Genomic DNA, 72,089 nt, shown 5'->3' with positions numbered 1-72,089 from the left:
ATTTTAGAATAAGATTTCACGTGCACAGGATCAACTTCCCTGTTGCTATATACTGATGTGAAGTGATTCACGTTTCAGGAATCTTTACACATCATTTTCCACCATCTGTGAAGGGTCCTCACTCCAGTTGATTATTTATAACACACACTTTCAAATAACTATTAATTAAGTGAAACACTGAAACAGAACATCTAAATGGAGACAAAAATAAAAGTAATATCACTTTGGATTGAAATGTTAAAAAAAAAAATTAAAATAGAAGTGATAAACATGAATGTCAACTCAAAGTACAATTAATATTTAGAAAATCATGGTAAGGCATAACGATGTTATCTAAAAATGGGAAAGAAAAAAAAAACAATTTATATGTGCTGTGCAGGCTTTAATTATCAAAAGGAACTTCAGCTATTAGTGATCTTAAGTGATTTGATTCACTGCCTTTGTAGAAGTCCGTCGCTTTCGTGATAAGTTACACGAGAATCGAGGATACTGCCATAGATACTTATCATGAGTTTATATAATGCATGTACATAAGCATATAATTTGAAGGAATATGACCGTGACTGAGATTGTTGTATGTATCAGTGAACCAAGGTCTGGCAACCCTTGCATTCTTTGGAGTTGGAGTGAACCTGGTGCTGTTCCTGACAAGGGTGGTAGGACAAAACAATGCTGAAGCAGCAAACAATGTGAGCAAGTGGACTGGGACTGTTTACATCTTCTCTCTCGTGGGTGCTTTCCTAAGTGATTCTTACTGGGGAAGATACAAAACTTGTGCTGTTTTTCAAGTCATCTTTGTACTCGTAAGTATACCTACAAACTCTCTCTTGTTTTTCCTCTTCCTAGATATTAGTACATTCCTTGATCACAAAAAGAAAAATCTTCTTCTGGCTTGTTATAGGGTCTATCATCCTTATCCCTATCATCATACCTCTTCTTGGTTAAGCCTAAAGGTTGTGGGAATGAATTGGTTCAATGTGGGAAACATTCAAGGTTGGAGATGGGGATGTTCTACCTTTCAATCTATCTCATCGCCCTGGGCAATGGAGGCTATCAACCCAATATTGCCACATTTGGGGCAGATCAGTTTGATGAGGAGCACTCAAAGGAGGGTCCCTCAAAGGTGGCATTTTTTAGCTATTTCTACCTGGCTTTGAACCTTGGCTCCCTCTTCTCAAACACCATTCTAGGCTATTTTGAAGATGAAGGAATGTGGGCACTTGGGTTCTGGGTATCTGCAGGCTCTGCCTTAGCCGCACTTATTTTGTTCCTTGTAGGCACACCAAGGTATAGGCACTTCAAGCCCAGTGGCAACCCTCTCTCCAGATTTTGCCAAGTTCTTGTTGCTGCATCAAGGAAATGGAAAGTCCAAATGCCATCAAATGAAGAGGAGTTATATGATAAGCATACAATAGATTCTGCCACCAACAGCAACAGAAAGATTCTCTACACTCACGGGTTCAAGTAAGTAGTAGACTAGTACATTAGATACTATTGTTCATGGGTAGATGCTCATACTTTATACTTCGAATCTCCAAGTTTGCATGAATTCTTTTCCTGCATTCATGTAACCATTTTGCTAAGACCATGGCATAGGTTACTAAATAAAAAAGACTGTCAGTATGTCGTTCATGATTCTATTGAGAAATGACGATTTGATAAATTTGTCATTTCTCTGTATTGCAGGTTCTTGGATAGGGCAGCATATATATCCTCAAGAGATCTAGAGGACCAAAAGAATTCCCTTTACAACCCTTGGCACCTCTGTCCTATAAGTCAGGTTGAAGAAGTTAAATGCATACTGAGACTTCTTCCAATTTGGCTTTGCACCATAATATACTCAGTGGTTTTCACACAAATGGCTTCTCTTTTTGTGGAACAAGGTGCAGCCATGAAAACCACTATTTCTCATTTCAGAATACCACCGGCTAGCATGTCAAGCTTTGATATCCTCAGTGTAGCTGTCTTCATTTTCTTTTACCGTCGAGTTCTTGATCCGTTTGTGGGAAAACTTAAGAAGTCAGACTCTAAGGGTCTTACTGAACTTCAAAGAATGGGAGTCGGACTCGTCATAGCTGTACTAGCAATGGTTTCTGCCGGGTTAGTTGAATGCTATAGGCTTAGGTATGCCAAACCAGGATGCATCCACTGCAATGGCACAAGCTCTCTAAGCATCTTCTGGCAAATCCCTCAGTATGCATTTATAGGAGCTTCTGAAGTGTTTATGTATGTAGGCCAGTTAGAGTTCTTCAATGCTCAAACACCCGATGGCTTAAAGAGCTTTGGAAGTGCACTTTGCATGACATCCATCTCCCTTGGGAACTATGTCAGCAGCTTACTTGTAAGCATGGTTATGAAGATATCCACTGAGGATCACATGCCTGGGTGGATCCCTGGAAACCTCAACAGAGGCCACCTAGATAGGTTTTACTTTCTCTTAGCGGTCTTGACATCTATGGACTTGATCGCTTATATTGCATGTGCAAAGTGGTACAAGTGTATCCAACTGGAAGGGAAATGTGAAGAGCATGATGAGGCAAGTAGTTTCAAAGTCTAATTTTCCAGGGACATAATTCAAAGGCAATGGTAACAATATATGTTAATAAGAGAAAGAATGGAGAAACTAGTCTATATAACCTTGGTTATAGTTGCTACTTGCTACTGGAAGAAAAGTTTTGCTTGTTTGCAGTAAGAGAAGCCCTTCTAATCAGCACGCGAGTCTCCGACTCTAATACAATGGGAACTCGCTCTTTTATTGAACCCTACTGATTTTCAGTTCACTTTCTTGAAGCCATAGTTGTGTACAAACTAAACTTTTATGAGGCAATAGAGTGTTTTTGGGTCCTCAAAAGCTTCCCTTCTTTCTCATTTATATGTTCCATTGCTAAAGATGTAGTGACATGTATAATCTCAATTTTTGTCCTTAATGTCTGGAACTCGACTTTCAAACAATGGATAATCCACTAATTAAGGCAATAAAAAAGTTCAAAAGAGAGAAATTCCGTAAGGGCCTTCTAATACATTATAATTAGGCTAATTGAATGTACATGCATTATTTCAGGTTTGAACCATTTGGTACTGTACACAGCTCTTTCTAGATCATTTACAAAGAACAGAATAAAGCAACTTGTATTACTGGCTACAAATTTGACATATGCATAACCTATGATTCAAAGTAAACAGAACTAGATACAACTTACAAGATAGCCAAAACTTTTTGTCCAGTCTTGAGAACGAAAGAACCTGCAAAGAAAAATCTTATCCTTGAACCTTACGAACTTGTATGTGGTGCGTGGATTCCTCACGCCAGATTGGTTGTGCTCCACTTTGAACAAGGGTAACATGCTGTCCCTCGAGCAAATGACCCTTACTCTGAAACATGGAGATTTTTCAGCAACATTTGCAAGAAAACCTATCAATTATCATACATAAATGTGAGTGCAAATGATGGAGATATTCCTCACCAGGAGAAGCTTAATGGCTCTAGAGAAGGTCTCCTCTGCATCATTTGAAAATTGCATGAATATGGGCATGACCCCATGATAAAGTGCCAACCTCTGCTTAATCCGTTCTCTATGAATAACAGCAACCCCCCAAATACTCAATAAGTAGATAATTATTTTATCGGGGATTGAACAAGATTGATTGAACACTAAAAGAATATCATGGCAGATGAAAATTATACAAGATAAAACCTGGACCAAAATATTATCCTTATTTGTCATACAATGAAAATATGATATAACGCTTAGACTGAATGATATGTTCAGTACTTGAGAATTGAGATTGGGAAACAAGGATAGAGAGATGCTTGACCATTCTATTTTCAAAATCATTGAAAATTACTATCACTCCTGAAAGGACATCATGAATGCAACAGCAGAGTTCAACAAAAAATGAGCTCTGGTTATACGTATATATATGAAGTCCATATATTTTACCTATTTGAAATGGGGACAAAAAATTAAAATTAAATAAAGCAACATACACATGCTACTATTCTGTAATTACTCACTGATTTGTGAACGCAAAGATTGTCGAGTAAGGCCTATAATGGCTCAAAAGAATAGCCATGGATCCTGTTCTGGTAAAAACAATGATAGGAGCATTAAGAGTATTAGACATAGTTGTCGAGTGGAAAGCAAACATTTCTCCCATATGGCTCTGCAAAAAATTAAACATACATTAATTAAGAGTTAAGACTTTTGGACATGATTGATAAAATCTATAGCAATAAATCTTCTACAATATATGAAACTAAGCTCCAACTGTGCACACATAATTTACGAGGAGACTAATTTTTTTCCCCCGAAGAAAGCACATACTTTATGCGGACTTAAGTTTCCTGGATAAGCTTCACTATTCTGAATACTTGATTCAGTCCTTAAAGCCACCGAGTGCATAACTTTAACAGCTTTCAATGGATATCTGAAACAGCAGCAATCATCTTAAAACAGACATTATTAGACTAAAAATTTTGGACAACACAGGTACATCAAATGAAAAATGTTCAGCACAAAAGACAAAGAGCAATACCTTGTCATAAAATTTTAAAGACTTATGGGGGGAAAATCTTGATACAGAAAGGAGTTCTATAATATTTCCATAATCTACAAACATATAAACTGGATGAAAAGCATGGTTTTGTAGCCATCAAAGGTATTTTTCACATTCGAGGGCAGGGCTTAGCTTTTAGTATTGCCTTCCTAGTCTCTACAACCATTACACTTCACAAATGAATATTGAAATAAGTTCTAATAGCCAATCAAAAAAAATCAAGGAACCAAGATCAACAAAGGAATAGCACACTCACTTTCCATGAGCAGTTTCTCCAGAAAGCATGATGGCATCTGTACCTTCTCTTACAGCAATTGCAATGTCTGACACTTCTGCCCTTGTTGGTGTAGGATGAGCAATCATGCTTTCAAGCATATTTGTTGCCACAATAACCGGCTTTTGCATACCATGACATCTTCTTATGATATCCTCCTGTTTTATTGGCAAATAGGAATGAACAACATGGAAATCAGAAATAAACATAATCTTCACTTCCTAAATCAATAAAAAGAGAAAAATGTGGTCATTCTAGCAAAATATAGCCATATAGAACTTCCAAGCAGCAGCAGAAAGGCTTTCCTAATTGAAGCAAATGGCTAAAACTATTAGCATGAACAAACTGAAACTCGTAACACCTAGTGAAGTTGGTTTAATTTTATTAGGCTTTCCCACTTCCACTAAACACTGCATCTCTGAATAGATATATCATGCAACAAAGCAATAACTATTGTCATAGACAATATCCAGAAAAGCTAATGTACATCTCACAAACTTTGAGCAAAATGGCGTAAATATCATCTTTTTACCTGCAGTAAAGGAACTTCCTCAATTGGAAGTTCAGCTCCAAGGTCACCACGAGCAACCATGGCCTACAAAATAAAAATCATCGAAGATATTACACACACAAACAACATGGACAAAAAAAAAACAATAAATAAAAAGTGCAGGCAAATAAATGATCTCCAACATCACATAGATTTCAGTCCTTTTATCCGGAAGATATTATTAAAGATACGAAATCTCCACAATGGAAGTTCAGCCTTCAAGAAACAAACCCCATCTGAAGCTGAAAGTATTGAATGAAGATTTGGTATAGAATCCGCACTTTCAATTTTTACAATCACATGTATATCAGCATTATGACCTATACAAAAGGTTAAACAGTGATTTAGCTCATAAAGAGAAGCAATGCTACGCAGAGAAAGACAAAATGCATACACATAAATGCTCACACCTAGAGACAGGAGATAAGACAGGCAAGAAAAAGAAAAAATTACTTTTGAGGTAGTCTTTTAACTCATGAACCACTCTTGCATCCTTGACAAATGAGACAGCATAAAAGTCTACTTGATTGTCTACCCCAAACTTGATATCTTCCCAATCCTTCTCTGATGTTAAAGCACATGGCAAAGCAACATAAAATTTTGAAATGCATCCATCTTGTGAGTATCTACAAGTGAATAATAGAACAACTGAATTGTACCAGTTATGGAAGGAAGTGTTGCACTTTTTCCCCGGACATTCAAATGACGCCTAGATTTCAATTCTCCACCATCAATCACTTCACATTTAACAGAGTCATTTGTCTTTGACTTAACAGCAAGAGACATCATTCCCCCTAAAATTACAACCTGATGAGATCATAATCTTCTACGCAGTAACACTGACATATTGAAATAGGCAACCGGACTTGACTTACCATCAACGAGTAATATGTCTCCAACCTCAACATCATTGACAAAGTCATCATAATTGACACTGACAGTGTCTTCAGTGGAGACACCCCTCCTAATGGTGAAATTGAATGTTTGACCTTCCTTGAGTAAAATTGGCTGAGGTACATCCCCACTCCTAACTTCAGGACCCTGCTAACAAAAATCAGTTTGAGGGTTTGTTCCAAATTCAAAAACTAAATCCAATACACAAAAAAGCAATAACCTTGGTGTCAAGCATGATAGCTATAACATTGTCTTGAAACTGAGCATTGTATTCTTTAACGAAATCAATGGTCTTCTGGTGCGATGCATAGTCCCCATGGGACATATTCAATCGCGCCACGTTCATTCCAGTTTCGGCAAGCTTCCATATCATGTCACGGGAGCTGGTAGCGGGACCTATCGTGCACACTATCTTAGTTTTCCTGCGTGAATCGGAAGTCACCGCTCCCACGTGGACACCGTAATCAGCAGGGAGAACCTCAAAGGGAGAGTTTGACCTGTCGCTGTCTTCCTATTAAAAAAATAAATAAGTGGAAATGAATTAGTTGGTGATTTAGTAAGTGAATGAATGATTGAGAGGAATTGATTCGTAACAAGAGGTGGAAAGCCATTGGAGGAGGAAATTTGAGTGAAGCTCATTGATGCGGGTTGGTGGCAGAGTGGTCGCGATTTCCATATTGTTGGAGGCTTGGCGTGAAGGAGCACCACGTCGGCGATGTGTTTGGAAGAACACAGATCGGATTTGAAGACGGAGATGGAAGTTGAAAGATTAATAAAACTTCCCATTTGAATTTTGATGAGGAATTTGTGATTCAGTGAGCGAGTCAGAGAGGGAGAGGGATGGAACTTGGAAAGGTTGAAACCTGCTGAGAATATGCTGCGGTGTCAGTTTGTTACGAGAGGAAAAGTCTTCTTTGCCCCTGATACCAGATTCGTAACCGTAAGGCCCATACTCACCAACCTCATCATCTTTCTCAGTTTCTCTCTCCAACGGCACGGTGGTTGTGGTTCACCGTTAACTCTTTTGGTCTCAGCTCAGTCAACCATGAAGCTGTCCCTCAAGTTTCAGGGTCAAGATGAAAACCACCACCACATGACGGCCAAGTTACCCATCACCATCTTCAACCACCCATTCCTTTCTACCATCACCGCCTCCTCCTCCGCAACCGCCTCGGGTTCCGACTTTTGCTTCTCGCTCTCCACCAACTTCCCGTCAGGCCCGTCCCTCAAGGTCTCTTACTTCCCCACCGCCACCTCCACCGCCACGGCTTCCCTCCCGTTCTCTCTTTCCCTGAAATCCGGGTTGGGGCTGATGGGGTGCCCTCGCCACTCCCCTCTGGTGTTCTCTGCCAGCTTCACCCTCTCCCCTTCCTACGCCCCTCTTCCCTCTTTCTTCCTCCACCTCAAGCCCCAATTCGGTCATTTCTCCCTCAACAAAACCGTCTTCTCCGATGCTATTCCCCCTCCCGAACCTACCAAACCCTATTTCGCCACTGCTTCCCTCGATCGTAATGGTTCTTCTTCCGGTTGGCAAGAGATGAAACTGGAGCCTTTTGGTGCCAGGGACAACAACAACCACAATGATCGTATTAATGATACCCCTGGAACTGTGTTTGTTCCTGAGAGTGAGAAGAGGAACAACAGAAACGGTGAACGACGCGGCGTTTCAGCTGGTGTTGCGGTTATGGCTAGGACAGTGATGCCTGTGACGAAGGGGCTTCTGTTGAATATGCGTTGGGGAGTGAACTTTCCAGAGGATTTGGGGTTGAAGATGCCGTATTTGACAGTAAACAAGATTGGGTTAGAGAGGGTTGTTGAGGAATCTAAGCAAGAGAATGAATATGATAAGAAGGGAAGGGATTTGCAGATGCTGAAGGAAATGTGTTTGTGGATGAAGAAGGACTTGGAGGATGCAGAGAAGGAGAATAGGGAGATGAAGCAGTTGTTGGATGAGATCAGAGTTAGAAGCAATGGTGGTGGTAACGGTGGGAGGAAGGTGTCGCATTCGCAGCATTCTAGTCCAGGGTCTAGCGAGTTTGAACGTTGGAGAAGCAAGAAGAGTGTTAGAGAATCTAACGAGAAGAAAGAACCACCATCACCGCCACCACCAAAACAGAGTGTAGCGAGTGATGTGGAATCTGAATTGCAGAAAGCCATACAAGCAGCCGCCGCAGCTGCTGCTTCCTCTTAGCAAGAAGGAGGTCATTTACTCATTTTTATTCTGAATTTGCAGTGCTTTCAATGTACATAAATTCTGAGCTTCTGTTTCTTATTTGATATCAACAATTGATAAAATGGTACTACTTCTATATGAACTCTGAAGTCTACAACAACTATCTCTTTGGGTTGATGGAAGGAGAGGTATGGACTGGAATGAAATACATTACCAAAACTTGCATTGTTTGGATTTGAAAATTTTGAGATGCAATGCAAATAGAGATGGATCGGGAGAGGAATTGAATGGAATAGTGATCTTTGATTTTCTTTTATTCATTTACTATCTTTGTTACATTACCAATTTAGGCAATTATATTTGAGGAATGCTAGAAGGTCAAATTTATTATTTAACTATTAATATTTAAAATTATGGGTTAAAAGTATATTTAAAAATGCTAGTCTTTGAGTATTGTTTCGGCCCGGCCCAATTGGCACGATGCTCCGGCTCGGATGGCCGACCCGACGAGCACGTCGAATCCGAATCAGAAGGCCAACCCGACATCTCCATCCCTCCAGCAAGACACCTGACAGCTGGGGGAAAGGAAACTTTCTGGAAGGTGGGTCTGCTCCTGTGGGATCCGTCCTAGACACAGAGTATATAGGGGAGGGCCCTACCCCTCCCCGAGGTACGTCACTACACCCTCACTCTTACTGCCATCTGTACGGATCCTAACATGAGCGTCAGAGTCCCTTTTGCAACCATCCACAGCTCGGGAGTTTGCGAGGCTCCAACCATCCACCTTCAGACACGAACCCGGTGGCACATCCATTCACCAGCAGCCTAGGTCTAGATTCCCTTCACCACTCATGTCCGTTCCGTTCATCCAACCCGTTTGGCACCCGGTCAACTGAACATTGGCACCATCTGTAGAGACTCTGGCCTTAATGGACTTTCTGTTGGGACCAGTGGAACCAAAAGATGGAGGCGAGCCGAGTATGGAGGAATTGGTTCACCAAGCCAATAGGGTAGCCTCGTTGGCTTCCTCCCGCGAACGCACAAGATTCCCTCCTCGGCGAGACGAACATCCCTCTCGCTCCCAGGAAAGGCGTCCCTTTGGAGGAACGAGGAGCGACAGCGCAAGAATAATGCAGGAGCTGTGCTACAGGGTGCAGAACCTGGAGCGAGAGCTAGCACACAGAGAGCGTTACTAGCCCGGTCCGGGTCACTCTCGTTCCCGGTCTCCTCAACGGAGGGGGAAACCAGAGGAAGAAGCCCCCGGAGGGACCACTCCAGGCGCTCACGACCCCCCGAACCCAGTCAGAGGGCCAGGGGAAAAGCAGGGAAGTGCTGAGGAGACGGCAAGACCACATAATCTACACTCGACCTCCAGTGAGACACACAGAGGAGGAAAACCGAGAAAATAGCAGGGAGAGACCAAGAAGGCAACGACACCTCGTAATCATAAGGGCAACCCCTTTCCACCATTCCATTCTCGAAATCCGGCTACCGAAACATTTCGACAAGCCAACGGACATGAGATACGACGGAATTCAGGACCCCTTAGGAACATCTAACGGCCTTTGAGGCCAGGATGAATCTGGAAGGTGTGGGCGATGAAGAAAAATGTCGCGCCTTCCCCGTGACCTTGGCAGGACCGGCAATCCGCTGGTTCAACACCCTCCCCAAAGGCTCTATGACGACCTTTGCAGACATATCCGGCGCTTTTCTGGCTCAGATCACCATGCGCATCGCCAAAGCTAAGCACCCGATCAACTTGCTGGGGGTGACACAAAGAAGCAGGAACCGGCTAGGAAGTATCTGGACAGGTTCAATGACGAATGCCTAGAGATTGACGGCCTGACCGACTCGGTGGCCAGCTTGTGTTTAACAAATGGTTTGTTGATTGAAGACTTCAGGAAACACCTCACCACCAAACCTGTGTAGACAATGCAAGAAATCCAGAATGTGGCGAGAGAGTACATCAATGACGAGGAAGTTAGCTAAGTGGTGGCAGCCAACAAGCGGCAGCCCGCCTATCATCCTACTTGTCAGCCCGACAATGGAGAAAGGCCTAAGGAGCACTCCAAGGATGGAGTGCCGCCTAAAACCTTCAAGCCGTTTTCCCGGGTAGGGAAGTTCACTAACTACTCCCCCCTGATGGCCCCGATTGTTGAGGTGTATCAACAGATAGCCGATAAAGGCATCTTGTCGAAGCCTCGCCAGCTCAAGGATAGGACCGAAGGAAACAAGAACCTCTTCTGCGACTACCAGAAGGGTTTCGGCCATAAAACCCAAGATTGCTTCGATTTGAAGGACGCTCTGGAACAGGCGATTAGGGAACGTAAGCTAGCGGAGTTCTCCCACCTCATTAGAGAACCCAGGAGGCGAGAGCGCGACCAAGCTGACAATGACAGGAGCTGAGCCGTGAAGCCAAGGCAAGAGCCCGAAGAGGACAACGACCGTGGCCTCACCATCGTGAACGTCGTAGTCGAGAGGGATGTCGCACCAAGGTCTAAGTCGGCAACAAATAAGGATGTTAAGGTCCTGGCCATGTCATCAGCCAGCCAAGGGCTTTCCCCCAGGAGAACCCCAACGATGTCATTCAGACCGGAGGACCAATGGTTCCACGACCTGCCGGAGAACCCTCCCACGGTAATTACAGCGAGAGTGGGAACTAGCTTAGTTAGGCGAATCCTTGTCGACACCGGAGCCGACTCAAACATCATGTTCCGAAACGTGTTTGACGCCCTGTGTCTCCGAGAAGCCGGCTTAAGAACTCACCAACACGGTGTGGTCGGCTTAAGGGATAATTTCATCAAGCCTGATGGAATAATCTCCCTCCCGGTGTCTATAGGGGGAAGCCAAGGAAGAAGGTCGCTCTTGGCAGAATTTGTCGTTCTGAGAGACTCCACGGCTTACAACCTTATAACGATCAACGAGTTCGGGGTGGTAATATGTACCAAGATGCTAACAATGAAATTCGTAGCCAACGATGCGTCAGTGGGATCCGTCAGGGGAGATCTGAAAATGGCTGTCGCATGCAACAATGCCAGCTTCTCCCTGAGGAAGAAGTCAAAAGAGACATACGGAGTTTACCTAGCCGACCTGGACGCCATGATTGACGACAAACCAAAGTCAGAGCCTGAAGGAGACCTGGAAAAGTTTAGGGTCGGAGACTCGGAAGATAAGTTCACCTTTGTGAATAGAAACCTCCCCCACAACTTGAAAGAGCCTTTCATGGAGATGATATGGGCAAACAACGATCTGTTCGCCTGGAGATCGAGCCCCAGTTCATGTCACACCACTTGGCCGTGAAGGCAGAGGCCAAGCCTGTAGCCCAAAGACGAAGGAAGATGTCCCAGGAGAGAGCCAACGAAGTGGCAAAGCAGACGGCCAACTTGTTAGAAGCTGGATTCATCCAAGAGCTAGACTACTCGACCTGGTTGTCGAACGTAGTCCTGGTTAAGAAAGCAAACAGGAAGTGAAAGATGTGTGTAGATTACTCCGACCTCAACAAGGTATGCCCTAAGGACTCTTTCTCCCTCCCCAACATTGATGCTCTAGTAGACGGGGCCGCGGGATATCGCTTTTTGAGTTTCATGAACGCATACTCTGGTTATAACCATATCCCGATGCACCGACCAGACAAAGAAAAAACGGCGTTTATAATACCAAGTGGCACCTATTGTTACAAGGTAATGTCGTTCGAATTAAAGAACGCGGGAGCAACCTACCAAAGGCTAATTAGCAAAGTCTTCAGCGAACTTATTGGGAAGTCAGTAGAGGTGTATGTGGACGACATCCTGGTAAAGACTGGCAAGTCGGAAGACCTAATTGGTGACCTAGAGACTGTGTTCGCGTCCCTCCGGCGACACAACATGATACTTAACCCTCTCAAGTGTGCCTTTGCCATGGAGGCCGGAAAGTTCCAGGGATTTATGATAACTCAGAGAGAAATGGAGGCCAATCTTGAGAAAAGCGAAACAATTCTACAAATGAAGAGCCCAAGATGCGTCAAGGACGTACAGAGGCTAGCCGGAAGGCTTACAGCCCTATCCCGCTTCCTCGGAGCGTTGGCAGCTAAGGCCCTTCCATTCTTCAACTTGATGAAAAAAGGAATAGCGTTCGAGTGGACCCCAGCATGCGAAGAGGCATTCCACCATTTCAAAAGAATATTGTCGGCACCCCCCGTTCTCGGCAAACCCAAGGACTCTGAGGCGTTGTATCTGTACCTTGCTATAATCGACGAAGCCCTGGCGGCCGTCTTAATACGGGAAGAAGGGAAAACACAACAGCCGGTATATTTTGTTAGCAAAGCACTACAAGGGTCAGAGATGAGATACAGTAAGTTGGAAAAGTTAGCATATGCGCTATTAACCTCATCTCGAAGGCTACGACAATACTTCCAAGGTCATCGCGTTGTCGTCAGAACAGACCAAGCGATACGTCAAGTCTTGCAAAAACCCGACCTGGCTGGACGGATGATGACCTGTGCAATCGAGCTATCTTAATACGACCTGCAGTATGAGCCCAGACATGCAATCAAGGCCCAGGCCATAGCCGACTTCCTTGTGGAGGTCACGGGAGACCCTCACGAAACCCCGGGCACATAGTGGAAACTCCACGTTGACGGAGCTTCCAACCAAACGTCTGGAGGTGGAGGGATAATCCTCGATATCCAGACAAAGATAATATACGGACAGTCCATCAAGTTCGAGTTCCCAGTCTCCAACAACCAGGAGAAATACGAGGCCCTAATCGGTGGCCTGCTATTGTCAAAAGAAGTGGGGGTAACAAGGGTAGAGGTGAACAACGACTCTCAGGTCGTCACCTCCCAAATCAACGGTATGTATCAAGCCAAGGACCTCCTGCTACAAAAATACCTGGAATAGGTTAAGGGCTTGAGTAAGACGAATAACCATAGAAATACCTCCACAGAGGCTGGCAAATCTAGGTATTTGCAAACCATCTCAAAACACCGGATCGCGGCCCAACTGTTCGGGTGCAGCTCGGACGGAGCCACGTCGCACCGGTTGAGGAGAGCCATTTGGAAAGCGGAGAAGGGGATGCGAACACCCAAGAAGGTAAACATGGCTTTATACATCCAGATCCAGTCGGCAACACGGGGATTCTTAAGGTTAAGCTGGAATATACGCTCGTGGTCGGCGGGGACAAACACCTCATAGCGTCCCTCCTCGGGACCTCCCCCGCACAGTTGGTCGTAAAGGCGGAACTCCGTTAGCTCCTCTAAGGTTATTTGCGAAGGTGTATCCTTCACGTCTGTGGTGACCCAGGCGTATTTGTCAACACAGGACCTCGGAAGAGGAAGTTGTGCCATACCTACAGTGGGAACACCACTCAAGGTCAGACTATAAGGTCGGTAGGTCAGGAAAACAGGAACTAACGCTAAATGCTACAGTGAGCCTATCTACAGTTAAGCCAAGGCTAAATCTACAGCTAAATAAAGACCAAAAATCAGGAACCTAATCCAAATAGGCATGAACAGGGGAAAGCACATAAGCAACATGAGCACGCAACAAAGTTAAGAAGCAGGAAAGAAAGGAAAAACTTACCAAGATAATGATGATGATCGAAAGAAATTGGGGAGTATCGAGGAAAGATTGGACAAGTTAGGAGCGATTAGGAATGACGAGCTTCAGAGAATGTGGAAAGGGAAGGAAGAGTGTGTTATAGCAATTTGGGAGTGCGAAATTGGAACACAAAAGCATTGAAAAATGAACAGGTAACTAACGCCCAGAAGCAAGAAAGACAGAGGTAGAATAGACATTTCACTAAGGGTTCAAATCAGTGATTAAGAGCATTAAATGCCCAGCTCGGAGAACGAGGTGACAAATGACAATCCCTCGAGACGAGGAAACCCATTCGCACGTAGAAGGTACGCCCCAATCACGAGCGGACGACCCCGCGGTGATACCATTGAAGGAGATCAGAACACGCCAACAATGGCACTAACGACCATAGCTGGCGCGTTGGGGGCACTGTTCCGGCCCGGCCTAGCTAGCATGATGCCCCGGCCCGGGCAGCTGACCCGACGGGCACGTCGAACCCGAATCAGGAGGCCAACCCGACATCTCCACCCCTCCAGCAAGACACCTGACAGTTGGGGGAAAGAAAACTTCCTGGAAGGAGGGTCTGCTCTTGTGAGACCCGCCCTAGGTACAGAGTATATAGGGGGAGGGCCCTACCCCTCCCCGAGGTACGTCACTACACCCTCACTCTTACTGTTATCTATACGGATCCTGACTTGGGCGTTGGAGTCTCTTTTGCAGGTGGCTCCCCCCTCTTCAACTCCACAGCTCGGGAGATCGCGAGGCTCCATCCATCCACCTTCAGACATGAACCCGGTGGCACATCCATTCACCAGCAGCCTAGGTCCAGATTCCCTTCTCCACTCATATCTGTTCCGTTCATCCGACCTGTTTGGCAACCGGTCCACTGAACAGTATCTATTTTGGAATCCATTTATTTTATAAGAAGAAAACATATTTTAAATGGAATACTAAATTGGTGATCCAAAAATAATAAGTTTTTTTAATTTCAAATCCTATCGTCCCTATCTCGAACTAATACTTATCGTAGGAGAAATAATAAGGGATCAATTGAGACCAATTCAAATCAGAAATATATATATATATATATATATATATATATATATATATATATATATATATATATATATATATCAATATTTGTATATAGTATATGGTATATGCAAGTAAGATGTATTGGGTCACTTAAATTTTGATAATATTTTATTAATAAAATATTATTATGTTAATAAAAAAATAAATAATAAGCGCTTTTAATTCAGTTCGGTAGTGTGATTCCAAAATTATTGGGTAGAACGTGGGTTTCCAAAATTCTACGGAGTGTGATTCCATTTTTATTATATTGAGAATGATAATGAAATAATTAATCAATAGTTTAAAGGTTGAGTTTGACCTCCTAAATTACCTCGTCAGTATTGTAAAATCCTAGAAAAGAATCGTAGAACTCTAGAAAGTTAAGAATGAATCTAGAGTCATTTAAAACTGACGTGGCATCATGTTAAAAACTTAAGAAATTAAGAATAAATACAATAGTTATATTCAGTTCTATTATAATATATTACTAATTAATAGATAGATAGATTGTGCGAAGATAATGTAATTATTCGAGAAATATTTTTTTGTACCTAATAAAATGTTTCTACTATATTTTTTTGCTTTTATCTATTATTTTTTTCGCTGTACAACTTTTTGGATAAATAGTACACCAAAAACAGTAGAAATAATAGTTATTATGCACCGAAAACGATATTAATTTCTATTATTAATTAGATTATTTGTGAGAATAAAAACAACAAAATTATATGAAAACTTATTTACAATATCTATCCCAAATTATTGATGATTTTATATAAAAAATAGGATAAAAGTAACTTTTAGTTATTTATCTTAAAATCTTTTTTTATTGACCAATTAGAAATGCCTCCCTGGATCTATAATTGTCTCAAAAGGTCCAATATACATACATTATTGGACCTTTTTAATACCAGTCACAAAAACCTTATGAAAATAAAAGATTTTCGGATAGAAGATGTAAAACATATCTTGGACATTTTAAAAATTCAAAATTGAAAGAAAAGCATTTTGCATAAATTGGAAATCCATTAGGTTTTTTTCATCTTTTTTTTTCTTTCTTTTTTATAAAAAAGAAAGAAAAAAAGATAAAAATATGGAGTTTAAATCTTTATCTTTAGAAAAATTTAGAAAAAATCTACATACTGAGAGTAGGTTTAAAATAGGATAAAAGTAACCTTTAGTTATTTATCTCACTCTTGACCGTAATTATTTAACTATCAATTTGAATAAAATATTAAATTAGTTTTTTTTTGTAAAAAAAAAAAGAAGAGAGAGAATTAAAATTTAAAAATTTATCATTTTTATAAGAACAAAACAAAAAGAAAAGTTAACAAAAATGTCTTTCTTTTGATTGAGTTTTTTGTCATAATTTTTGGAGTGATAATTTTTTTTTTTGAGACTTTTGTCTATGTATTTATCTCTCTGTTTCTCATTTTAAGCACTTTTTATCTCTATTTTTTTTAATCTATATCTAAAGATACAATCCAAAAAAAGCCTCAAAAATAATTTTATTATTATTTTTATTAATTGCCATAGCATGTCTATAATTAAACATACAAATATCATGAGTTTAATTTCATTATGTTATTTTATTATTTATATTATTATTTAATTGAATCATTCTTTTTAATATAATTATGTATATTGATATTATATTAATACGATATTATGTAATTAAATATAAAAACAAATAATAGGTTTTTAAATTTTTTTTATGAGAACATATATATATAAATTGGAATTAAAATGAATCATTCATAGATTTTTAACTATTGAAAACTTAAGACAACTTATATACCTTAATTAAAAAACTTATGAATCTAAGGATACTGGATTTGGTGGTCCCAGAACGTTTGGACCATTAAATGGTTCTATAACAAAACATGTTTTTTAAGTTTTTTTAACAACTGCTAAATAGTTCTTTTCAAATTTTAATTACAAATTAATCCTATATATTTTATTTAATTATAAAAACTATTTTTTATTTTATAAATTATTATTTTATCATTCATCTATTATGTTTATTAACAATCAAAATAAAAAACAATAACGAATTAGATCTTCCATTGATCGTAATAAACTTTTTAGTCATTCCAATCGATTAAAAGTTTATATTTGATTTGTGACGTTCGTCAGGGCTGTGAAATCATGTTTATTTGAAAATCAATCGATTGAATTATCAAAATAATCGATTGAATTTCAGGTTTTCATAACTCAATCGATTGGACTACAGGTTATCACAAAACAATCGATTGAAAATTGTAAGGCAGCATGGTTTTTGCAAAAATCAATCGATTGGTCATATTACCCAATCAATTGAACGATGACTAAAATGTTGGTTTTTTAAAATTCAATCGATTTCTTGTACTACCCAATTGATTGAATGCTCCAAAGTAACTTGAGGTCTCACAATTCAATCGATTGGTTGTGTTACCCAATCGATTGAAGTCATCAAAGCAATATGGATTTGCCCAATTCAATCGATTGGTTATGTTACCCAATCGATTGAATTGTGTACTATGCCATTTTCAATTTTCTTGTCGTTTTTATAAATTATTATCTTATTATTCATCTATCTTAACTTTAAAATTCAATCTTCAATTTTTAAGACTTTATTTTGATTTAGATACTCTAATCTTATCTTTTCTTTAATATTAACATTGTAAATTGGTGAATAATCTATCACCAATTATTCAATCCCACCATTAGAATCGTGTATCAATCTCTTTATGTATCATGAGAGAGTGGTGCAGACTTATGACTCGATGCCTGGGTAGTTATAATGTCTTTTGACTTATCCTTTTTTGAAATCATGCATTGGCTGGTAATGAATGTTCTTATTTTTTACAGGGAATTCATTGCTTGAAATGTTCCTCCTTTTTGAGAAATTCATATCAAACACCCCCAACTGGAAATACCGGTGGTGCAGGAAATATCGGCGGTGCAAGAGATATTCAATATTTTCCTGTTTTAACTGCTTTTTATGTCTACTCAAATGTTTTGTATTGAAATTCAATTATCCTTTTGTGCTCTTCATCGTGCAGAATGGCAAATTGCCGAGTGATGCTGGTGTCATCTCCGGAGCTGTGAAATAGATGTTCGATATATTGGAGGCTCAGAATGCAGAGCACAACATGAAAGTAACGTTATTAGAGCTTTACAATGAGAAAATAACGGATTGTGTGCCTCCTACGGAAACTGTAAAATCTGAAGATGATAAGTCTAAAAGTCCTATCGCTCTAATGGAGGATTGGAAAGGGGGCTTTCATTGTTAATCTAGGAAGAATTGATTAAAAATTTGTAATATATATACTTCATATATGTCACTAGCAATATATGAACAGATTATTAAAATACTTTGATATATATTGCATAGTGTTTTTTTTTCTAGTCAAGATTCAATAAAGAGGACAAATCTTGAACAAATGAAAAGAACAAAATAGAATGCAAACAAATAAAAAGATATAGAATTTTTTTACAAATTAATTATATAAAATGAAATATAATTTACAAGACATAAAATTTGTATGACATTGTTGTTGAAATAATAAATGAAAATGACATTACTTCATCATAAAATATGATTTTTTTAAAATAAAATATGTCTATAGTGCATAGAAATAGAGAAAAATTGTAAAAGTCTTCGATCGATTGGGTAACACAACCAATCGATTGAATTGGGCAAATTCATATTGCTTTGAAGCTTTCAGTCGATTGGATAACATAACCAATCGATTGAATTGGACAAATCCATATTGTTTTGATGACTTCAATCGATTGGGTAACACAACCAATCGATTGAATTGTGAGACCTTAGATTGTTTTGAAGTATTCAATTGATTGGGTAGTATAAGCAATCGATTGAATTTTAAAAAAACCTACATTTTAGTCATCGTTCAATCGATTGGATAATATGACCAATCGATTGATTTTTGCAAAAACCATGCTGCCTTGCAATTTTCAATCGATTGTTTTGTGGTAACCTGTAGTCCAATCGATTGAGTTATGGGAACCTGAAATTCAATCGATTGTTTTGATAATCTAATCGATTAATTTTCAAAGAAACACGATTTCACAGTCCTGGACGAACGTTACGAATCAAATATAAACTTTTAATCGATTGGAATGGTCAAAAAATTTATAAAATAAAAAATAGTTTTTATAATTAAATAAAATATATGGGGTTAATTTGTAATTAAAATTAGAAAATGACTATTCAACAATTATTAAAAAAACTTAAAAAACATGTTTTGTTATGGGACCATTTAATGGTCCAAACGTTTTGGGACCATCAAATTCTTAGCCAACAGAGATTTATAGATAATTAAGTTTTGCTACAACATAGGTATCTTGAAATTAAATCAATAACTCATTTCTCATTTATTTTCTTTCTCTCCTTTTATAATCAGATTTTAAAAAAACAAAAATCCAATCAGTGGGCTACGTAAGTCTTCTCTTTGTGAAGATATTAATTTGGTAAAGTTGTAATCTTGAAAAACGGATACCCAATAAAGAGAAGATTGAGATTCTTGTCTTCTTTCTCTTATTTTATTCAATTTTTGTCAGATCTTTTATTTAATTATCATATATTTTATGTGTATCCTTGTAAAGCTAAGTTTTTAAATTAATGGGTGATTAAATAAAATGTTTATTCATATAAACTGCAATTAATTATTATTATTATTATTATTATCAATTTAAATAAATATTACATTTATCAATTTTGATCTTTGCAAAAGTTTGATAATATTTATATTTGTATTTTATTTTATTATTTTTTTACCTATATATGAGTTTAATTTTAATATAAAAAATTTTGTATAATTATCTAATTAATTAAATTCATGCATTTATATGTCTTGTTAAATAATAATTGTGAAAAGTAATTATTTTTATTAATATAATAATATATGATTAGTTATCAATAAATCATTTACACTAAAAAGAATAGAAGGATATAAGATTATATGAGGAGGGATAAAGAAATTGTGTAAAGTGAATGTTGATTTATATATAGAGATATAACAAAGAGTAAATATAAAATGTGAGAATAAATTAAAATTTAAGTCAATTTAAACTTATTAAAATTTTATATAGTAACCTATATAGAATTAAAGAATAAAAAAATATAAAAAATAATATTTAAAAAATCCTATTAATATTGAAAGTATAGAGTAATCTATATAAAATTAAAACACAAATAAAATTGATATATTACGTATCAATAACAATTTAAAAATGTGGATATAGTCGAACCGTTATCCATCCCTACCCTTACTCAAAAGAATCGACCCAATACGCCCCAGTTGTTCCAAAAAAACGCACCTCAAGATAAAAAAAAATTCAAAAAACTCTTTGGAAATGGAAAGATTTTTGGATAGATCTTTTCATAGAGCAATAAAAAATTATATTAGTTACATGACAGTTCCAAAGAAACGCATCTTAAGATCCAAAAAAAATAAAAAAACTCTTTAAAAAAAGAAAGATTTTTGGCTCTTCCAAAGAGACACACTTGATATCAAAAAAAAATTCAAAAAATTCAAGAAAAAGGAAAGGTTTTTTGGACAGATCTTTTTGTAGGGCAATAAAAAATTATATTAGTTGCATGGCAGTTTTAAAAAAACGCACTTCGAGATCGAAAAAAATTCAAAAATCTCTTTGGAAAAGGAAAGGTTTTTGGCAGTTTCAAAGAAACGCATCTCAAGATCCAAAAAAAAAAATAAAAAAAACTCTTTGAAAAAGGAAAGGTTTTTGGTTCTTTAAAAGAGACACACCTTGATATCCAAAAAAAATTCAAAAAACTCTGAAAAAGAAAAGGTTTTTTGGATAGATCTTTTCGTAGGGCAATAAAAAATTATATTAGTTGTATGACAGTTCCAAAGAAGCGCACTTCGAGATTCAAAAAAATTCAAAAAGCTCTTTGAAAAATGACAGAATTTTATTTTCTATACTGGGAGTAATATGGTGTATAACAAGGTTGTGGGGGTGCTAGGTGCTTCACCCGAATGTGACGGCCAGGATCTTCAAATCGGACGGTCCGTTTTCAATCAACTAATCGGACAGTCCGATTTTAAGTTGGGGAGGTACACAAATCAGACCGTCCGATTTGTGTCCCACCAACCACGCGTCGAGCATGCAAGTTGGCCCTCCTTCACTTTGTATACACCCGAAGCAATGGGATATGGTTTCCCTCTTTCACTTTCATTCAACAACACAACCCGATGACCTTCACTTTCACATTCTCCTCCATTGTTAACACCAATCCAAACTTCCAAAAAAGAAAAAAATTTGGACCATTGCCTGTTATGCCAAAAAGAACGAGAGTAAAAGATGTTAATCGTCCCGAATTTTACATTATTAATTATCTTGATCATCCTAATTATGTAAGTTTTATTTTTAAATATTTTAATTAAATAAAAATAATAATTATAATGTTAGAAATTAATAGTTTATTATAGTGATAATGTTAGAGATTAGATTAGTGTAGTAATAATAATTTTTAATAATTTTGATTTAACTAAAATAATAGTGATAATGTTAGATTAGTTGTTTATTAATGTTGATAATTAACGTAGTAATAATTTTTAAATATTTTAATTTAATTAAAATAATAGTGAGATTAGAGATTAGTAGTAAAATTGTAGTGAGATTAAAGTATTGTTTTTGTCCCCAACGTTTGGGGTAAATCTCAAAATTGTCCCTAACGTTTCAATCGTCCTATTTACGTCTCTAACGTTTTAAAATTGACTCAATGTTGTCCTGCCGTTAGGGATCCGTTAATAAAATTAACGGCGGGACAAAATTGAGACGATTTTGAAACGTTAGGGACGTAAATAGGACTAAAACGTTGGGGACAAAAACGATACATAGAAATAAAATTTAATTTTATTCTTCAATAATATCAATTTGTTACTGTACATAGTATTCAATTATTTTTAATCATATTTACACTTAATCACCTTATTTTCATTCTAAATAAATTTATTTTTTTAATTTTACACTTAAAGTAATGTATTTTTTATAAATAAATAAATTTTACACTTTTATTCTAAATAAATAATGTAATGTGATTAGAATGAAAGTGTAAAACTATAAAAAAATACAAGTAATGTGATTAAGTAATGAAAGTAAAATTACATTATTTATTTAGAATAAAAGAGATATAGCCAAATGTTGATTATATGAGAAGGGATAAAAAAAATTATATAAAGCGAATGTTGATTTATACAGTGATATAACCAAAAGTAAATATAAAATTTGAGAATGAATTAGAATTTAACTCAACTTATACCTATTAAAAAGAATTTATTAACATTGAAAGAATATAATAACTTATATAAAATTAAAGAATAAGAAAATATGAAAAGTAATATTTAAAAAATCCTATTAACATTAAAAGTATAGAGTAATCTATATAAAATTAAAACACAAATAAAATTGATATATTACGTATCAAATACAATTTAAAAATGCAAATATAGTCCAATAGTCAAATTTCTCTTTCCCAAGGAAAAGACGCGGATTCCATTCCCACTATCCACCCTTTCTCTTACTCAAAAGAAAATTCTGATTCTTTCTTAAACCCAATAAAAAACTATTTGTTGCATGGCAGTTCCAAAAAATCGAGTTTTCATTCCCAGTATCCACCCTTTCCCTTATTCAAAAAAAAATTCAGACTCTTTCTTAAACCCAATAAAAAACTATTTGTTACATGGAAGTTCTAAAAAATGCACATCGAGATCCAAAAAAATAAACTATATTAGATGCATGACAGTTTTAAAAAAACACACCCCGAAATAAAAAAAATCCAAAAACCTCTTTGGACAGCACAATCACTATCACTATATAGATGCATGACAGTTCCAAAGAAACATACCTCGAGATAAAAAAAATTCAAAAAATTCTTTATAAAAGGAAAGGTTTTTGGATAGCGCAATCACTATCATTATATTAGAAGCATGACAGTTCCAAAGAAATGCACCTTGAGATAAAAAAAAATATCCAAAAAACTCTTTATAAAAGGAAAGGTTTTTCAATAGTGCAACACTATCACTATATTAGATGCATGATAGTTCCAAAGAAATGCACCTCGAAATAAAAAAAAATATCCAAAAGACTGTTTGTAAAAGGAAAAGTTTTTAGACAGCGCAATCACTATCACTATATTAGATGCATGACAGTTCCAAACAAACACACCTCGAGATAACAAAAAAATCCAAAAAACTCTTTGTAAAAGGAAAAGTTTTTGGACAGCATTAAAAGCTTATTTATCAGCGCAATCACTATCACTATATTAGATGTATGATAGTTTCAAATAAACGCACCACGAGATTAAAAAAATCCAAAAAACTCTTTGAAATAGAAAAGGTTTTTGGACAGCATTGAAAGCTTATTCATCAACGCAATCAATTTCTACGAGAAATTTAAAAAGTTTTTTTGTATAAAAAATACAAGCGTTAGAATACTCTTATTTAGTTGGATTCTATTCTCTAAGGTAGCGTTTGGTGGAGAGACAGAGACGGAAAGACTGATACTGAGAGACAGAGACTAAGAGACAGGGATTAAAATAAATTTTAGTATTCTGTTTGGTGTAAAATGAGAGACAGGAATTGAAACAAGAATGAAATTCTAATTTAATTTGCACAAAGGGTGAAATTGGAATTAATTAATTGAAATGAAAGTATTTTAGGTATAAAATGTTATTAAAGTTTCAGTTTTCATCTCTAAAAATTTCAGTCCCCTGTGTCCCTACTTTTTGGAGGTACTGAAATACTGAAATTTTAGAGACAGAGACAGAAATTTTAGTACCAGTCTCTGAACTAACAAACACGATACTGAGTCTCAGTCTCTCAGTCTCTGTCTCAATACTTGAAAACAAATACTACCTAATAGAATATAAAATTTGTATAAATATTAACTAAAATAGTTTCAAATAGTGGTATTTTTTAATAAAATCAAAGAAATAGAATTTTAGAATTCTTTTTATTTAATTTTAAAAGAACCTTTAAATAAAAATAATTTTATTAAATAAAATTTTTTACTTATAACTCATATAAATATCTATTTTAAAATCTATTTATTTTATAAGAAAAATATTTTGAATGAAAACTAAATTAGTGATTCAAAAATAATAAAATTTTGAATTTAAAATTCTATCATCCCTATTTCTTACTAATATGTATGGTAGGAGAAGTAATAAGGGATCAATTGAGATCAATATATATATATATATATATATATATATATATATATATATATATATATATATATATATATATATATATATATATATGTGTGTGTGTGTGTGTGTGTGGGGTATATGCAGGCAAGATGTATTAGGGTCACTTAAAATTTAATAATATTTTATTAATATAATATTATTATGTTATTGAAAAAGATAAATAATAAGCGTTCTTAGTTCAGTTTAGTAGAACGTGGGTCTCCAAAATTCTACAAAACGCGTGATTCTATTCTTGTTATATTAAGAATGACAATGAAATAATTAAGCAACAGTTTAAAGGTTGAATTTGACCTCCTAAATCACTTTGTCGGTATTGTAAAATCCTAAAAAAAAATAGTAAAATTCTAAAAAGTTAAGAATAAATCTAGAGTCACTTAAAACTGACGTAGCATCATGTGAAATTAAAAACAAATATGGAAGTTACCGTTAGCTCTGTTATAATATATTACTAATAGATAAATAGATTGTGAGAAGATAATGTAATTATCCGAGGGATCTTTCTTTGTACCTAATAAAATGTTTTATTATATTTTCTTACTTTTATCTGTTATCTTTTTCTGTTATACAAGTTTTTGGATAAATAGTATACCAAAAACAATAGAGATAATAGTTATTATGCACTGAAAACAGTATTTTCTTTTAAAGTAAAGGGAGATTAACACAACGAAATGGAAATGGAGCAAGAAAAAGAAACCAACAAGCAACATCTGACAAATCAAAGTACAAACCAACTTCTAGTCATCTTCGGCATTGCCATCAATAACCAAAGGGCTCACCACCAATTTATTCATCAGAGAACGTAAATAATCTGTTCATAATTTTCACCATACCTGAGGCATGATTTATGAAGATTCTGTCATTCCTTTTTAATTAAATTGTTCAGATAATAGCAAAGAACCCAATGAAGCAGCTCTTTCTCTCATCCTTCCTAGCTGATATATTTGTTCAGCTTTCAAAGTGTTGCTTTAGTGTACCTGGAAAGGTCCATATCCTTCCAAGGGCGAGCAACCAAGCACACCACACCTGCTAAGTTAGCTCACAACCAACAAACAAATGAAAAGCAGTCTCCACACTTACAACATAAAACACACTTGTCATTCTGATCAATAACACATAATCTAAACAGTCTATCCTTAGTATTCACCCTGCCGACCAACACAAACCAAGAAAATAGCTCAATCTTCGGTGGGATGAAACCTTTTCAAATAGAATTAGTGAAACTATAGCTTGTGATTTCCTCCGATAAAATTTTTGCTTACAACACTTGCACAAAGAAGTTAGTCAAATAAATACCTATTTTATCAAATTTTTAGACTATTCTATCCTCTCTCTTAATTGTGAGTTTGACTGATTATAAGATCTCTCAATCTAACCCCATTTCAAAAATAATACAATCAAACCTAATTAAATCTTGTTCAGACACAATACTAGTATTACCATTCAATTTAAAACAAGAATAAATTACTTTTTTGGCCTTTATTCATTTATTTAAAGGACAAAATATCTTTTTTTTTTAATTTAAAAATCTTTAATTAATTTTCAATTATCCAAGTGACTAGTCTAAACGAATTCGGTAAAAGATGACATACTAATGTGTCAGGATCGCTTAGTCTAGTAATAGAGATTGTTTAGGCCAATTAATTGGATGGTTGGGAAATAGTTATAAAATTCCAAGTTATAAGAAAATGCTTGGTTGGGAAATAGTTATAAAATTCCAAGTTATAAGAAAATGCTTTGTCATTCAAACAAATAATCAAAGACGAAAAACAACATTTACTCTTAAAATAATGACCAGATGAGGCTCTCACCAAACCCACTAATCATGAGAAATAAATTTCAGCTTTGAATTACTGCAAACTCAAGCGTTAAGCTCATTGGCAGTAAATACGAGTAATATTATACTAACAAATTTTATCGAGTAACATCTAGAAAAAAAAAAAAGATCATTTTAAAATAAATCTCCATTTCTAACTACCAAAGATTTAATAACTACAAACAAATTAAATTAATACTATATTTATAAAAGATAAATTTTTTTAACAATATTATCTAATTGTTAAATTTAAAGTTGACTCTGTTAACTCTCATCTTTTCCATCCCATTCTTTTTAACCTCTTCATGCTTAGCTTTCATCCATGGATTTTCAAATATGTTTATTCTGTACAATTAATTAGAACAATTCTAGCATCCAAAAAATGAATAATAACTTAGCAGAAATCACAAAATTTACATATGCAAAAGTTCAATTGTTCAAATTGTTAATTTATATAAGCCACGATGTTCCTAAGGAGTATTTTCCCCCCAAATTATTTTTACGAATAAAACACTTCCAAATCCGTAAACAGAAAATAAAAATCTCAATAATACAAGTAGGGATTTTTTTCATAATAAATTATAAAAAATATTTATTTTCACCAAACTTAGTTTTTAACTTTATTTATCAAAATGCATGTTTTTTTTTGGACAAGTGCGGTCCAACGCGGAACTCTATAAAAATTAGCAAGTTTGCCTTACCTACCGGTGAACTCTATAAATTTTATAGAGTTTGCCTTATCATTCGGCGAACTCCACTTTAAATATATTAAATTGAATTTGAAAAATTAACAATGATAAGTGTTCATACCTGACCTAATACTATGGATCAGGCTCAAGTAAGCCTAAAAGATCCAACCCAAATATTGGCCTTCACCACTTACCCGACCTCATCAAAAGAGATCGGGTCCGACATAGGCTCCTCCCCAAAGAGGTCGGGCTTGACATGAGCTGGCAGATAACACTTACTCAAATAAGTAACTGTCCCCTAAAATCTCTCATCCACTTCCAGAAGTAATATCTCAACAACCCTAAAATAAAAGGACGGTTATCCACCTTCAGAAGTGGAACTATTTCAACGGTGGTTATTGGATCACCGCTATAAATGCACTGACACACTCAGGTAAAACTAAGTTCCAATACATTTTAAACCTGCTTATCCCCTTGCTAACTTAGGCATCGAAGTGTCTTTGCAGGTACCACCCCCATTCCTTCAATCACACAACTCGGACAGCGGCTCCCGAACGCGAACAAGTCGGAGACTACCCTCCATTAACGTTTGGGCCAATTCTTCAAGCCCAACCCACTTATCTCAAGTTACCCACGTAACATTGGCGCCGTCGTCGGGAGCTTGGGAGATCACCTTATAATGGCGGACGACAAGAATGAGGACGGACACACTGCATCAGAATTTGAGCAAGAACAGCAAGATGCAGTTAACAACGACAAGACAATAATCTCTATGCAGAGAGCGGACCAACAACACCGAGAAAGTCTCTCAGGTGTGAAAGACCCAAGGGGAATCTCCTCTGGGGCACACGAATCAAAGAAAGAGGGGCAACCTCATGTTGCCGATTTCATGAGATTGCTCCACAGCCACCAAGGACGGCTGGAGCAACTAGAACAAGAACTAGAGCGACAGTAAGAAGCAGAGAGAAACCTAAGAAGAGAGGTTGAACGACGACAAAAGCTTGAAGAAAAGTTCTTAAGATTGGAGTCCAATCTCCGAGGTAGAGGCCCTTGCGCTAACCGAGAAGATATCCCATTAGGGGGAGAAGATCCGTTTAGTGAAGATATTATGAGGGCAAAAGTTCCGAGGAATTTCAAAAGTTCTGACATGGATCTGTACGATGGGACTACCGACCCAAAGTATCACTTGAGCAACTTTAAAAGTCGGATGTATCTAGTCGACGCCTCTTATGCCACCCGCTGCAAAGCCTTTTCAACGACTTTGACAAAAGCGGTAATGAAGTGGTTCGACAACCTTCCCCCAAGGTCGATCATCAGCTTCGACGACCTCTCGCGCAAGTTCCTCATGCAGTTTTCAATCTAGAAGGACAAAGTCAAGCACGCGCCTAGTCTCTTGGGAGTAAAACAGGAGACCGGAGAACCTCCGAGAGACTATATTAAAAGGTTCAACAAGGCGTGCCTAGAAATTCAAATATCAATTATATTATATATACACTCTAAAATTTAATTACTAAATAAGTTTTTGTTTCCTTAAACAAAAGAGTTCAGCACAATAAAGTGGAGCGAGACAATAAGAAATACAAACACATCAAATAACAACCGAACAACATATCAACACAAAGATTTATCTCATTGTCATCTCCAATATTGTTATCAACAACAAAAGAGATTCACACCTTTCCATTCCTTGTAGTTAAAAAAGGACATGTTAATGATTTTCTCTAATGTTTTCTTTTATTCTGAAATATCCTTCTATTTCTTTTCATCTAGATGTTCCAAATGATTGCAAAAAAATATATCAACCATTTCTTGCGCTCCTTCTTTCTATTTATTACTCCTGTCTAACTTTGAAAATGTTCCTTCAAAGTACCCAAAAAATATCATTGTCTGCCAAAATCAGATATCTGTGCACATTACACTTGCCAAGTAAATTCAGAGCTAAGAAACAAGTGGTGAATACCTTCAACATCCTTATTATATAATACAATATATTATCTTTCTGATTAACCATCCCGATCCGACTCGGCCTTTTCTTTGTATTCACACTGCCTATCAAGACAAACTAAACAAACAGCTCCACTCTTGGTGGAACTAACCCTTTCCAAATAGTCCTAATAAAATTGTAATTTGTTCCGTCTTCCATAAGCATTTTCGCCTATAACAGCTTCTTGTGAATTTTGGGTCTGCATCATCTTGCTTTCATCTTCTGTTTTATCAATCTCTTTTTTTTTGAATAATTTTTTCATTCTGTGCTTAAAAAATTGCCACAATATCATCTTTTTCATTGTACAACATTGTTCTTGACTCCATTACTGATTTTCAAGTCCTTTTGTTTTTCAGTATCTGCTCCTCCAATTTTGAACACTGATTGTCACTGACCCCAACATCATTGTCATCCCCTTCTTCCCTATAACAACCTCTCCAACTCCATCCTCGTCATGCATCGAAGCCTCCCTCCCTCCCTTCGATCCAATTCTTATACCTCCATCAACAAATTCTTGATTGACCCACCATCTGTTTTCAAATTCAATACTATCATTGTTTGCATCATCAGTCCCATCGTTTGCATCATCATCCCGATAGTCCCATCATTCGAGTGCTCAGCGCCATGATCCCCATCATCATGAGCTTCTCTAATCATTCCATCCCCATCACCAACGATTGCATCGAAATATTGTTCCATGATTTTTCGCGTGTTGCTGGACACGTTACGCCGCCGCTTCCATCGTTCCCAACGTCCTCAACATAATCCACATTCTTCACAAATTCAGTGGAGTGTGGTTGGGCTTCAACGTGGTTCAACGGGCACTCTGAATCATCGCTTACACGGTTCGTATCTCGGCCACCTCTAACGTAGTGGTCTCCTTCTCCATGGGACAAATCAACGTCATCTCCTCCGTTATGGCTTGCAAAATGGGTGGGCATACTCTCTCTAAGAATCTTGTTACCCACCCGACCTGGTTATAGCGGACTCGGCCTAGATGCAATGCCTTCTTTAGTGTTGTTCACCCATGTTGTTGATGAACTTGGGCCCATGTGGCCTACTAACCCTTTTTTGTAATTTGTTTATATTACTGGTCCATACATTAGACAGACATTGATTTTTTTTATCCCTTATGGCCTCTTTTTTCAGCCCATTATGCCTACTGCTACAGCTCCATGTCAATGTTTTTCAAATTCTACTTCATTATTTATAACATCACATCCCACAAAATTAGCACTTCCTTCAATATCTCTATAATCTGATTGATATGATTCTATTTTTCTGTGATTATATTTTGAATGGTCATTAATCCGCTCATTTAAAATTAGTTTTGGAATTACCAATCTACCCTTCTCTTCTTCATCCTCCTTTAGCACCTCCATTATCACTTCTGCTGCTTGGTCTCCATAATCTAGCGGATTTGTTAGCCTTATCGACCTTACAACCATATATGTCCATTTACTCGCTGTACCATTCTTTCGTTGTTTGCAGCTTGTGCCACTTTTACCATCATTTTTCAGGTTACAATGCAATCTATATGCTTCACATCCCACCTCTTTTACCAATACATCGAAGTCACTAGTACCTATTGGGATATGAACCTATTCATTGATCACATCCATAACACATGTATCAATTTGCAGATGTCTGACACTGAAGGAGATGCACGATTCCATTACTTTATCACACCCAACTACTTCACCTCATTGACCTTCTATCGTCTTGAAAATATTCACTGACTAAGCATGCAATAGAACTCCAAAACATTCTAATCACACTCTTCGAATTTCACTTCTCTTCAAGTCTATACATCGTGAAACAATTGTAAAAAACTATTCATTTTAAAAGTGTATGTTTTTTCAACATTCAACACACAATCAAAAGTAAGAAGAGTTTTATACGCTCCCAGTTTCGGTACTTAGATGACTTGAGACAAGTTCTTCACAACCATTTCCTTCAAGGAGTTAAAATCAATAGCATTCACCGTATCACCTACTAAACTTCTCCATAGCTACTCCAAATATTCTTTCGACACAACTACTTTTACCTTTTTTGTCCACGCGTTTTCCATATGGATTTTGTTCTTTTTTCTGCTTCTTTAATTCTTTTACGTTTATAAGTGAGTTTATTTGGGCCTCTTCTCGTTGTGGCTGACGAATTATAGTGTTTTGATTGTCACTATTTTCTCTGTGTCCTCTCCATGTCTTTTCTATTCGACATTTTACTATATTTTGTTTCTCCCACAAAATAATCTTGTCTCTTAACTTCATTCATCATTTTTGTTATAGTCTTCAAGACCCTTCATTCACTGTATATTGTACGAACGCAAAAATTTATATATTATCATTTTTTTGTTTTCACGATAAATATATATCATTTATATGTCTAATTTAAAAGACTCATTTTCTAAATACTGATATTCTTTTTTATTTTAAATTCTAGAATCCTTAACCTATTTTTTAGTTCTACTAATATTTTTTGTGTTTCTCATCTACACTCTCTCTCTTTCTTTCTCGTTCTCTAACAATAATACTGTCTTAATTACTAAATAAATTATTCGTATAGAATATCATTCGAAAAAAATATTAATTAATATATACTCTTATAAAGATCATACATTAATAAAATGTCGATGTTTGTATGGATTTTGATGGTTGTTATATAAGACGTTAAAACATAGCATTGTTAGCGCTAACATTTGTAGTAATAATTTGCATATTTTGGAAATAAACTGAAAGAAAGAAAGAAAATAAGAACGGTGCATGAACAATAATATGAATGTACCAGACTACCAGTCAAGTTGTCTAGGTGCATGGAATTTTTTCTTCGCCTTGTATTTAAATCAGCATTAACCACGTTTCCATTTTTCTTATCATCTATTTTTTTTCTTTTTTTTTTTTTAATTCATGCTGCATTTGCTAATTACTAACCCTAATTTGGCAAAGAGCATAAACACCTTTGAAAAAAGAAATTGAAAGCTGGCAAGATAAAGACGAGCGCCTCTTTGAAACGACGTCGTAGAAGAACCCGTGCATGAACCGCACGCGAATACCGAATCCGGTGCTAAAGAAAGAACATAGACACCACCTTGAACACACTTGCACCGATAAGAGAAATATAAACAAAGCTTAGTTCCAAATTCAAAAGGAACTTCCTCTTTCTCCCACTCACAAGCATAAACCCTTAATCGGCGGCAAATGGCGCACACTCTCCTTCAGCCTCCACCGTTGTCGTCGTCTTCTTCTTCTTCTTCGGCCATGTCTTCCTCTTCCTCTCTCTTCCCTCGTGCCTTCGCTCTTCAATCTCTATCCTTTGATCATTCCCGCACTCCAACCTTCTCTCCCTTTACCTCCCTGGTAATTGCATTTACAATTAATAGTTTTAATTTTCTCATTTGTTCTTCCCACACACACTCATTTCCCAGTTTACATTCTTTTAATTTAAAAAATGGTCCTTTGTTGTGTTAGAAATGTGATATGGTCCAACCCCTAAACTGTGTCAAAGGCGAACCGGTAATTCCAGTTCTCAATGAACCCTCGCTTCCTAAGTTCCTTGAATTACCAAAGACTGGGAGAACAGTCAATAGGAACGGTAACAAGTTGAAGCTTTTCTCTGGCTCCGCCAATCCTGCACTTTCTCAGGTTAATTCCATTAACAAAATAAAAGTTTCTAGTTTGTTACTTAGCGTGAGTTATCTCTGAATTGGATAGTGTTGTTGTTTTTACTAATTTGCTATTTCCTTTCATTCTAGGAAATTGCTTGGTATATGGGCCAGCAGCTTGGGAAGATTGCTATAAAGCGATTTGCTGATGGCGAAATCTATATCCAGTTGCAAGAGAGTGTTAGAGGTTGTGATGTTTACCTTATTCAACCAACTTGCCCTCCTGCAAATGAGAATCTAATGGAGCTGCAAATAATGATTGATGCATGTCGTAGAGCTTCTGCCAAGAATATCACTGCTGTGATTCCTTATTTTGGATATGCCAGGGCTGATAGAAAGGCAAGTATTCCTTACCTTGAAGCTTATTCTCTTTGGAAGGATTTCATCTGTGTGGTTTGTGAGGTAGTGAAGCAGCTAGTCAATTGATTGTTCATTTTTCTTCTGTGCACATTGCAATGGAGAAATGATTTGTTTTCTCTTGAGTTTAAACCATCATTGAATCAGATGTTTGTGTTTTTATGTCTTATAAGATAGTGTTAAGCTGTCATTGAATATGATGTTTGTGTTTGTATGTTTATAGGATAGTGGCTGGTTAATATAATTTTTTTTTGTGTGGCAATATTATTGAAGAAGATTTTCAATCGTGGTTTGTTTGATTGATGAAGCAGTTGAAACTAACCAATGATTGGATTTTCTTGCTCTTCCCCATCTCAGACTCAAGGGCGTGAATCCATTGCAGCTAAACTTGTTGCAAATCTTATTACGAAAGCCGGTGCAGATCGTGTTCTTGCTTGTGACCTTCATTCGGGGCAATCCATGGGTTACTTTGATATTCCTGTGGATCATGTACATTGTCAAGTAAGTAAGATTTAAATGGCAGTGGTTAATTTTGACATTTGTTGACAGCTAGATGTTTTTTAACGGTGCCCTTCTATGCCCACTAGCCTGTCGTCCTTGATTATCTTGCCAGCAAGAGAATAAGTTCAAAAGACTTGGTGGTTGTTTCACCTGATGTTGGTGGCGTTGCAAGGGCACGAGCTTTTGCAAAGAAGTTATCTGATGCACCTTTGGCAATTGTCGACAAAAGGCGTCAGGGACATAATATAGCTGAGGTGATTGCTAGAACTAAATATGTGCATTATCAAGGTCATACTAAATTCCTTTTGGAAATGGCAGTTATTTTTTTGTTTCTTATGTTTGAGCTTTACTCTGCAGGTGATGAATCTGATTGGTGATGTAAAAGGAAAAGTTGCAGTTATGGTGGATGATATGATTGACACAGCTGGTATGGGATTAACTTTCACTTCCAATTTCAACATTTGATAGGCAGCAGACTATTGGTCCTGAACTTTTATTTGCTGGTTGTTTTTTCTTTTGGGAATGGCAAAGGGATGTGTAATGCTGCCAAAATGAGTTTTCACTAAATTGCTTCAAAAAAATATTTCTGTCAATTTGTTGGGGTTATACTAGTTTGAGTTCTAATTGTACTGCATTTCAGGGACCATTGCCAAAGGTGCTGCTCTGTTACATGAAGAGGGAGCCAAAGAAGTCTATGCATGCTGCACTCATGCTGTTTTCAGGTATTAAGTTGCTTGTGTCATAGATATTAGGAACTATCAAAAGTTTTGTAGGGTCGGTGTCTAACTGTGCAGTGTTATACCCTAATTGAATCATTAGTGCATCAATTTACACTAGTTGTGATATTTTACTCGGTAGAGCCTAGAGTGATATTTTACTATAGAAAGTTGGAAACCTCACAGCATAATTAGGTGTTATCACTTTAATTAAGTTGCATCTGAATTCTGAAGGAATATTATGTTTATGTTTATTGCTTGTTTTGTTTTATTGAAAAAATTATTACAGCCCTCCTGCAATTGAGAGGTTATCTGGTGGCTTATTTCAAGAAGTGATCATCACAAACACCATCCCAGTTGCAGACAAGAACTATTTCCCGCAGTTAACTATTCTTTCCGTAGCAAACCTGTTGGGTGAAACAATTTGGCGTATTCATGATGATAGTTCTGTCAGTAGCATTTTTCTATGATGAGTTCAGATTATTTATCATAGATGATAGATAGATAGGTAAATTAAATCAATACTTGTCTGGAACCCAAGATTTTCTTATTTTGTATCAATTTTACTGGGTTATCACTCAGTAGTTTTATATATATCCTTTTGGAATGTTCAACTTCATGCATTGTGATTAATCTGCCATGCCTATGACAGCAATTCTTCACAAACCCATACAACACGTTAGGCCTAAATTAACAATGCTTTCTGTTGGGCGAAAAAAAAGGGAATTCTTATTTGTATGGTTGCAACTTGATATATAAGGTGGAGAAAAACTTTGCATCCAAACTATATAGTAAAAGGGTTTGATACCTGATAGTAAATAAAAATTAACTAGAACTTTGATTAAATTCCAAGCAGCGAAATGATGGATCAAAGTCTAAACTTAAGAAGATTAATAGTTTTAAAACATGGGGACAGATAATGTCATATATCAAGTTAAGATTTGAGATCAATTAGACAATTACTAATGCTAATTCGTTTCCAAAAAAAATTCAAAAAAGAAGTAAAATGTAAAATGTGTAATACTCTGGTGAAATTTTTTTTATATCTTTATATTAAATATTCAAACTTTTATATGTGAAACTGTTATATTTTTATCCTTTTAAATATGAGTTTAATTTTGATGCATTGATAGTGTAAAACGTTTTACTTAGATAAATATTTTTACCGATGTGACGTTACGTAATTAGATGTACGTGTATATTACTTTATACTAACAATGCATTAAAATTAAATTCTTTAGATATTCCATTATAAAAAACTAATTAATTAGAATAAAAAATTATTTGATAAATTTAAATAATTTATATAAAATATAATAAATGTATAGTCTATCTATATATTAAGAAGTGCAACATTTTCTTAATTTAATACGCAGGGTAAAGAATATAGCTAAGATTAAAATGCAAAATATTCAAATTATGTATAACAATATTGTGGCTATTAGAATGGAATGGGCCTCAAAGCAAGTCCGGCTCAATCCAAATCAGCTGAAAACCCTAAAACCCTAATTGGTATTCTATAAATTCAGAAGGTTCCTCCATCTACTTCGATAAGGCGTAGCAGGTAAAGTTTCATGGATGAACTCTTCTCTTGCGAACACACCTGAAGTCATTAGAAGGATGAAATTGGTTGAGACTTGAGGCAGTGATGAACAAATAACTGTGCCAGAGGCGAGTTTCTTTCTTGAGCTCGTCGTTGATGGCGCAATCCTCTAAGAAGTTCTGAGCTCTCAACTTCATCGATTACATATCTCCCCTCCTTTTCTGTTACGTTTTTCAAAAAATCTATTCGTATTTTGGATGTGTGAATTTATTTTGGATTTCGAATTACTGATTGAAATTAGGGATAGGGTTTTGGATGAATGAAAGGAGAAAAAAAATGCGATGTGACGAAAGAAATTCATTGTCTGTCAATCCGCTGATACTTGCGTGATGTACACATGAATCTCGACAGGCTCTGATCGCTACTTTTACTTCCTCTTCATCGTCATGTAACACCTTTTTTCTTTTTCTTCTTTCTTCAGATTTTAAATTTTTATGCTCTATAATTTTGAAAACGAAACGATTTTTTTCCGTTATTTGCAAGCAAGGGAAGTAACGTTGGGCATGTGATGAAACTTATTTTGACAAATGGGTAATTTGCGTCTGAATTCTTTCATTGATGCTATACACCTTGGAGACCTGATGCCCTTACCCTTCCCATATCTCTCTGTTTAGATCTAAAAATTATTATGCATATAAGATCATTAATATAAAATATATATTAAAATATAAATTAAATTATCTATATTTAATTAAATTATATATATTTATATATAAATATATTAATAATTAATAATTAATTTTAATATATTAATAATATTTTAAAAAAATTATTGAATAAGGTTGAAATTTAAAAAGTTGTAGTTGTCTTTCTAATTTTTTAATTTACAAACTAAAGAAAACTACATTATTTTATCCCCAGTTCATTCAGCTTGTTATTAGAGATGTATATGGTCCAATCTAATTTGAAGATTTGGTATGGTCTGGTTCTAAATATCTTAATAGTTAATTTGGTGTGATTTTATTATATCTAAGTTTTAAAAATAGACTAAATTATTATTTTGGTCTAAGTCTAGGTCAAGATGAATTTGGTTTTACTCGATTATGTGTACTTTTAAAAAAATTAAAAAGGATATATATATGTTTTAAATTAATTTTAATATTATGTTATAATAATTATATGTTTATTGTTTTATTTTTAATTATACTTATTAAATTAGAAAATAGATTAAATAAGCATCAAATTAGAATTTATGAACAGATTTAAATTCATTTACGGATATTAATTTTTCGATAACAAATCTTTTCTTTATAAATAAGTGAGCATAAATAAGTATTTTTTATAAGTTATTATTAAAGTTTTAAAGAGTTAGTTTTTACTCGATTTGGACATATGAGTAATTTGAAAATGTTTAGGTTTTATCGAATTTAGGTTGGATTTAAAAAGTAAATATAAATTTGGTGTATATTTATTATTTAAGGTTGAGTCTGCATCATACAAACTTGATTTTACTTTACCCATAAACATTCTTATTTGCTATAATAAAATTGAAAGAAAATATTAATGTACGTCAATATTACTTAAATGTTTTAAACTAAATTGAATGTCTCAAACTAGAAAATGCAACTTCAAAGTCTCAAAACACATTTTTATATAAATTGAATTAGTTAAATTTGATTTAACGAAATAATACTAGTGAATCGAATAAAATAGAAAAACTTTATTGAATGAAAATTGAATCAAGGGATTGGATTTGAATTAGATAAAAAACGTTATTAAATAAATATCGAATCAAGTGGATAAATCGATTTATATAAAAATGTACTTTAAAATTTTGATGTTACATTTTTTAGTCTAGGCATTCAAATAATATTAACGTGCATTTGGTTTATTAAAGTGTTTTGTCCTAAAGATAAAATAGAAATTCACAAAGTCAAACTAAACATTGACGAACCTGCAATTTTGCCTAATTTGTCCTTCATTTCCGGTAAGTACATTAATATTCCCCATCTTGATCATGGATTTAGCAAACGACTTAAAGAAAAGGTCTTCATTGGAGGCATAAGCCCAAACCTGCTCCGTTATTCTGCCATCGTAATCTTGACTAATCAACACGTTATCAGAGCCTAACAAGCCATTCCCTTGTAGAATATTAATGAAGTAATGATTGTCAAACCTGTTTGGGGTTTCATAATCCAACGGTGCAAATTTGTTGTCCCTTCCAGTAATGGGGCACACGGACTGTAGGATCCTTCGGAAGCTTGTGTAACGCTTATAGTGATCATAGCCATAGTGATATTCCTGCTTCGGTTCATAGATTCTTTGCCTGAAGCTCACACATCTTGCTCTTCCAATGGTGTGGCTACCTGATAGAGCTACCAAGTCTCCTATGTCGAGTTCCTGCTGTGCAAAGTTGTTGATGAGAGCTTCCAAGGAGGAATTTGGAGCTGGGATCAACAAGTTTGCGCCGCTGAAACTCGATTCTAGAGAGTCTTTTCTTCCAAGCAACACGTCCCATCTCGGTCCCCCTCTCTAATAGTAGTAGATGTGATAATTAGACGATTATGTAAAATATTTTATATTGTTAATGCATAAAAATTATGCTGTACCAGTTGAACTGCATCGCGAGCTGCAAGTGCAAGAATATCAGCACAAGAAACTGTTAGGGGGCATTCCTCTTCAAGCAAGAACTTGATCTTGTCTATGATCTCAAATCCACGCAGTGAATCCTTGTTTGGTCCTGCTTCTTTTTCGCTTGCCATCCCTTCAATGCTGTCCAAAAGCACCGATGCGTCGCACCCCTACAACGCATTCACATGTACAAATATTTCATTGACTTTCTCTATACTTTTGTCTCGTATTTTTAAACATAAATAATTAACTGTTAGTCAAAAACAATAATTTCTGATAGCTATGTAACCTTCAACGTACAAAGAATAATGTATAGAGATGGTTTAGTTTAATTGATTACCATCACAAAACAATCATGAAAGTGTAGTCGCAGTAATGATGCTGCCAGACGAGGATCTTTCAACACTGCTACTTCAACATTGTGTCTCACTATCTCTTCAGCCAAGGGACACTTGTCTTGGTAGTACTCATGAACAAGAACATCATCGACGCTCCGAGTCAGACTTGGTGTGTTGAGCAGAACAGTTATTAAGATCAATAAGAGTTTCATATGCTCCATTGATGAAAAATGTACTGATCCTGTTGTTTCTCAATGTGTTGATTGATACTTAAGTAGCTAGCAACCACTCTGATAAAGATGTTTTCTTGTACCATTTGATTTCAATTTGTTTCTGCATTGTCAAACCAAACTCTTGCACTGCAGAATTTTTTCAGGTGCTTTCGGTTTAACCAAGAGTTGATGCAACTACCATCACCTAATTGCATTTTCTTAACTTCTGTTTTGGAGATTGTTTCTTTCTTTTTGAAACTGCCTTTGGTGAACTGCATATAAAGACAATGGATTTCCCTACTATTATTTGTCCATATAAAATACTTGACATTAATCAAAATTAATCTTTCTTTTGAATATAATCATGTTTCTAATTTCCCAAGCAATGTGGCATTAAGTAATTTTCAAGAACCAAGTCCATTGTATAAATCAATCTTTGGCTTACATAGAATGTGTCTACTAGTGTGTTTCAAAAAGAAAGAAAGAAAAAGGACCAAAACTTTATTGTCCAAGAACCAATAAATGGAGTGATTGTTTACCAAAGATAAAAAGAACCCCTCTTCATATATCAGCCTATTACTATGTACATATTTCTTTTTAGTGTAACAATTATATGGATAATGCTTCCATGTAACTCAGGTTTGCCATAGTGCTCCTTATAAATTTGTCACATGACTTCAAAGACAGCAGAGATCTCACACCCTGTAGAGAAGCAAGAAATCATGTTATCTCCATGCAAGTCAAATATAATTATATAGACACCATGTATACCCTTTCTAAGATATCAGAACACATTTATTTAAAGATGATATTAAAAAAAAAATCCCTTACCAAGTACATTGATATTGCTCCCTTTCTTGAAAGAATGCCTAATGTCTAATAATATGATTCTATTGCACCATCTTCATCAAGAAATATCTCAGGGTGTATTGCTGCACTATTGACATTTAAAACTCTCTTAAGTTTTCGGTGGTCAAATACTTCAACTTCAACCAAGAATATTGAACTAACAGGTCTATGATCTGAGAGCTTAATCTCTGCACGTTCATATTGAAGTTGCTTTATACCTTTTCCTAGCCACAATATACGGTCACACCTGCATAACCATACCCAGAATCAAACTCTGCATAACCATGCATATACCTTGATCCAAACAAAGATTTGGGCTTGTTTGTTTGTAGAATGTTGCACTTACCATGCTGGAGATCTCTTCTTTTCACCTTCTTTTGTGTTCTCACCAACATATCTATCAGAGTTAAATTCATACTTGTAAGTTGGTGGAAAGTTTATCAATCCCTCTCTCCATCCACTAAATACATGCCCCTCTCGCAATTCTTTGCTTAGCTGCAATACAAATTAAGTGGAAAAATTTAGAAATTATCTAAGATAAACCAAATTTGCATCCATTTAATTAGTAGTATATAAACAAACAAGTAAAGTTGAAAGATTTGATGATGATAAAAGGTACTAAGATAGCATTCTTACTTGATCATTATTCTTAAGTTGATCCCACTTCTTTAGAGCCACCAACTTTCGAACCTCGGTATCCAACATGTCAATACGATAATTCAAATCCCCGAACCAGAAAATTTGACTGTTACAGCAGGAAACAAGTCATGAATGACAATGAACACATAATCTGAAAGAACAATCTGCATAAAGCTTGAGGTTAATAAAGGCTTACTCATGAGATGGGATTGTTTGTGGTTGATCTGTATCAAAGATAGAAGAGGAAGAAAAGCAAGTTCTTCTTAGGATTTCGTGAACATCGGAGTTTCGCCTAGCTCCATCCTTTTGGCCGGAAGTAAGGTGGGAGCAAACGAAGCACAGGCGTGACTGATAGAGAGACATACTAACTGAAACAGAACCCTGCATCAGTGAGAATTGTGTTGGTCATAACTTCTACTCATGTTGGTCTAAATGAGCAAGTTTCTATGTGTAAATCCAAAAAAGACTAATGATGATGATCATAGAATGCATGATATTATCAATGATTGCTTACCTTGTTTCCCATGTAGCCCATGAAACCAACACCAACAGGAGAAACTTTCAAATTGTTAATGTGTCTTCTCAACTTCCTCTGCACCCAAACAGAGACATAGATCCCTACCATTTGCTTGCTGACAATCCGAACATACCTCGGCCGCGAATTCAAGGCACTTAATCCATCTTCATTGTCATGAACATGGCTTTCGGGTAACTCAACAAAAGCATCATCTTCCTCAGCTATTAACAGGTCAGTGACTTCATCTAAGGACTCAACTATTTCAGGTATCACTTTCTGCTCTTTCCACAACAATCCCAAGTTTCCAGAGCTATGGTGCGAGCTCTTCAATCCAGCACCATATATCAAAGAACTTTCATTCCTGTTAAATCCAATTCTTGCTGAGCTACTTAGTACTCTCCTCAACTTTGCATCTGAATCAACAATTTGTGGGATTGCATCTAGTGGTCTTTCAGGCCAATCTATTATCTTCTGAAGATCAAGGCCATAGATTTTTCTCAACTCCAAACTCTTGCTTATCCCAATTATATCTTTAGCTTCATTCTGCTGATGCAGATCATAATTGTCAGCTACAGTTCCTACATACTCCTCATTCATCACCATATCTATTGCATTACCATCTATATTCTCTGCTAGAAGAATATCATCAGCAGAAGTAGTTCTTAGCACCGGCGAAGGAGGCGCGCTGTAACTTTTGTGTATTCCATCAGGCTCATAAGACTTGTTTAGTGTTCTTCTAATGATTGCTTCCCATTTTCTGATTGGTGCATTGTCCTCTGCTCCTAGTACATTTCCAGCATTCAATGGAACTACCTCTTGAAACCTGTGGTACCAGAGTTATAATCAACTATGATTCAATAAAAGACAGTTCTTTGATCATAAAGCATTGGAATCTTGAGAAAGTGGTTACCCCAGAATGTAAATATCTGCTGGTTCTTGAGTAGAAAGCCATTCATCAATCCCAAGATCTTCACTTGGAGTTCTTCCAGCAACATTCCAAGTTCCAATTGTCACCCTGCAGAAAAAAAATGAACCATGTTCAAGATGCATATATATTTCATTGATTACTGAACTTGAATGTTGATTATGCAATGCATGATTATCATCACCACATACCTCACTTCCTTAGAATTTATGTACTGAGCGCGAAGTGTTTCTGATTTCCCTCTTCTGTGTCTTGTCTTGTTTCCCTTGCAAGCTGCATCTGAATCACAAATATCAAATCAAAGATTATGATCAATTTCCATGCAAACCATGCCAAGATGCTATAAATTTTTGTAACAAGTAAGAGAATTATTGCCTGATGATAAATGACTTTGGAATATGCATTGGTTCCCTTGAGTTCTAGGTGGATTATCTTGGAGCATTCGAGTTCTTGAATCCTTAACAGAACCTGAAACAAGAAGAGGAAACAATCAAAGATAAAAAATAGAAACAAAAAGCAATGAATACAATAATGAATGTAGTAGTAGTTAAACTCCAAATGCATACCATCATCTTCACTCTCAGTTTCAGTTTCGGTTTCAGTTTCAGCATCAACTTCATCTTCACTAAAATCATTGGCCTTAGGCTTAATATTCAGCCACTTTTTCATCACAATGGAAGGCCAAAAGGCCTGCTACAACAAAATGAAAAACCATGAAATCTAATCACATAATTAAGTGTCAAAGAATGATGTTAATTATCAATTTAATTACCTCTGAACGTTTTCCTCTCTTTGCCTTCATATGCATCTTCTCAGGTCAAAGACTACTACAACAACACAACAACACAAGCTTCTTAAATTAAATATATAGAAATAGAATCAATCACTGACATTCATTTGGTGCTATATGAATTGACATGTAACATATATATATATATATATATATATATATATATATATATATATTTTTTTTTTTAAATATCAGAGGCACTATATCTGACATTGGATTAATGAGAAGGAAGATTCGTACAAGGAGCAATGTTAGAAAATGACAGAAAATGTTAAAATGTGTGTGTGAACATACATTACAATTACATCCACAATCACAACTTGCAAAAGCAAAAATAATAACACTGCTGGTCCTCACAGCAAGACTCTCACCACGTCTCAATTTTCATATAATTAAAAAAACAACCACTATACTTATTCAATTCGAATTCCAAGACACAGAAACCATGTCACTTTCAGATGAAGACTTGTATGTTAATTAATTAATTTCTCATAATAATAAAGCCCCAACAAACACAAGAATGCTGAAAATATTAATGTTGATGACTAATATTTGCTTAGAATTTTGTCATAATCAATTAAGCAGGTAACTAGTTAACAATAATGCAAATAAAAATATCAGATAGAAACAAGTCCAAATTTACCAAGTGCCAGAAAAGTTAAAAGGGTGTAGCAAAAAAACATAAATACATACATATACTGATATACATATATATTTATATTATATGATCACCGTCAAGATGTGCAAAAAGGACCCCACAAAAATGGTAATATGTCTGTAACAAAGCAATGACCTTATGATTAAACAAAGCACTAGTTGACACTTTGACACTTACATTACATAAATTCTATACATAAAATAAGAATAAGAAAATGGTTGGTTCAAATGGACAAGTAGAAACTACACTATACTAAGGAATGCATGATTTAATAGACAGCTGTAGACCCATTGGTTTCTCAATAGATCTTGTATTCTATCTCCTATCTTTTTTCTGGCCCTTCTTTTTTCTCTCTTCACAAACCTACATCTATATATAAATAAATTATAATGAATAAATTAAAAAGGGTAAGACATTGACACAAAAATTGAAATATTATGAGGGATGGCAGATATGTAGGGCCACTACTAGTGAATGAAGATAAGAATTCTGTCATTCTGTGATTTTTCAACCCGGTCAAATGAACAGAACTGGTCTAAAGTTTAATTACTATTATCCATTTTTATATATTATGACGGTTCAGAATCTGGACAAGAAAAAAAAAAATTAATTCTATCTTTCTCACCCTTCTGTTTGAACTTTGAATGTTTGAATAAGATTACAAAAAGAATAATTTTAATAGACAGATAAAATTATTGGAAAAATTTTAAGTGTATTGAAAAATACCAATGTCCCAGTTGTTTTAATGGTTGATCTAAATTATAAAAAAATATATAATATATATTAATTAAAACCAACGGTTATAACAATTGGAACACCAATATTCTCGATACACTTAAAACTCTTCCAAAATTATTTTATATATATATTCAATTATATAACATTGTATTAATAAAAACTTATTTTTATATTAATTACATAAATAATTATCTAAAAAATAATTATAATTATATCTCTGTATAAAATAATTTATATTATCAATATATCAAAATTAAAATTAGATTAAACAAGACTAGACTATACACAAACACCTAAATTACTATTTTTGATGTGTTTATCTTTTCTCAAAGTGGATTAAGCCAGCAAAAGGAAGCTACCTTCTTTGTTTGTAAAAGTTGTAATAATGGCATGTGGACCATTGGGACTTGGTGAGGGACACCCTATCTTATCAGTGACCTATGTTAGCCTTCATAGCCATAAAATATGAGTTAAGACCCAATTCATCAAAAATTTTTTATTTGGTAATTTATAATATATTATTAGTAAGTATGCATGTGACTAATTCATTTTGATCTGATTAAAATTCTCTAAAAAATATAAAGATCTCTCAACAAAGAACTTTCATGTTTCTCAAAAATCTTTTATGTTACTTAGTATTGAAGTGACTTAATTGGAGATAATAATGTTGGTTTAGCCATAGCCAGCCTTAATTACGTGGTTTTATCTTTATGACGGATCTCAAGGAACACGATTCTGTGAAACTTTTTCCCATTAAAAGAAAATCTAAACCAAGAGATTAGTTGTATGTATATATATCAAGCAAGAATAATATTATTTTTGTTATTCAAATGCAATGTCGTCTATGTGATAAAGTACGAATGTACTACTTTAATTTGTGTCACAAAATTCAGGTTTGATGTATATTATTATACAAATAATCTTAGATGTACATAAAAAACATCAATCAAAATTAATTATTAGTGTAACATAAGTATTGAATATAAAATATATATTAAAAACAAATTAAATTATACATATAATTATATAAAAATACATAATAGATGATTTTAATAACTTTTTTTATAGATATCAAAGCATAAAATTAAAAATAATAATAATAAACAAAAATTATATTAAAAAAACAATCCCAATAAAGTCTGCATAAAAACAAAAAAAAAAACAAAAAAAAATGACATTCTAACTAAAATTTATATTTTTGTCATGCTAATTTATCTGTACAAACATTTATTTTTCAAAACTTATGAACGATGTTTTAATTATTTAGCCTATTACAACGATTTTTAATAGCTAAAATTAATAGTACATCTCCATGGTTTTTTGAAGGCAAAAATTTACTTTCTTTAAAATTCATTTTTATATAAATATTTATGTATCCAAAGTTTAAAGCTAACTAACTAAGTCTAACTTCAATAGAATACTTTGGAACTTTACTAAAATTATCGTATACTTACCTAATTTTAGTATATAAATAATATATTTATTTATCATAAAAGTCATTTAATTACAAGATTAATGATCACACGTTAATTTACGCAGAAAGACCTTATCTTTAGTTACTTTTCATTGAAAGGTATATTAAAATTTAAAACTGAACTTTTAAGCTACAAATTAAAAATCATATCTCATAATTTACAAAGGCTGCTTAAATTGATATATATGAAGAATAAGACGAAAAATTAACATAGAATATATATATAATTGCATCATAAGATGGACGGTGCAATTGAATGGTGTTGTTACATCGTATAGTTTGTCCCTATTTACAATCTCATAATACAAAAATGTATTGAACAATCGCATTCCCCGGGTAATGTCTATTAATAATGTGTCATATATAGTTACTTACAACTCACAAAACTTGATCATTAAGGTGGCTATATTCATGAATATATGTTTACGTCATGTGATATTAATAATAATCGGAAAAGTATATGGAACCAACTAATAATCAGTCAAAAATGGAACAACATAATTAATTATAATTAGTTTTATTAATTTATAATTTAATTTGTTTTTTAAATTATTGTTGACCACGTTCAAAACATGAGGGAAGATACCCGAGTGATAGGAGAGAATCACGGAACAGATGCTTTGATCATTCATTAGTTGGTTTCATATAATTAATTATGTTTTATTAATGCATAACACATGAAACATAAAAATCATATCCAAAACCATCCAATTTACAAGAAAAAGAAACATCTGTGTGTCTATCAGTAACAACATCCGGTTAAAGTCACCGGTGTCTCTGGTTTACTAGTTGGCTGATTCTTGACTTATATAGAGTTGGTTCCTAACATTCTTGATAATAATTTAGATATTAAACAGTTTACTTAAATATATTAAATCGTTCAAAAAATTTTAACTATTATATTTACTAAAAGATTTCAAACAAATAAACATGGATAATTAATTAAATCAAATAAAATTTTCATTTATTAACATCATAAAAGATTCTAAGAATAAAGGCATTATTATTAGGAAGCAGCACATGTATGATGCCTTTGCCATATACTTCAATAGTAAGCAAGCTGTCAACAGCAGAGATATATATAATCTCTATCATAATTGTTCTTTAATTTTCTGCCAAGATTCTATTTAATTTGAGAAGTGCAGTAGAAAAAAGATTGTAATCTCAGGAAGTTGCTATCAACTGAAAATTAATTAAACAAGGAAAAGGAAAGCGAAAATTATTTGGGAGTGGCTAAGATATGTCTAGCTACACATCAAGCTATTTGCGGTCGGAGATGTTGACTTCAACTCATGAAATTATTTTCAACTGTTAGCTAGATATATATTACAATTAATTATTAGTAAAAAATAAATGTAATTATTCTGTGGATTTTTATGATTTTATCAAATTTTTAATTAGATTGCTATAGTATAAAATTAGTTTCTAAGTTTAATGAAATATTCTATTAATTTTAATGATTTTGTCACGATAAAAACTTAATTACAAAATCTGATACGATATGATACGATATAAGTTAAAAATTCAATTGAAAAAAAAGTATAAAGATTTAATTAAAAATTCAATAAAATTATAAATAATTAAACCTATAAAATATATTATATATGTGAGAGTATAAAATATACATTAAAAATAAATTAAACAATACATGTAATGTACAACAAAAATATTTAATAACAAAAAAATTTAATCAAAATTAATCAAAATTTATTTTATTTAATATTTATTAATTACTAAATAATTAATAAATATTAAATATTAAATAAGATAAGCTCTAATTATTTTTTTGGATCTCCTTAATAGTATCGAATATATAAATACATTGTAATTAATTTTTGTGATTTTATTTTAATGTATGAATAATATTTTTAAATAATTTTATTCCGAAATTTCGAATCTAGCTCAAAAACCGTGTGCTGCTACCTATATATTCACTTTTTCCTTAGACTAAACGTCTTAACTTATTTTATTTTCCTCATCCAAAAAAAATTAGTATATATCTATATATACAGACCAATGGAGGAATATATTCAAAATACATGCCACCACTTTCAACTCTGCTATATAATATGAACCCGTCATTATTCAACTATAATTAAGTGTATTTCTTCTATTAATGAGTACTAATTGTTAGGTAAACAAGCATAATTAATTAGAATAAGTGACTTGTAATGTTTTTCTACAAAACAACTTGCCATTTGTAAATGTGAAAATGTTAAGCATTCATGTTAATCATTTATGTATTTTTAGTCTGCTATTTATATAATACATAAATTATTTTATATCTAATACCAAAATATAGTGACTAATTATTTCGTTATAAAATAATCTGATTAAAAATAAATAATTAATTATAGAATATTTTTCAGTAATATTAAAAAGACAAAAAAATTAAATTTATTTTAATTAATATTCATTAATTCTAATAATAATTAATAAATATTAAATAAAATAAATTTTAATTTTTTATTATTCTTTTTATTATCAAATATATTCGATGATATACATGATGCTATGCGTTGACATTTTGGTGAATCCCCTTTATCATGTAATAGTTTGACAAAACAGTTCACACTTAATACTGCTGCTGGGTTCCATATGCTGTTTAATTAAACCCGCAGCCAAAATGGAACGAAATTAAAATTGAAAGAAACGTACAAATTAAACTATATCTGCTACGAATATGACACAATATATATTACATTGAAAAGCCCATCAAAGCCAAAAAAATAAATAAATATGACAAGAGGTATTGGTCCCTTGGTATGTTCTTTCAGAAGTACGTCTGGATGCACCCCATGGTATCAGAGCCTAATGAACTAAAGCAAAGAGAAGGTATATTGGAGATAATAGAGAGTAAGAGAGACTTTGAAATATTCATGTCAAACCCTGAATCTAGCCAACCTATCTTTCATAATATAGAGCTTTCTCTTGATCGTTTACCACCATCTGTCCATAAAACCCTATCCAACAAGATAGAAAACCTTGTTGAAATCACCCATGTACCAGAAGACTCAAAAATCCCTGCTACTCAACAACCTCTCATAAATCCATACTCTTTCTACCACCGAAAAAAGCAGTTTAGTATTCGCCACCTCATAAGAAGAGAATCATCACCTCCTGTTAAGGAAGTGATTCAAACTTCCTGTTTACAACAGTGTGGTCTTCAAGCCACCTCTGCAGAACAGTATGTTACGATTGAGATCCCTCAAGAACTCATTCGTGAATACTTGTCACAAGGATATACTCACCTGCACCTTGGAGCTATAAGGATGATTCTGACCTTACATGGCAGAAAAGGACTACCTGTTACCGCAAAGATTGCACTTTTAGATATTACCTTCAAGGAATACCAACATGCACTTATTGGAGCACTTGTATCCACTCTCACTAATGGAAGTGTAATTCTTACAATCTCGCCAGATTTCACTATCAGGCTTACAGATCCGACCCTTTCCCAAAGGATCCGGATACAAATTCAGTTGATTGGTGTTACACAAGACGCCAGTGCTGAAGAGGCAACACTCCATCACCAGGTGTTGTACAGAATCCAAGATCATGCCTTGGATCTGAATCTTCCAAACACCACCCATGATGCTCTTTTGATGTTCACAGACAAGAACCATGGTCCGGCCATAGTTAATATTCCAAGGATGATTCCTCCAGATGAGCTAGCGGCCATAGTGCCACTAGAATGGATTACTAACTATGAGAGAGCTTTTCCACAAAGCACTCCTGATGTCCAAACAACATCACCACCAGTGGTCACGCGAGAGACTGACGGAACAGTCAGAACGGTTTTTCAAAGGCCAGGAACAGAACGACGACCATCCTTTTCTAGGCAGTCGTCCTCCAGGAGGATCTATATGATCTCTCCTCTCACTGTTCAACATACCAGCAATCAAGATGATCCCCCAATTCACTACTATGAGGAAGGAAAGCCAGTCTATGTCTCACACGTCAATGGCCATTTCATATGGGATGTTGATCACAATATGTGTGACTCAGATTGCGACTGTGACGCTTGGGGAGAATCAGAAGATGAGGACTACTACAAAAAGAAGAAGTCCAAGAAGAACAGGAAGCAGAGCTGTACTGCTCCTCCAAAGTTCTATCCACCAGATGAGCCGGAAGAACCACCAAAGTTTTATCTAAGGAAGAAGAAAAAGAAGATCCTTAGGCCCCAGTTCTCAGATCCTATTGCTGTACCATGCATAGCAACTCTCAAGCCTTATGAACAAGAGTTTCCTCCTCTACAGGTTTCCACTGACAGTCAAAGGATTACTCGACGGCCATACATAGCCCCAAGAGGAGTAACTCCACAAGGAGTCCAGTCAACTTCACCTCAAGATGAGGTCCTGAATTGGCAAACGGAAAATGCTGTTAGCCAAAACAAAGTCCTGTTGAGAATCGACCACACTTTGGAAACACTCGTTGAAAAGACAGACAACCTGTCCTCACAAGTGTACTCAGTCCAAACACAAGTTGAGGAGCTAAAAAATAGATTGACCACACAAGCCCAAAAACTCGACCAAGACCTAAAAGCTTACATCCAAACCCATTACTTTGGCCCAGAATTTCAAAAAAAGGACCAAGAGCTTACCCGTATCAAGGCCCAGATCAGACAGATTGAACAAGATCAAGCCAGACAACCCAAGCCACAAGCTTTGGCCACAGATCCATTAGCCTTATATCCACCACAGTATCCCATGTACACACCCACTTACATTCCTCCACAGCAGCCAACCATAAATGAGCCTGACTATGACAACATCTTTAAAACCCATTACCATCTTGCCCGACGACTTCACACAAAGCCTAAGCCACACCCGGTTCAACCTACAGGACCTTCACAAAAAAGGATGCATAATCCACCATGGTCAGAAAGAGAATTTCTCAGAGGAGAAATCTCTGGAGAAAAAACTGAGGCAATTTCCAAAGGAAAAGAAGAAGAGGTACCAGAAAAGAGGACAATCGGAATGATTAATGCAGACGTCACTTCAAGTGACTCGTTTGAAGAAGTAACGTCTGACTCGTCAAATTTTCGGTTGAAGAATCATCTGAAGAAGATCAAATTGCAGATCTTTCTGCAATAGCAATGGTTGATCAGGCTAACCCAACCTCAGAAGAAGAAGGAGAGGGAATAGTCGTAGAAGAAGAAGATGATGATCTCCCACATACTAAGCCCACTCAGACGAAAGCAGGCAACCATTATTTCACTTTCGATAACCTTCCTCCTCACAAATACAGAGAAAGGTTGAATGATTTTGGAGCCTGGATTGATACCAAGATGTCCATCCCTAATGCAGATATCCAGCAAGTACTCTCTGAGTTTGTCACCAGGATGACTGGCAATCTTAGAGAATGGATAAACACGCTAAGTGAGTATGAGCGTATGCAACTCACTGGTGGAAGTGCTGCTCAGTTTCTAGGAAGATTGCATAGAGAATTCCTAGGAGACATTGGGATTATCCAGCAGAGAAATTCCCAAGAATACTATGAGATGAAATGCTGTTCACTTAATAAGAAAGATCTGGAAAAACATTTCAAAAGAATGCAGGCCAAATACTACCCTCTTGGAGGACAGAGCAATTCAACACTTAAGGAAGTGTATCTTGCTTCATTCCCAAAAGAGCTCCTACCAGAGATACGAAGAACAATGGCCATTTACCAGAAGGATATTCCAACGATAACCTTTGGAGAAATCTATCAATTGGCTCTAGCAGCTCTTGACAAGCTCTGCAACCAGCAAGACTTGTTCAAACAGCTAGCCAAGAATTCCCTTAAACTAAAGGGAGCATGTAAAAAGTCTTATCTGCAGATCAAATGCAAGGATAAAGACTCATGTGATTGCCACACAAAAAAGAAGCACCACTACAGAAGAACCAGACGATCAGATTTCGATCAAAGCCATTTCGGCAGAAGAAGAAAGTTCAAAGGAAAGAAACGGTTCTTCAGAAAAAAGACTTTCAAGGACAAGCGAACTAACAAATGCTTTCTTTGTGGACAAACTGGGCACTTTGCCAAGAAATGTCCCAATAAGAAGCAGACAAGCAAAAGAGAAATCAAGATGCTTCAATCTTTACAAGATGCTGTCTTAACCCGAGATGATGAAGATCTTGAATCGATCCTTGAAGAACAGTCAGAAGCAGATGAGTACACGAAGTACATGCTTCATGATCCTGAAGATAGTTCTTCTGATGATGACTACAGACCAATCCACTATATGGCACCTGCTCCGCCTCAACAAAGGATGACAGAAGGAGGATGTCTAGGAAGCTTAGGTTCCAAAAGAATTGATGGAATCCAACGACCCCACTTCAAACTCAAACTTTTGGCATCCAAGTATGATGTGCCAAAAAAGGTCGTAGCACTGCTTGATACAGGATCTTGTGCAACTGTAGTCAGGCCCGATCTGTTACCTGATGAAATTTGGGCTCCTCATGACAAGATCTACACAACAGCCAGCCAAGGAAGATTTACCATTGACCATATTTCTAGAGGAAATGTTGGGCTACAAATATTTCCTGAAATGGTGATTTGGCTGAAGGTTCTGGGAAGCTACCTCCCTGAGAAAGATGTACTGTTTGGTTTTGATGCATATTACCAAACGCAGGAGATGTCAATATGGCCTGAAGGTCTGAAATTCAAAAGGAAGTTCTTGCCATTTCTCGAAAACAGAGGTATTTATGAAATTAGCAAGGCTCCTCCAGACTATGAGGCTATCCAAAACAGGTTACTAAAAGCTTGTTGTGACAGTCATGACAAGTTTGATCACCCTCTTCCTTTATGGAAGAATCAAGAGTTCTTCATTCAATTGCCTTTCAAGAAGAATGAAGATATCAACCCTACCAAGGCAACCCATTCAGGAATGAATCCTGAAGATTTGAAGTTAGCAAAGGAAGAATGCGCTTCGTTACTGAAGCAAGGTTTAATTGAACCAACAACTTCCAACTGGGCATGCCAAGCATTCTATGTGGAAAAGAGGTCTGAACAGATTAGAGGAAAGAAGAGATTGGTGATTGATTACAAACCCTTAAACCTCTTCTTGCAAGATGACAAGTTTCCACTACCAAGGATTGACGCCATAACTCCTCGCCTTAGTGAAGCTAAACTTTTCAGTAAGTTTGACCTTAAAGCAGGATTTTGGCAATTGGGTATTCACCCCAAAGACAGATACAAGACGGGCTTTTGCATACCTGATGCACAGTACCAATGGACTGTCATGCCATTTGGACTAAAGGTAGCCCCATCATTATTCCAAAAAACTATGATCAGAATCTTTGAGCCCATACTCCACTCAGCTCTCATCTACATAGATGACATCCTACTGTTCTCAAAGGACGGCCCAACTCATCAGGCCCTTCTGATTCAGTTTACTGAAATTGTGGAAAAATATGGAATAATGCTATCTCAAAAGAAAAGCCTTATTGGTCAAGCCCAAGTTGATTTTTTGGGAATGACTTTCAATAATGGGTTTTTCCAGCCTGGAGAGCACATCTCAAAGGAACTGTTAAACTTCCCTGATGACCACCTGACAACAAAACAAGTCCAACAGTTCTTAGGCATCATCAATTACATCCGTGACTTTATTCCGGATGTGACAAGACACACAAGCCAATTGTCAAAGCTACTAAAAAAGCAACCCCCACCTTGGGGTCCTGAACAGACGACAGCTGTCAAGCACCTGAAAGAAGTAGCACAGAAACCCCCACCATTAAAGATTCCTAGCAATGGACAACGCATCCTGCAAACTGATGCTAGTGACAACTACTGGGGAGCTGTTCTCCTTGAAGAGATTGATGAAACAAGACACTACTGTGCGCATGCTAGCGGACAGTTCAAGGAGTCAGAAAAACACTACCATGCTACATACAAGGAGATTCTTGCAGTCAAAAGAGGAATCGAGAAGTTCAGCTTTCACTTGAGTGCATATCACTTCATTGTGGAAATGGACAATACGTCTTTTCCATCCATGCTGGATACCAAAGGGAAGATACTACCAAACTCACAACTTCTAAGATGGAAAGATTGGTTTTCACGCTATAAATTCACAGTAAGACACATCAAAGGACACCACAACACCATAGCTGACTACCTTTCCAGACCAACCAAAGAACCTCCACCCAAAGTTCTTCACATCCTAGCCATGGATAGAGCTTCACCACCAACCTTCCCTCTTCCAGACTGCCCTCAAGACCACAAGTTCTATAGAAGAGAACCTGGACCTTTTCCTTTTTCCCTTCGACCTAGGACTGCTGCTGAGGTCAAGACCCTAGCTGAAGAATGCCTGTTTTACTGGTTACACAGGCTCCTTCTTGTTACCCAAATCACAGCAAAACCTCAACACTTTCACCCGAAAACACCTTATCATATCATACCCATCATCAAAGGTGAAATTCCTGAAGAAATGCTGTGGTTCATGTGGGCGCTCACTGTCCAGTATGATTGCGCCATCATAGTTCCTGGAATTGCTATGTACAGGTTTCTCTGTGACAAGAGCTTCTCAGGAACAAATCTTGAGAAACTTCTTAAGATGTTTGCACCTATTCCTTTTTGGAGAGGAAAACTCTTCAGTGCACTAACAGATCATGATGTTTGGAACATCCCTGATAGGCTGAAACACAGGTTTTATTATGCCTTTGTCTTAAGAAGGCTATTTGCCTATCGTAATGAGATCCTCTACACCAGAAATAACTTTAACATTGTTGGTTATTCAAAGATATGGCCAACAGATGAGAAACACTGTCTCAACAATCTGGCCAAACATCTCACCTTCCACAACAATCCTAATGTTGATGTTCTCACAAGAGCCATTGAAGGACTCTCACTTCCATCAGAAGAGGAAGCTTCCTCTTCCAGGACCATACAAGAAGAATTAAGAGAATTCCAATCCAATTTTCTTGCTTCATCTGTGATTTATCCTACCCCGCCACTCCACCAGAATGAACACCCATGGAATTCTCCTCTTGTAGATCAAACCACGTATGGCTATGGAAACATTGACGATGAAGAACCAGGATCAAGGGTCTATCCACTACTGCCAAGCCCTACATATGTGGATGCTGGAATTGAAGATGATGACACTGAGAATCAATACACAGAAGGACCACATAACCTTGTGGATAACATTGATGAACATGAGCCCATTACAAAATACAGTCCGTGAAGAATGGGACCCAGCAACAACTATGATGTCCAAAAATAATTATGGTATTTTGTCTTTTATAATCATGTAAAATATGGTGTGACATAAAGTAAGTTTGTCCTTTTATAATCATAAAAAGGAGTGATGTGAGATAAAGTTGTCATGATGTGACCAAAGATAAGATTCCTTCTTATCTCTTAGTAGTGCAGTCCATGTGTCTGTATTTGAGTAGTTTGCTTAAAGTTGTTTGTCTTGTTGTAATGATAAGATTCTTTCTTATCCTCCACTACCTAAGAGCCTCTATATATAGAGGGCTCTCCCATTGTAAAAATCAGAACTTGATCTTTCAATATAACCATTGTAAGATATTCACCATGAATACTCTCTAAATCTCTCTCTCTCTGAAATCTTGAGTCCCTAATATGCTTATCTTTGCTTACTAGTTTCACGTATGCTCTAGGCTTGCCTCGTTCTTGAGGATCCTGCCTATCAGAAATGAAACTGATCCGATCCATGAGAAGTTCCAGTATTGGAAAGAAAGAACATATCGGCATCCATGACACTCTTGTCATAAGGTCCCTTGAATCCCCAATTGAGATGAGTTTAGTGGGAAATCGGGATAGAGATGACAAGAGGTATTGGTCCCTTGGTATGTTCTTTCAGAAGTACGTCTGGATGCACCCCATGGAAATCGGGATAGAGATGACAAGAGGTATTGGTCCCTTGGTATGTTCTTTCAGAAGTACGTCTGGATGCACCCCATGGTATCAGAGCCTAATGAACTAAAGCAAAGAGAAGGTATATTGGAGATAATAGAGAGTAAGAGAGACTTTGAAATATTCATGTCAAACCCTGAATCTAGCCAACCTATCTTTCATAATATAGAGCTTTCTCTTGATCGTTTACCACCATCTGTCCATAAAACCCTATCCAACAAGATAGAAAACCTTGTTGAAATCACCCATGTACCAGAAGACTCAAAAATCCCTGCTACTCAACAACCTCTCATAAATCCATACTCTTTCTACCACCGAAAAAAGCAGTTTAGTATTCGCCACCTCATAAGAAGAGAATCATCACCTCCTGTTAAGGAAGTGATTCAAACTTCCTGTTTACAACAGTGTGGTCTTCAAGCCACCTCTGCAGAACAGTATGTTACGATTGAGATCCCTCAAGAACTCATTCGTGAATACTTGTCACAAGGATATACTCACCTGCACCTTGGAGCTATAAGGATGATTCTGACCTTACATGGCAGAAAAGGACTACCTGTTACCGCAAAGATTGCACTTTTAGATACTACCTTCAAGGAATACCAACATGCACTTATTGGAGCACTTGTATCCACTCTCACTAATGGAAGTGTAATTCTTACAATCTCGCCAGATTTCACTATCAGGCTTACAGATCCGACCCTTTCCCAAAGGATCCGGATACAAATTCAGTTGATTGGTGTTACACAAGACGCCAGTGCTGAAGAGGCAACACTCCATCACCAGGTGTTGTACAGAATCCAAGATCATGCCTTGGATCTGAATCTTCCAAACACCACCCATGATGCTCTTTTGATGTTCACAGACAAGAACCATGGTCCGGCCATAGTTAATATTCCAAGGATGATTCCTCCAGATGAGCTAGCGGCCATAGTGCCACTAGAATGGATTACTAACTATGAGAGAGCTTTTCCACAAAGCACTCCTGATGTCCAAACAACATCACCACCAGTGGTCACGCGAGAGACTGACGGAACAGTCAGAACGGTTTTTCAAAGGCCAGGAACAGAACGACGACCATCCTTTTCTAGGCAGTCGTCCTCCAGGAGGATCTATATGATCTCTCCTCTCACTGTTCAACATACCAGCAATCAAGATGATCCCCCAATTCACTACTATGAGGAAGGAAAGCCAGTCTATGTCTCACACGTCAATGGCCATTTCATATGGGATGTTGATCACAATATGTGTGACTCAGATTGCGACTGTGACGCTTGGGGAGAATCAGAAGATGAGGACTACTACAAAAAGAAGAAGTCCAAGAAGAACAGGAAGCAGAGCTGTACTGCTCCTCCAAAGTTCTATCCACCAGATGAGCCGGAAGAACCACCAAAGTTTTATCTAAGGAAGAAGAAAAAGAAGATCCTTAGGCCCCAGTTCTCAGATCCTATTGCTGTACCATGCATAGCAACTCTCAAGCCTTATGAACAAGAGTTTCCTCCTCTACAGGTTTCCACTGACAGTCAAAGGATTACTCGACGGCCATACATAGCCCCAAGAGGAGTAACTCCACAAGGAGTCCAGTCAACTTCACCTCAAGATGAGGTCCTGAATTGGCAAACGGAAAATGCTGTTAGCCAAAACAAAGTCCTGTTGAGAATCGACCACACTTTGGAAACACTCGTTGAAAAGACAGACAACCTGTCCTCACAAGTGTACTCAGTCCAAACACAAGTTGAGGAGCTAAAAAATAGATTGACCACACAAGCCCAAAAACTCGACCAAGACCTAAAAGCTTACATCCAAACCCATTACTTTGGCCCAGAATTTCAAAAAAAGGACCAAGAGCTTACCCGTATCAAGGCCCAGATCAGACAGATTGAACAAGATCAAGCCAGACAACCCAAGCCACAAGCTTTGGCCACAGATCCATTAGCCTTATATCCACCACAGTATCCCATGTACACACCCACTTACATTCCTCCACAGCAGCCAACCATAAATGAGCCTGACTATGACAACATCTTTAAAACCCATTACCATCTTGCCCGACGACTTCACACAAAGCCTAAGCCACACCCGGTTCAACCTACAGGACCTTCACAAAAAAGGATGCATAATCCACCATGGTCAGAAAGAGAATTTCTCAGAGGAGAAATCTCTGGAGAAAAAACTGAGGCAATTTCCAAAGGAAAAGAAGAAGAGGTACCAGAAAAGAGGACAATCGGAATGATTAATGCAGACGTCACTTCAAGTGACTCGTTTGAAGAAGTAACGTCTGACTCGTCAAACTTTTCGGTTGAAGAATCATCTGAAGAAGATCAAATTGCAGATCTTTCTGCAATAGCAATGGTTGATCAGGCTAACCCAACCTCAGAAGAAGAAGGAGAGGGAATAGTCGTAGAAGAAGAAGATGATGATCTCCCACAGACTAAGCCCACTCAGACGAAAGCAGGCAACCATTATTTCACTTTCGATAACCTTCCTCCTCACAAATACAGAGAAAGGTTGAATGATTTTGGAGCATGGATTGATACCAAGATGTCCATCCCTAATGCAGATATCCAGCAAGTACTCTCTGAGTTTGTCACCAGGATGACTGGCAATCTTAGAGAATGGATAAACACGCTAAGTGAGTATGAGCGTATGCAACTCACTGGTGGAAGTGCTGCTCAGTTTCTAGGAAGATTGCATAGAGAATTCCTAGGAGACATTGGGATTATCCAGCAGAGAAATTCCCAAGAATACTATGAGATGAAATGCTGTTCACTTAATAAGAAAGATCTGGAAAAACATTTCAAAAGAATGCAGGCCAAATACTACCCTCTTGGAGGACAGAGCAATTCAACACTTAAGGAAGTGTATCTTGCTTCACTCCCAAAAGAGCTCCTACCAGAGATACGAAGAACAATGGCCATTTACCAGAAGGATATTCCAACGATAACCTTTGGAGAAATCTATCAATTGGCTCTAGCAGCTCTTGACAAGCTCTGCAACCAGCAAGACTTGTTCAAACAGCTAGCCAAGAATTCCCTTAAACTAAAGGGAGCATGTAAAAAGTCTTATCTGCAGATCAAATGCAAGGATAAAGACTCATGTGATTGCCACACAAAAAAGAAGCACCACTACAGAAGAACCAGACGATCAGATTTCGATCAAAGCTATTTTGGCAGAAGAAGAAAGTTCAAAGGAAAGAAACGGTTCTTCAGAAAAAAGACTTTCAAGGACAAGCGAACTAACAAATGCTTTCTTTGTGGACAAACTGGGCACTTTGCCAAGAAATGTCCCAATAAGAAGCAGACAAGCAAAAGAGAAATCAAGATGCTTCAATCTTTACAAGATGCTGTCTTAACCCGAGATGATGAAGATCTTGAATCGATCCTTGAAGAACAGTCAGAAGCAGATGAGTACACGAAGTACATGCTTCATGATCCTGAAGATAGTTCTTCTGATGATGACTACAGACCAATCCACTATATGGCACCTGCTCCGCCTCAACAAAGGATGACAGAAGGAGGATGTCTAGGAAGCTTAGGTTCTAAAAGAATTGATGGAATCCAACGACCCCACTTCAAACTCAAACTTTTGGCATCCAAGTATGATGTGCCAAAAAAGGTCGTAGCACTGCTTGATACAGGATCTTGTGCAACTGTAGTCAGGCCCGATCTGTTACCTGATGAAATTTGGGCTCCTCATGACAAGATCTACACAACAGCCAGCCAAGGAAGATTTACCATTGACCATATTTCTAGAGGAAATGTTGGGCTACAAATATTTCCTGAAATGGTGATTTGGCTGAAGGTTCTGGGAAGCTACCTCCCTGAGAAAGATGTACTGTTTGGTTTTGATGCATATTACCAAACGCAGGAGATGTCAATATGGCCTGAAGGTCTGAAATTCAAAAGGAAGTTCTTGCCATTTCTCGAAAACAGAGGTATTTATGAAATTAGCAAGGCTCCTCCAGACTATGAGGCTATCCAAAACAGGTTACTAAAAGCTTGTTGTGACAGTCATGACAAGTTTGATCACCCTCTTCCTTTATGGAAGAATCAAGAGTTCTTCATTCAATTGCCTTTCAAGAAGAATGAAGACATCAACCCTACCAAGGCAACCCATTCAGGAATGAATCCTGAAGATTTGAAGTTAGCAAAGGAAGAATGCGCTTCGTTACTGAAGCAAGGTTTAATTGAACCAACAACTTCCAACTGGGCATGCCAAGCATTCTATGTGGAAAAGAGGTCTGAACAGATTAGAGGAAAGAAGAGATTGGTGATTGATTACAAACCCTTAAACCTCTTCTTGCAAGATGACAAGTTTCCACTACCAAGGATTGACGCCATAACTCCTCGCCTTAGTGAAGCTAAACTTTTCAGTAAGTTTGACCTTAAAGCAGGATTTTGGCAATTGGGTATTCACCCCAAAGACAGATACAAGACGGGCTTTTGCATACCTGATGCACAGTACCAATGGACTGTCATGCCATTTGGACTAAAGGTAGCCCCATCATTATTCCAAAAAACTATGATCAGAATCTTTGAGCCCATACTCCACTCAGCTCTCATCTACATAGATGACATCCTACTGTTCTCAAAGGACGGCCCAACTCATCAGGCCCTTCTGATTCAGTTTACTGAAATTGTGGAAAAATATGGAATAATGCTATCTCAAAAGAAAAGCCTTATTGGTCAAGCCCAAGTTGATTTTTTGGGAATGACTTTCAATAATGGGTTTTTCCAGCCTGGAGAGCACATCTCAAAGGAACTGTTAAACTTCCCTGATGACCACCTGACAACAAAACAAGTCCAACAGTTCTTAGGCATCATCAATTACATCCGTGACTTTATTCCGGATGTGACAAGACACACAAGCCAATTGTCAAAGCTACTAAAAAAGCAACCCCCACCTTGGGGTCCTGAACAGACGACAGCTGTCAAGCACCTGAAAGAAGTAGCACAGAAACCCCCACCATTAAAGATTCCTAGCAATGGACAACGCATCCTGCAAACTGATGCTAGTGACAACTACTGGGGAGCTGTTCTCCTTGAAGAGATTGATGAAACAAGACACTACTGTGCGCATGCTAGCGGACAGTTCAAGGAGTCAGAAAAACACTACCATGCTACATACAAGGAGATTCTTGCAGTCAAAAGAGGAATCGAGAAGTTCAGCTTTCACTTGAGTGCATATCACTTCATTGTGGAAATGGACAATACGTCTTTTCCATCCATGCTGGATACCAAAGGGAAGATACTACCAAACTCACAACTTCTAAGATGGAAAGATTGGTTTTCACGCTATAAATTCACAGTAAGACACATCAAAGGACACCACAACACCATAGCTGACTACCTTTCCAGACCAACCAAAGAACCTCCACCCAAAGTTCTTCACATCCTAGCCATGGATAGAGCTTCACCACCAACCTTCCCTCTTCCAGACTGCCCTCAAGACCACAAGTTCTATAGAAGAGAACCTGGACCTTTTCCTTTTTCCCTTCGACCTAGGACTGCTGCTGAGGTCAAGACCCTAGCTGAAGAATGCCTGTTTTACTGGTTACACAGGCTCCTCCTTGTTACCCAAATCACAGCAAAACCTCAACACTTTCACCCGAAAACACCTTATCATATCATACCCATCATCAAAGGTGAAATTCCTGAAGAAATGCTGTGGTTCATGTGGGCGCTCACTGTCCAGTATGATTGCGCCATCATAGTTCCTGGAATTGCTATGTACAGGTTTCTCTGTGACAAGAGCTTCTCAGGAACAAATCTTGAGAAACTTCTTAAGATGTTTGCACCTATTCCTTTTTGGAGAGGAAAACTCTTCAGTGCACTAACAGATCATGATGTTTGGAACATCCCTGATAGGCTGAAACACAGGTTTTATTATGCCTTTGTCTTAAGAAGGCTATTTGCCTATCGTAATGAGATCCTCTACACCAGAAATAACTTTAACATTGTTGGTTATTCAAAGATATGGCCAACAGATGAGAAACACTGTCTCAACAATCTGGCCAAACATCTCACCTTCCACAACAATCCTAATGTTGATGTTCTCACAGGAGCCATTGAAGGACTCTCACTTCCATCAGAAGAGGAAGCTTCCTCTTCCAGGACCATACAAGAAGAATTAAGAGAATTCCAATCCAATTTTCTTGCTTCATCTGTGATTTATCCTACCCCGCCACTCCACCAGAATGAACACCCATGGAATTCTCCTCTTGTAGATCAAACCACGTATGGCTATGAAAACATTGACGATGAAGAACCAGGATCAAGGGTCTATCCACTACTGCCAAGCCCTACATATGTGGATGCTGGAATTGAAGATGATGACACTGAGAATCAATACACAGAAGGACCACATAACCTTGTGGATAACATTGATGAACATGAGCCCATTACGAAATACAGTCCGTGAAGAATGGGACCCAGCAACAACTATGATGTCCAAAAATAATTATGGTATTTTGTCTTTTATAATCATGTAGAATATGGTGTGACATAAAGTAAGTTTGTCCTTTTATAATCATAAAAAGGAGTGATGTGAGATAAAGTTGTCATGATGTGACCAAAGATAAGATTCCTTCTTATCTCTTAGTAGTGCAGTCCATGTGTCTGTATTTGAGTAGTTTGCTTAAAGTTGTTTGTCTTGTTGTAATGATGGATAAGATTCTTTCTTATCCTCCACTACCTAAGAGCCTCTATATATAGAGGGCTCTCCCATTGTAAAAATCAGAACTTGATCTTTCAATATAACCATTGTAAGATATTCACCATGAATACTCTCTAAATCTCTCTCTCTCTGAAATCTTGAGTCCCCAATATGCTTATCTTTGCTTACTAGTTTCACGTATGCTCTAGGCTTGCCTCGTTCTTGAGGATCCTGCTTATCAGAAATGAAACTGATCCGATCCATGAGAAGTTCCAGTATTGGAAAGAAAGAACATATCGGCATCCATGACACTCTTGTCATAAGGTCCCTTGAATCCCCAATTGAGATGAGTTTAGTGGGAAATCGGGATAGAGATGACAAGAGGTATTGGTCCCTTGGTATGTTCTTTCAGAAGTACGTCTGGATGCACCCCATGGTATCAGAGCCTAATGAATACTCTCTAAATCTCTCTCTCTCTCTGAAATCTTGAGTCCCCAACATGCTTATCTTTGCTTACTAGTTTCACGTATGCTCTAGGCTTGCCTCGTTCTTGAGGATCCTGCCTATCAGAAATGAAACTGATCCGATCCATGAGAAGTTCCAGTATTGGAAAGAAAGAACATATCGGCATCCATGACACTCTTGTCATAAGGTCCCTTGAATCCCCAATTGAGATGAGTTTAGTGGGAAATCGGGATAGAGATGACAAGAGGTATTGGTCCCTTGGTATGTTCTTTCAGAAGTACGTCTGGATGCACCCCATGGTATCAGAGCCTAATGAACTAAAGCAAAGAGAAGGTATATTGGAGATAATAGAGAGTAAGAGAGACTTTGAAATATTCATGTCAAACCCTGAATCTAGCCAACCTATCTTTCATAATATAGAGCTTTCTCTTGATCGTTTACCACCATCTGTCCATAAAACCCTATCCAACAAGATAGAAAACCTTGTTGAAATCACCCATGTACCAGAAGACTCAAAAATCACTGCTACTCAACAACCTCTCATAAATCCATACTCTTTCTACCACCGAAAAAAGCAGTTTAGTATTCGCCACCTCATAAGAAGAGAATCATCACCTCCTGTTAAGGAAGTGATTCAAACTTCCCGTTTACAACAGTGTGGTCTTCAAGCCACCTCTGCAGAACAGTATGTTACGATTGAGATCCCTCAAGAACTCATTCGTGAATACTTGTCACAAGGATATACTCACCTGCACCTTGGAGCTATAAGGATGATTCTGACCTTACATGGCAGAAAAGGACTACCTGTTACCGCAAAGATTGCACTTTTAGATACTACCTTCAAGGAATACCAACATGCACTTATTGGAGCACTTGTATCCACTCTCACTAATGGAAGTGTAATTCTTACAATCTCGCCAGATTTCACTATCAGGCTTACAGATCCGACCCTTTCCCAAAGGATCCGGATACAAATTCAGTTGATTGGTGTTACACAAGACGCCAGTGCTGAAGAGGCAACACTCCATCACCAGGTGTTGTACAGAATCCAAGATCATGCCTTGGATCTGAATCTTCCAAACACCACCCATGATGCTCTTTTGATGTTCACAGACAAGAACCATGGTCCGGCCATAGTTAATATTCCAAGGATGATTCCTCCAGATGAGCTAGCGGCCATAGTGCCACTAGAATGGATTACTAACTATGAGAGAGCTTTTCCACAAAGCACTCCTGATGTCCAAACAACATCACCACCAGTGGTCACGCGAGAGACTGACGGAACAGTCAGAACGGTTTTTCAAAGGCCAGGAACAGAACGACGACCATCCTTTTCTAGGCAGTCATCCTCCAGGAGGATCTATATGATCTCTCCTCTCACTGTTCAACATACCAGCAATCAAGATGATCCCCCAATTCACTACTATGAGGAAGGAAAGCCAGTCTATGTCTCACACGTCAATGGCCATTTCATATGGGATGTTGATCACAATATGTGTGACTCAGATTGCGACTGTGACGCTTGGGGAGAATCAGAAGATGAGGACTACTACAAAAAGAAGAAGTCCAAGAAGAACAGGAAGCAGAGCTGTACTGCTCCTCCAAAGTTCTATCCACCAGATGAGCCGGAAGAACCACCAAAGTTTTATCTAAGGAAGAAGAAAAAGAAGATCCTTAGGCCCCAGTTCTCAGATCCTATTGCTGTACCATGCATAGCAACTCTCAAGCCTTATGAACAAGAGTTTCCTCCTCTACAGGTTTCCACTGACAGTCAAAGGATTACTCGACGGCCATACATAGCCCCAAGAGGAGTAACTCCACAAGGAGTCCAGTCAACTTCACCTCAAGATGAGGTCCTGAATTGGCAAACGGAAAATGCTGTTAGCCAAAACAAAGTCCTGTTGAGAATCGACCACACTTTGGAAACACTCGTTGAAAAGACAGACAACCTGTCCTCACAAGTGTACTCAGTCCAAACACAAGTTGAGGAGCTAAAAAATAGATTGACCACACAAGCCCAAAAACTCGACCAAGACCTAAAAGCTTACATCCAAACCCATTACTTTGGCCCAGAATTTCAAAAAAAGGACCAAGAGCTTACCCGTATCAAGGCCCAGATCAGACAGATTGAACAAGATCAAGCCAGACAACCCAAGCCACAAGCTTTGGCCACAGATCCATTAGCCTTATATCCACCACAGTATCCCATGTACACACCCACTTACATTCCTCCACAGCAGCCAACCATAAATGAGCCTGACTATGACAACATCTTTAAAACCCATTACCATCTTGCCCGACGACTTCACACAAAGCCTAAGCCACACCCGGTTCAACCTACAGGACCTTCACAAAAAAGGATGCATAATCCACCATGGTCAGAAAGAGAATTTCTCAGAGGAGAAATCTCTGGAGAAAAAACTGAGGCAATTTCCAAAGGAAAAGAAGAAGAGGTACCAGAAAAGAGGACAATCGGAATGATTAATGCAGACGTCACTTCAAGTGACTCGTTTGAAGAAGTAACGTCTGACTCGTCAAACTTTTCGGTTGAAGAATCATCTGAAGAAGATCAAATTGCAGATCTTTCTGCAATAGCAATGGTTGATCAGGCTAACCCAACCTCAGAAGAAGAAGGAGAGGGAATAGTCGTAGAAGAAGAAGATGATGATCTCCCACAGACTAAGCCCACTCAGACGAAAGCAGGCAACCATTATTTCACTTTCGATAACCTTCCTCCTCACAAATACAGAGAAAGGTTGAATGATTTTGGAGCATGGATTGATACCAAGATGTCCATCCCTAATGCAGATATCCAGCAAGTACTCTCTGAGTTTGTCACCAGGATGACTGGCAATCTTAGAGAATGGATAAACACGCTAAGTGAGTATGAGCGTATGCAACTCACTGGTGGAAGTGCTGCTCAGTTTCTAGGAAGATTGCATAGAGAATTCCTAGGAGACATTGGGATTATCCAGCAGAGAAATTCCCAAGAATACTATGAGATGAAATGCTGTTCACTTAATAAGAAAGATCTGGAAAAACATTTCAAAAGAATGCAGGCCAAATACTACCCTCTTGGAGGACAGAGCAATTCAACACTTAAGGAAGTGTATCTTGCTTCACTCCCAAAAGAGCTCCTACCAGAGATACGAAGAACAATGGCCATTTACCAGAAGGATATTCCAACGATAACCTTTGGAGAAATCTATCAATTGGCTCTAGCAGCTCTTGACAAGCTCTGCAACCAGCAAGACTTGTTCAAACAGCTAGCCAAGAATTCCCTTAAACTAAAGGGAGCATGTAAAAAGTCTTATCTGCAGATCAAATACAAGGATAAAGACTCATGTGATTGCCACACAAAAAAGAAGCACCACTACAGAAGAACCAGACGATCAGATTTCGATCAAAGCTATTTCGGCAGAAGAAGAAAGTTCAAAGGAAAGAAACGGTTCTTCAGAAAAAAGACTTTCAAGGACAAGCGAACTAACAAATGCTTTCTTTGTGGACAAACTGGGCACTTTGCCAAGAAATGTCCCAATAAGAAGCAGACAAGCAAAAGAGAAATCAAGATGCTTCAATCTTTACAAGATGCTGTCTTAACCCGAGATGATGAAGATCTTGAATCGATCCTTGAAGAACAGTCAGAAGCAGATGAGTACACGAAGTACATGCTTCATGATCCTGAAGATAGTTCTTCTGATGATGACTACAGACCAATCCACTATATGGCACCTGCTCCGCCTCAACAAAGGATGACAGAAGGAGGATGTCTAGGAAGCTTAGGTTCCAAAAGAATTGATGGAATCCAACGACCCCACTTCAAACTCAAACTTTTGGCATCCAAGTATGATGTGCCAAAAAAGGTCGTAGCACTGCTTGATACAGGATCTTGTGCAACTGTAGTCAGGCCCGATCTGTTACCTGATGAAATTTGGGCTCCTCATGACAAGATCTACACAACAGCCAGCCAAGGAAGATTTACCATTGACCATATTTCTAGAGGAAATGTTGGGCTACAAATATTTCCTGAAATGGTGATTTGGCTGAAGGTTCTGGGAAGCTACCTCCCTGAGAAAGATGTACTGTTTGGTTTTGATGCATATTACCAAACGCAGGAGATGTCAATATGGCCTGAAGGTCTGAAATTCAAAAGGAAGTTCTTGCCATTTCTCGAAAACAGAGGTATTTATGAAATTAGCAAGGCTCCTCCAGACTATGAGGCTATCCAAAACAGGTTACTAAAAGCTTGTTGTGACAGTCATGACAAGTTTGATCACCCTCTTCCTTTATGGAAGAATCAAGAGTTCTTCATTCAATTGCCTTTCAAGAAGAATGAAGACATCAACCCTACCAAGGCAACCCATTCAGGAATGAATCCTGAAGATTTGAAGTTAGCAAAGGAAGAATGCGCTTCGTTACTGAAGCAAGGTTTAATTGAACCAACAACTTCCAACTGGGCATGCCAAGCATTCTATGTGGAAAAGAGGTCTGAACAGATTAGAGGAAAGAAGAGATTGGTGATTGATTACAAACCCTTAAACCTCTTCTTGCAAGATGACAAGTTTCCACTACCAAGGATTGACGCCATAACTCCTCGCCTTAGTGAAGCTAAACTTTTCAGTAAGTTTGACCTTAAAGTAGGATTTTGGCAATTGGGTATTCACCCCAAAGACAGATACAAGACGGGCTTTTGCATACCTGATGCACAGTACCAATGGACTGTCATGCCATTTGGACTAAAGGTAGCCCCATCATTATTCCAAAAAACTATGATCAGAATCTTTGAGCCCATACTCCACTCAGCTCTCATCTACATAGATGACATCCTACTGTTCTCAAAGGACGGCCCAACTCATCAGGCCCTTCTGATTCAGTTTACTGAAATTGTGGAAAAATATGGAATAATGCTATCTCAAAAGAAAAGCCTTATTGGTCAAGCCCAAGTTGATTTTTTGGGAATGACTTTCAATAATGGGTTTTTCCAGCCTGGAGAGCACATCTCAAAGGAACTGTTAAACTTCCCTGATGACCACCTGACAACAAAACAAGTCCAACAGTTCTTAGGCATCATCAATTACATCCGTGACTTTATTCCGGATGTGACAAGACACACAAGCCAATTGTCAAAGCTACTAAAAAAGCAACCCCCACCTTGGGGTCCTGAACAGACGACAGCTGTCAAGCACCTGAAAGAAGTAGCACAGAAACCCCCACCATTAAAGATTCCTAGCAATGGACAACGCATCCTGCAAACTGATGCTAGTGACAACTACTGGGGAGCTGTTCTCCTTGAAGAGATTGATGAAACAAGACACTACTGTGCGCATGCTAGCGGACAGTTTAAGGAGTCAGAAAAACACTACCATGCTACATACAAGGAGATTCTTGCAGTCAAAAGAGGAATCGAGAAGTTCAGCTTTCACTTGAGTGCATATCACTTCATTGTGGAAATGGACAATACGTCTTTTCCATCCATGCTGGATACCAAAGGGAAGATACTACCAAACTCACAACTTCTAAGATGGAAAGATTGGTTTTCACGCTATAAATTCACAGTAAGACACATCAAAGGACACCACAACACCATAGCTGACTACCTTTCCAGACCAACCAAAGAACCTCCACCCAAAGTTCTTCACATCCTAGCCATGGATAGAGCTTCACCACCAACCTTCCCTCTTCCAGACTGCCCTCAAGACCACAAGTTCTATAGAAGAGAACCTGGACCTTTTCCTTTTTCCCTTCGACCTAGGACTGCTGCTGAGGTCAAGACCCTAGCTGAAGAATGCCTGTTTTACTGGTTACACAGGCTCCTCCTTGTTACCCAAATCACAGCAAAACCTCAACACTTTCACCCGAAAACACCTTATCATATCATACCCATCATCAAAGGTGAAATTCCTGAAGAAATGCTGTGGTTCATGTGGGCGCTCACTGTCCAGTATGATTGCGCCATCATAGTTCCTGGAATTGCTATGTACAGGTTTCTCTGTGACAAGAGCTTCTCAGGAACAAATCTTGAGAAACTTCTTAAGATGTTTGCACCTATTCCTTTTTGGAGAGGAAAACTCTTCAGTGCACTAACAGATCATGATGTTTGGAACATCCCTGATAGGTTGAAACACAGGTTTTATTATGCCTTTGTCTTAAGAAGGCTATTTGCCTATCGTAATGAGATCCTCTACACCAGAAATAACTTTAACATTGTTGGTTATTCAAAGATATGGCCAACAGATGAGAAACACTGTCTCAACAATCTGGCCAAACATCTCACCTTCCACAACAATCCTAATGTTGATGTTCTCACAGGACCCATTGAAGGACTCTCACTTCCATCAGAAGAGGAAGCTTCCTCTTCCAGGACCATACAAGAAGAATTAAGAGAATTCCAATCCAATTTTCTTGCTTCATCTGTGATTTATCCTACCCCGCCACTCCACCAGAATGAACACCCATGGAATTCTCCTCTTGTAGATCAAACCACGTATGGCTATGAAAACATTGACGATGAAGAACCAGGATCAAGGGTCTATCCACTACTGCCAAGCCCTACATATGTGGATGCTGGAATTGAAGATGATGACACTGAGAATCAATACACAGAAGGACCACATAACCTTGTGGATAACATTGATGAACATGAGCCCATTACGAAATACAGTCCGTGAAGAATGGGACCCAGCAACAACTATGATGTCCAAAAATAATTATGGTATTTTGTCTTTTATAATCATGTAGAATATGGTGTGACATAAAGTAAGTTTGTCCTTTTATAATCATAAAAAGGAGTGATGTGAGATAAAGTTGTCATGATGTGACCAAAGATAAGATTCCTTCTTATCTCTTAGTAGTGCAGTCCATGTGTCTGTATTTGAGTAGTTTGCTTAAAGTTGTTTGTCTTGTTGTAATGATGGATAAGATTCTTTCTTATCCTCCACTACCTAAGAGCCTCTATATATAGAGGGCTCTCCCATTGTAAAAATCAGAACTTGATCTTTCAATATAACCATTGTAAGATATTCACCATGAATACTCTCTAAATCTCTCTCTCTCTGAAATCTTGAGTCCCAAATATGCTTATCTTTGCTTACTAGTTTCACGTATGCTCTAGGCTTGCCTCGTTCTTGAGGATCCTGCCTATCAGAAATGAAACTGATCCGATCCATGAGAAGTTCCAGTATTGGAAAGAAAGAACATATCGGCATCCATGACACTCTTGTCATAAGGTCCCTTGAATCCCCAATTGAGATGAGTTTAGTGGGAAATCGGGATAGAGATGACAAGAGGTATTGGTCCCTTGGTATGTTCTTTCAGAAGTACGTCTGGATGCACCCCATGCTTTCTTAAAATTTCAAATTATTATTTATCATATTGTGTTATATATTTACCATCAATACAGTTACTAAATTAGTTACTTATATAAAATATATCTTAAATTAAAATATGTAAAACATCATAAATAAATAAATATATTTTTATATTGACTAATTTTTATATTTACATAATATTTTTTATGAGATAATTTTTATACATCTTTAAAAAATAATAATGTATATTGGAATTATTATATAAAAATTTAATTATAATATGTCCTAAAAATATATTAAAATTATTAAAAGAAATTTTTCATTAAAAATATAGAATATTTAAATTTTTAATGTATTTATTTTATATTTATTAAAAAAATAAATAAAATCTTTCACCGCGCATATATTGGCATGTGTGAGAGAGAAAACGAGTGTAATTATTGGAATTTGTAGAAAAAGTCAACTGTCTTAAAATGCATGGTTTAATGAAATTAAAACAGTGTGGACTCCTCCGACTTAAGCCACTTCTGAACATCGTACTTATCAACTCAATAATCACTATCAATCAACTAAACCATCCACTATTGCAAAGAAAAAAGCTAAATTGCTTTTTATATATCAATTAAACACATGTGATTATCATCAATAATCTACGTGGTTGTTGCATAGTTCTTGCAAAGGGTGGTCTTATCTACATTTATATTATTAAAACCCAACCGACATATATATAGCTCCTACAATTATTTATATATCTTTTCAGTTTATTTTTTTTAAATTAAATAATATTATAATATAATATTAAAATTTTTATGATTACAAAATTTAATTAGAGTTTGATTTTTGTTAAATTTTAAAATAAAAAATTAGCATAAAGTAATTAAAAAATTTATATAAAAATTTAATTAAATCCAAAAAAATACTCTCACTTAAAAAACATATTAAAAATATAAATAGATAAACATATAACCATGTATATATCTCACAATTTTTTAAACTTATCATACAATATTTACTTAAAAAACACATAAATAATTATATTTTTAACTCACTTTTACATACCAGTTACTTTTTAAAAATTTTACGAAAATCAAATTTTAAATACTTTTTTCTTTAAAATTTACATACTATATCACAGAAATATCATATCACAAAATTATTTATCTGAAATTTAAATTAATAAAAAATATATAAATAATTATATCTGTTAAGACTATTAAATAGTCATTATTAAAATTATTATTTTTGAATAATTAATTAGTACTACTAGTGTATAACCAACACGTGATTAGTTAGAGTGACATATACTTCTTCTCTTTAACGTTTTAAATTCTAATTCTAGATATAAAAAAGAAAAATCAACGTTTGGAAGAGTTTTATACAACTTAATAAGTATACAGAATACAAAATTTATCATCATTAATAAAAATTTAATTTTGATATATTGAAAATACAAAAAATCATTCAATCAAATTTATAAATATAAATAATTTTATTACTAATATGGTAATATAGAATTAATTATATGCCTAAAACTCTTATAATAAATATTACATTGACTGTAGTAATATACAATAATAAACATATATATATATATATATATATATATATATATATAGTTGTCCACAATATTTTTAGTTTGGCTGATTAATGACTAATCTATTATGGATTTTTGCAGATATGAGCTTTATTTAAGAATAGTCTGTTGTTAATCAATGGATTGTTGTATGAACAAAATAGAATTAAAACTCCCCACACTTACTTAAATAAACGAGTGAATTGACCACTCGACCAACCCAAATTAATTAATATATATTGTTTTAAAAAGCCTTAACCAACACAACCTCCTCTCTTAGCCTTTAACCTTTGTAAAAAGACTAACAAATGATGATTCTCCAAATAGTAGATGAGGAACACGAACACGCATTCATCCAAATAAAGAAGAAATAGTTGATGGAAGCAATGAATGAATGAATGAAATGATATTCATAAGCATAGGCATAGAAAAGGAAAAGGACATGCACTTAGTTCAACCCAATAATTATGAAAATGAGTACACATTCATCAACTTTTTTGACAAAAAATTTAGAGATTCAAACACTTGTGTGGAGGAGATATATAACCATTCAACTATTACTTCTTTCAGTTCAACACAAAATTAATTAATTGTTTTATACAATTAATCAAGATTAGTGCACAAAAAATGCTTAATAAAAAAAACTCATCAAGATATTTGCATGCATAAGCCCAACTCAGTCTTCACAATCAAATCAACTATGCACTAATAATAAACTACTGAATTAGTTGTCTCCTATATTTTTATTTTGCCAAATTTCATTTTTATTTTATTTTATTATTATCTTTTGTCTTGAAAATAAAATAGAAGAAATTGCGTTCCACTTGTTCGTGTATTTGGTGCTAGCTGGCAATGGCAAGCCACAAACGTACAGAA

General features: G+C 36.4%; 5 protein-coding genes and 3 non-coding genes across 19 annotated transcripts in view; 6 read left to right on the top strand and 2 right to left on the bottom strand.

The window, feature by feature from the left end:
• Positions 1–3,007, top strand: part of LOC112747986 (protein NRT1/ PTR FAMILY 7.3-like) — a 5,284-nt gene extending 2,277 nt beyond the window's left edge. For both annotated transcript variants that reach the window (XM_025796197.3, XM_025796198.3), the window contains exons 3-5: positions 586–803; positions 902–1,464; positions 1,687–3,007. In XM_025796197.3, the coding sequence (XP_025651982.1) occupies positions 586–803; positions 902–1,464; positions 1,687–2,557 (1,652 nt within the window). In that variant the 3' untranslated portion in view covers positions 2,558–3,007. The remainder of the gene's footprint in view (positions 1–585; positions 804–901; positions 1,465–1,686) is intronic.
• On the bottom strand, positions 3,000–7,085 carry LOC112747988 (pyruvate kinase isozyme G, chloroplastic-like). The gene is made up of 12 exons (XM_025796199.3): positions 6,870–7,085; positions 6,496–6,786; positions 6,257–6,422; positions 6,041–6,175; positions 5,835–5,945; positions 5,613–5,701; positions 5,364–5,426; positions 4,814–4,989; positions 4,326–4,428; positions 4,016–4,164; positions 3,465–3,573; positions 3,000–3,372 (listed from the first exon to the last, which is right to left on the bottom strand). The coding sequence occupies exons 1-12, from the start codon at positions 7,059–7,061 to the stop codon at positions 3,259–3,261; spliced, it is 1,698 nt and encodes a 565-aa protein (XP_025651984.1). The 5' UTR covers positions 7,062–7,085; the 3' UTR covers positions 3,000–3,258.
• Positions 7,086–7,149: 64 nt separating this feature from the next.
• Positions 7,150–8,768, top strand: LOC112747989 (uncharacterized). The gene has a single exon (XM_025796200.2). It carries the CDS (start codon positions 7,150–7,152, stop codon positions 8,464–8,466), a length of 1,317 nt encoding a protein of 438 aa, XP_025651985.1. The 3' UTR covers positions 8,467–8,768.
• Positions 8,769–31,622: 22,854 nt separating this feature from the next.
• On the top strand, positions 31,623–34,658 carry LOC112747976 (ribose-phosphate pyrophosphokinase 1-like). Its single transcript, XM_025796187.3, has 8 exons — positions 31,623–32,160; positions 32,272–32,445; positions 32,556–32,804; positions 33,180–33,323; positions 33,410–33,577; positions 33,681–33,750; positions 33,964–34,045; positions 34,329–34,658. The coding sequence occupies exons 1-8, from the start codon at positions 32,002–32,004 to the stop codon at positions 34,507–34,509; spliced, it is 1,227 nt and encodes a 408-aa protein (XP_025651972.1). The 5' UTR covers positions 31,623–32,001; the 3' UTR covers positions 34,510–34,658.
• Positions 34,659–35,417: 759 nt separating this feature from the next.
• On the bottom strand, positions 35,418–42,630 carry LOC112747972 (peroxidase 20-like). 11 transcript variants are annotated; one of them, XR_011872746.1, is made up of 11 exons: positions 42,466–42,630; positions 42,260–42,383; positions 42,069–42,161; positions 41,885–41,972; positions 41,679–41,783; positions 40,766–41,591; positions 40,448–40,619; positions 40,249–40,357; positions 39,959–40,107; positions 39,595–39,859; positions 39,165–39,465 (listed from the first exon to the last, which is right to left on the bottom strand). XR_011872746.1 is itself a non-coding variant. In XM_025796179.2 (11 exons), the coding sequence occupies exons 1-10, from the start codon at positions 42,499–42,501 to the stop codon at positions 39,640–39,642; spliced, it is 1,935 nt and encodes a 644-aa protein (XP_025651964.1). In that variant the 5' UTR covers positions 42,502–42,630; the 3' UTR covers positions 39,165–39,465; positions 39,595–39,639. The 11 variants fall into 11 exon arrangements, 7 of the variants coding, with proteins under 7 accessions (XP_072073665.1, XP_072073662.1, XP_072073663.1 ...); XR_011872747.1 differs by having other exon boundaries at positions 41,885–41,966; XM_025796179.2 differs by having other exon boundaries at positions 40,448–40,632.
• Positions 35,680–35,769, top strand: LOC112753608 (small nucleolar RNA U61). Its single transcript, XR_003177987.1, has one exon. It is a non-coding gene; the product is annotated as a small nucleolar RNA U61 (small nucleolar RNA).
• Positions 35,921–36,004, top strand: LOC112753611 (small nucleolar RNA snoR14). Its single transcript, XR_003177990.1, has one exon. It is a non-coding gene; the product is annotated as a small nucleolar RNA snoR14 (small nucleolar RNA).
• LOC112753605 (small nucleolar RNA Z101) lies at positions 36,139–36,232 on the top strand. Its single transcript, XR_003177985.1, has one exon. It is a non-coding gene; the product is annotated as a small nucleolar RNA Z101 (small nucleolar RNA).
• Positions 42,631–72,089: the final 29,459 nt, after the last annotated feature.

Source organism: Arachis hypogaea, chromosome 15, assembly GCF_003086295.3.
Source record: "Arachis hypogaea cultivar Tifrunner chromosome 15, arahy.Tifrunner.gnm2.J5K5, whole genome shotgun sequence".
NCBI classification, from domain to species: domain Eukaryota; kingdom Viridiplantae; phylum Streptophyta; class Magnoliopsida; order Fabales; family Fabaceae; genus Arachis; species Arachis hypogaea.
This window is presented reverse-complemented; position numbering and strand designations above follow the sequence as displayed.

Excerpts from the sequence above, each read along its gene's own strand:
- LOC112747988 (XM_025796199.3), bottom strand. The coding sequence starts at position 7,061 with ATGGGAAGTTTTATTAATCTTTCAACTTCCATCTCCGTCTTCAAATCC. Across the intron at positions 5,946-6,040 it reads AACACTTCCTTCCATAACTG|AGAAGGATTGGGAAGATATC; the intron begins GTACAATTCAGT and ends CTTTAACATCAG. Across the intron at positions 5,427-5,612 it reads TACTTTCAGCTTCAGATGGG|GCCATGGTTGCTCGTGGTGA; the intron begins GTTTGTTTCTTG and ends TTTATTTTGTAG.
- LOC112747989 (XM_025796200.2), top strand. The coding sequence starts at position 7,150 with ATGCTGCGGTGTCAGTTTGTTACGAGAGGAAAAGTCTTCTTTGCCCCT.
- LOC112747976 (XM_025796187.3), top strand. The coding sequence starts at position 32,002 with ATGGCGCACACTCTCCTTCAGCCTCCACCGTTGTCGTCGTCTTCTTCT. Across the intron at positions 32,161-32,271 it reads TCTCTCCCTTTACCTCCCTG|AAATGTGATATGGTCCAACC; the intron begins GTAATTGCATTT and ends TTGTTGTGTTAG. Across the intron at positions 32,446-32,555 it reads CCAATCCTGCACTTTCTCAG|GAAATTGCTTGGTATATGGG; the intron begins GTTAATTCCATT and ends CTTTCATTCTAG.
- LOC112747972 (XM_025796179.2), bottom strand. The coding sequence starts at position 42,501 with ATGCATATGAAGGCAAAGAGAGGAAAACGTTCAGAG. Across the intron at positions 42,384-42,465 it reads AGAGAGGAAAACGTTCAGAG|GCCTTTTGGCCTTCCATTGT; the intron begins GTAATTAAATTG and ends TTGTTGTAGCAG. Across the intron at positions 39,860-39,958 it reads AAGAAGAGATCTCCAGCATG|GTGTGACCGTATATTGTGGC; the intron begins GTAAGTGCAACA and ends ATGGTTATGCAG.